This window comes from Uloborus diversus, unplaced genomic scaffold, assembly GCF_026930045.1.
Source record: "Uloborus diversus isolate 005 unplaced genomic scaffold, Udiv.v.3.1 scaffold_1159, whole genome shotgun sequence".
Taxonomy (NCBI): domain Eukaryota; kingdom Metazoa; phylum Arthropoda; class Arachnida; order Araneae; family Uloboridae; genus Uloborus; species Uloborus diversus.
Genome location: NW_026557831.1, coordinates 1 through 61,044, shown reverse-complemented (window position 1 = coordinate 61,044; position 61,044 = coordinate 1). Strand labels below are relative to the sequence as shown.

General features: G+C 33.2%; 1 protein-coding gene across 1 annotated transcript; it reads right to left on the bottom strand.

Moving 5' to 3' along the window:
• Positions 1-20,879: 20,879 nt before the first annotated feature.
• Positions 20,880-54,031, bottom strand: LOC129232334 (ras-related protein Rab-1A-like). Its single transcript, XM_054866486.1, has 5 exons — positions 53,986-54,031; positions 53,772-53,892; positions 41,132-41,256; positions 39,664-39,788; positions 20,880-21,330 (listed from the first exon to the last, which is right to left on the bottom strand). Exons 2-5 carry the CDS (start codon positions 53,849-53,851, stop codon positions 21,085-21,087), a joined length of 576 nt encoding a protein of 191 aa, XP_054722461.1. The 5' UTR covers positions 53,852-53,892; positions 53,986-54,031; the 3' UTR covers positions 20,880-21,084.
• Between the last annotated feature and the right edge of the window lie 7,013 nt (positions 54,032-61,044).

Genomic DNA, 61,044 nt, shown 5'->3' with positions numbered 1-61,044 from the left:
ACGTTGTCATATTTTATTCATAATGAAGAATTGTTATTGTAACTTCATAAGCATGCATCCATTTTGAGAAATAATTTCAACTGAACATGTCTCACTGAAACACACATGACTATGGTTTTTCTTTTTGAAATGATTTAGATACAGATGTGATATACGCCCCCATTTGGCGACATCCAATTTTTTGCACAAAATTGAAATACAGGGTGGCGACAGGAACTGTGAAAAAAAGTTCCCTGACTTTTCCCTGATTAAGTTCACCAAATTTCCCTGATTTACGTTACCAATGATAATGGTTTTCTTTCTTTGCTCTACTTGAAATCCATTGTATATCTGTATAAAATGCAGTATTTTTAACGTTTTAAGCTGTGTAAAGTTGTTGAACTAAAGATATATTTTCAAAAGATGTTACTTTTTTTTAAATAAAATGGTTAAAAAATATATCAAGTCAAGCTTTGGGGGGGGGGAGGTAACCTACAAAACAGTACATTAAATTTTTCTACAATGGAAAGATTATAGAAAATTAAAAAAAAAAAAAAAAACTTCACTTCCAGAAACCACTTAGCATGAGAATTTTAAGAAAGTATTAAAATTACTCTTAAAAACATATGTGTATTTAAGATAGAACTAAAAAGTAATTAAAGTCATTTTGAACTAAGTTTTCAAACAGTATAATAATTGTTGCAAGAATAACAAGTAATAGTGAAAGAATAGAATATAATTATGCAAAACAGATGAAACCATTTTTACATCCATTCATAGGGAGCTTTTCTCTAATCAAGAACATAGGTTTTAATGAATGAATACAGCATTTTAACAATAAAAAAAAATTTACTTAAGTACACAAGTTAACTCTATTTAAAATCATTTCAGTATGAAATGAAAAAAAAAAAATCTTAGATTGCTTTTGTAACAAAAAACTTTGAAATGCAAGAAGAAAAAAAGCAATTAGTTAATTTCAAAACATATAAGAGAATACAACTTGGTTATAAAATTAAAGAATCACTTAAGTCTGAAGAAAAGAAAACCTTTATAATCTGCGGTGGCAACAAATAGTATAACGGCAAAAAACAAAGTTTTTTTTATTGAAAGTTCAGTTTTAGCAATTAAATTGAAAATGCAAAGAAGTGATAACTTTTAAGCTTTTATAGTATTAATTCAAAAACCAAAGATTTCTTCTTGAGATCGTGATTACAGTACGCTAATCACTTCAAGACAACGGAATAAAGGCAAAGAAGCTAAGGCATTAATGAAGGCTTCCTCTTTGCCTGTATGGTTGTTTATTTTACGTAGCATTGAAAGCGTAAAAGGAAATTTCAAGCTAGGTAAAATAAACAACCTAATAGACACAGAAGCAATCTTAGGAAGTTCATCCTTTGGTTAATAAGTAAGATTCAATACTTTGACGTTGAGGAAAAAAGATGCACAAATATGCGGCAGTGTATAATCACATCTCATTAATTTTACTTTTTTTTTTAAAACAGATCATTGGCAGAAAATGCGTAGGGAATTAGAGTACTTAATTTTGTAAAGCAAAAAAAAAAAAAATTTTCTTCATAAAATAAATTTTCCCTGATTTTTTGTTATTTTTTCAAAATTCCCTGATATTTCCCTGACTTTTCCCTGATTAATAAAGTTCCCTGACTTTTCCCTGATCTCCCTGATCTGTCGCCACCCTGAAATATTTTTCTTGCCAATAAGGCTAATGTTTAAAGCATAGCATTCCTGGCGAAACTGACCTGTGTTCGGCAACCCAAAGACAATCTTAGATCTGTTCAAACTTGTTTACTTTTTAGCAGTTCCGCGTTAGATAGATTCGATAGATTTTTTTTTAAATGCAATATACCTTATAGGAAAGCTTATTTTGTGTTGGTTTAAACTTAGTAGTTGTGTTTTTATGAATAAATATTAGAAAATGACAGTTTCTGCAAACTTGTCCGTTAATCCTTATATGTTATTTCTGTAGCCTGTTTTTGGTTTCTACGCGAGATTTTCCTCAATTCTTGATCGATTTCTTTGATTTACACCTTATTTTAAAGCTTATCGTGCAGGCTACTGACGAAAAATAGACCCACGGTCTAAAAATTGTTTTTTTTTGGGGGCAAAAAACCACCTGTTTTTAAAGAACCAGAATGAAGTTTTCGGTTAAATTTATAACTTTAACTTGCACTGTTACCAACAGAGCTGAATAGCTTGATCGGCAGAGTGTTCGCCTAGTAGCCAGGAGATTGCGTGTTCGGGCCCACGTCCGGACAATCTGCATCAAAAAATTAGAAACATATTGCGCATTACATAAACAATGAATAACAAATATGAGGGATTACATGAGGTAGAAATGATCCTAGCTGTTATGAAAACTTGATGCAACACTGAGCTGAATTGATACTCAATTGTAAGGTTTTTTTTTTTTTAAAACTTTGGCTCTGGGAAGAAAATAAAAGCATAATGTAAGCGCAAACATAAGTATCAGGTTTAAGATTTTAGACTACATTGGAATTGTTTTTTGTTCCTTCTAATGAGTTTTTGACTCTTTGTACAAATAAAAAAATACTACCTCAATTTAAACGGTAATATAAATATTTTTCTTATTTTTGCAAAAAAAAAAAAAAATAAATAAATAAATAGCGTATCACATTTTTACTAGATTTTAAAAGCTACGCTTAAAAAAGAACTTAGTTCAAATTATTTTGTATTTTAACCGTGCTGTTAAATGATGAACTTCGGGCCAGTTCGGGCTGTCCGACATAATAGCAAATTTACAGTAATATTACGCATTACATGTAGTACTCATAACATACAGCAGATAACACACGTAATAAAATAAATGCAGTGGGAATGCTATTTGGTGTTTTGACTCCTTTATGTAGGCTACAGTTATCATTCAGATAAGTTGACTGCTAATTGAAGTGCGTTCTGCCCTTTTTTTTAAAGCTTCGACTCCGTCCAGACCACTGAGCATAATGTAAGCATAAAAAAAGTATTAGATATACCTCAAGGGAATCCTTTTTGTGCAGAAAAACATTTTCATTGTATGCTGAAATGTAGATTTTTCTAATAGCAGTGTTCGAACTTTTGTACAAATGAAAAAATACTACGCCAAATTAAAACTAGGAGTTTCAACCAGTAAATCTTTAATTATTTATTCGAATACGATATAAAACATTAAAATTATCAACTTCATTAGTAAGAAATCATTTTCTACTCCTGCTTTCGGCTGAAAAAAAAAAACATTTTGTCTACGTTCGAAAAATTACACTTAAAAAACGGACTCAGTTCAACTGGTTTTGGATTTGAATTTTAAGTGTTCGATTAAAAGAAAAACAAGTGCGGGTTTTTAAGCCATACAGATTAAAGAAGCCTGCTATGGGAAATTGTTGAATTTCAAAAATAAAAACACTTATTTTTTCAACCGAATTTATTACTTCTCAAGAATGTTAGTTTCAATCGCTACGTGAGATCTTCCTCATTCTTTAATCAAATTCCATGTTTTACAAATCATTTTAAATCGTATCATGCTGGCTAATGACAAAACATAGACTCATGATCTTATATTTTTTTTGGCGAAAAACTTTTTTACTGTGTTTTATTACGCATTCCTTCAATGAATTGCATTCGAAAAGGAAGGCACTGTTGCTAGGTTTGTTGCAGCGTCGTACTGTTAATCAGAATGTTGCCAGTTCGAATCCATGCCACTAAATATCTCTTTAATGTTTCTTTTTTTTCTGTCAGATGCTCACATGGGTAGGATTGTATTTGCCACAACCTGTTTTTTCACATGAAAAATTACTGATTTTTCACGTGTCACTCAGTCACACTTTTAATGATATTTATATTTGCATTGAAAATACGTACAACCAAAAGGGGAGCAATGATCAAATTATCACAACATTGTATTTAACTAGATTTTGTTACTGATGTCTTCAAATTACATGCCTTCTCTTGTGCGCTTACTTTTTTCGGTTTTTCTTCATAATATTCTTTCTTTGAAATTTTTAAAGAGCGAAATGCCTTATGAAACAAATACAAAAGTGACGACCAGCAACAGGCTCTGGGCCCAGCTAGACTGGTCCTAGTCAATTGATTCAACAAACGATTCAAAGTACAGTGCAGAGTTCCGCACGGGTCGACTAGTTAAGAGTAAAATCCAACTTGGGGTGTGTCTCGGTAAGGAGCCATTGTTTTATATGTTGTGTTTCAGCCTGAGTGTGAGGCTTTATACAATAAAAAAGTAAATTTTTCTTTTTTTAGAATTCAAAAAAAAAAAAAACTTTCACTTCCGAAATTTATGTTTTCACAAAATCTTGAGGGTTTCTTGTAGTTTTTAATTTTATATTTACTGCATGTAATTTTTTTTTTACAAAAATAGCACGGTTTTTTTATTCTAAAAGTTAATTCTTATCGATGCCAAGAACTATTCAGGCATATTCTGTAAACATTTCTTGGATAGCATATTAATGCATGGTATTTTTGTGTTGTTTATGTTTGCGATATTTTGTCAAGACATTTTTACTTTTCATACATCAAAATTTGAATACTTAAGCTTTTTTTGGCTGAAATAGTTATATTTTGGGGATGTTTTCCACTTTAAACATTGTATATTGAACTGTTTTGCTCTTTTTTAGTAGAGTATAAGAAAAGTTTGTGTTCGATGAAATGCACGTTGGAAAATAGCTTTTATTTTTATTGGAACATATTTTTTTGGTGAGCTGTGATAGTATTTTGTTAATTTAAGCATTTTAAATACCTTCTAGTAATTTTTCTTTGTGTACAAAAACTTTCTAGTTTCTGGTATTTTTGAAGCAAATATTTGCAATGTTTTTTGCTGTGGTTTTATGTTATTTTTATATATATTGTGTTGTGAAGTGCTTTGATCATGTTCTTTTATCTGAATTTTTCCTGTTGGCGCTAAAAAAGCATTGCTAAGAGCGATGTATGACATATGTCATCACATTGTGTTCGCTAGTTTGAATAGTGAAAATGAAATTGGATTTTTTTATGTCAAAAGTGCGCTTTCATCGCCAGAAATTGAAGTAGATGCTTATATAAGCTGAGATGGGGCACGTTAGTCCGCTTTTTTACTTTTAATTTTTTATCTCATCAAAAAATTTACTGAGCAGTTTTCTTTTCTACAATAAATTTCACTAAACTCTTCTCAAAACCACAGATTTTTTTTGGAAATGTTGAATTGATAAACTTTTTTTACATTAATTTTTTAATGGAACCTAACAGGGGTCTGGTCAGAGGATATTTGGGTCCGTTAACGGACCCTTCACAAAAATCGGATCAACCAAAACGGACCTTTCACAAAATCCTGATCAAACAATACGGACCTTTCACAAAATCCGGATCAACCAAAACGAACCCTTCACAAAATTCTGATAAACAAGAACTGATCTTTCACAAATTGTTTATTGAAAAAGCAAATCTGAAAGCAAAATAAGGCATATTAAACCGATAATTTTTGAAACCTTTTTGAAGTCAAATTAGAGGGATCAGCTATACAAAATCTGCTAATTTTGCAAAGAAAAAAAAATCGCAGTCTTGCAAGCGATGAATTGCTACTGCCAAATAAATATAATGCTTGTTGTTTGTTTCTTGGAAAGAAATTAACAACTGAAAATAAGTTTGGTTTTAAATAATTTTGTTTGTTTAATCACAGCAGCGGTGTTGTTGTAAACTTTTCTGAAAAGGGGTTGGTAAGCACTTTTCTCCCTGCTGATGATTTAATAAACTATAATAATATATATCAGCGAAATGAACTTAGAACTGCAAAGAGATAGTAAGGGTGGGGAAAAAATATGATCGCTTCAGATAGGGTTACCAGCTTCAAAATTAATCACCATTTAGCATCTGGCGTTAAACCTTTATAATGACTTGATTGGAAAATATTCTCATCATTTTGTCGGCTTGTCAATATTTGCGTTTTTACGGTGCGGTGCGATGTTTAATTGTTATTTTAGGAGAAAATTATATGGGTTTTGATTTTTCGATGCTAACAAGGATGATTAACTTTAAATAAACTTTTAATTACCGTTTTTTTTTTCTTTAGATGTCTACATTTTGAAAAATGCAATCTTTTAACATCCGATATGAGAATCATATTTTGTTCTTTTTTCAAGCTAACTTCGCTTTATTAGGATTCAAATAAATGAAAAGTCTCTTTATTTCTGTTAGAACTCTCATTTCATGTTTTTAAAGCAAAATTCCATTTTCTGTTATGAGTCAAAAATCAAAATGCTGAACAGATGGTTTATTTTATTATTATTATTTTTTTGTTTTTTTTGGGTCAACTGTGTCCACAGATATTAATGATATGTTATCATAGGACTCTAAAATACAATTTAAAAATAATTTTATCAAAAAAAATTATTTTACAAGCCGTTTTTATACTTTTAATGCCTTCACTTTGAGAATTGCGATCTCTTTGCATCCGCTATGGGAATCCGATTTTTCGAATTTTTGATGATTATTACGCTTTGTTAAGAGGTAAACAATTGAAATATCTTTTTATTTTTGCTAAAATCACGGAATTTATAAGTTTTAAACGAAATTCTGTGCTTTTTAAGAGTGTCTTGGGTCAAAAAGTTGAATGCTGAACCCTATTCTGAATTTTGTTTTATTTATTTATATTTTTGTTACAATTATTTTAAATATTGTACAGAAATATATCTAGTATAAAATTTTAACATAATGCAGAATGGTAGATAAATATTGATACTTGAAAGAGCGATGCACCCCCCCCCCCCCCCCCGCCGCCAAATATCAGAAAAAAATCCAGAATGATTTTTTTGTCATAGAAGAGGAAAACACTCAACTTTAAGTTTAATTGATGCAGTTTGTGCCATTTCTAAATTCTAAAATTTCGTTTTAACAAAAAAATTTTTTTTTTTTTTTTTTTTTTTGCGAAATTTTTTGATTTTTCACAAAATTAATTCTATTTTCACAAAATTATTTGATTTTTCACAAAAAACGGACCCTGTGAAAAATCCTGGACAGACCCCTGATACTATCTTAGCTTCAACAGGCAAAACTACATAGATCCCTCTTTCCGTGTGTGTAACAGATTTTCACTCTATTACTTTTACTCCAAAATAACAGTTTAGAACAAAATAAAAATTTGGATTTTTTCTTATATACCACCACTAATATAGTTCAGAAAAGTAATTGTTCAACATATTTTACACTAAAAATGTTCATGATAATGGAAACCTTATCCTTGAGCAAAGCAGAAAACAAAATGACATCTTATCCAGGGGTCTGGCCAGAGCAAATTTGGGTCCATTAACGGATCCTTCACAAAAATCCAATCAACCAAAACGGACCTTTCACAAAATCCCTATCAACCAAAACAGACCCTTCACAAAATTCTGATAAACAAAAAATGATCTTTCACAAATTGTTTATTGAAAGAGCAAATCTCAAATTAAAATATACAGCATATTTCCTGTATAAAAACGATAATGTTTGGAACCTTTTTTAAAGTTAAATTAGAGGAATCAACTTGTACAAAATCAGCTAATTTTTCAAAAAAAAAAAAAAAAAAATCGGCACTCTTGTGATGCTTCTGCAAGCCATAAATAATCACTACAGCCAATAAATATAATGTTGGTTTCTTTGAAAGAAATTAACAGCTGAAAGTCAGTTTGGTTTAGAATTTTGCTTGGTTGTTTTATGCAGCGATGTTGTTGTAAACTTCTTTGAAAAAGCGTCAACATTCTCTGAATAGGCGTAGTAAGCACTTTTCTCCCCACTCATGATTTAATCTTCAATAATGTACAGTGAAAGGAACTTAGAACTGAAAAGGATGATGTTTAACTGTTTATCGCCACTTAGTGTCTGATGGTGCAATGTTAAAAAGGATAATTAACTCACTAACTCATACTAACTCATTACTAACTCATAAAAGAAAATGGAATTCCACTTTAAAAACTTGAAATAAGCTTTATTACAAAAATAAATAGATTTTTCATTTATTTGCATCCTAATAAAGCAAAGTTACTGGCTTGAAAAAAAGAATAAAATATGATTCTCATATCGGATGTAAAAAGATTGTGCGTTTTTCAAAATGTAGGCATCTATAGAAAAAAAAAACGGTAAATAAAAGTTTATTTAAAAAACTTTTATTTACCGTTTTTTTTTCTATAGATGCCTACATTTTGAAAAACGCACAATCTTTTTACATCCGATATGAGAATCATATTTTATTCTTTTTTTCAAGCCAGTAACTTTGCTTTATTAGGATGCAAATAAATGAAAAATCTATTTATTTTTGTAATAAAGCTTATTTCAAGTTTTTAAAGTGGAATTCCATTTTCTTTTATGAGTCAATAATTAAAATGCTGAATCAATGGTTTATTTTTTATTTTATTTATTTATTTATTTTTCCTTCAACTGTGTCCAGATATTAATGATATGTTTATCATAGGACTCTAAAATGCAATTCAAAAATAATTTTATCAAAAAAAAAAATTATTTTACAAGCCGTTTTTATACTTTTAATGCCTTCACTTTAAAGATTGCAATCTCTTTGCATCCGCTGTGGAAATCTCATTTTTCGAATTTTCGATGTTTAGTACGCTTAGTTAAGAGGTAAACAAATAAAATATTTTTTTATTTTTGTAAAAATCACAGAGTTTATAAGGTTTAAACGAAACTCTGCTCTTAAACAGTGTCTTGGGTTAAAAAGTTAAATGCTGAACCCCTGCCTGAATTTTTTTTTATTACAGTTATTTTAAATACTATACAAATAACATTTCTAGTATAATTTAACATGATGTAGAATGGTAGATAAATACTGATACTTGAGGGGTGCCCATCTTCCAGGGAGCGATGCCTCCCCCCCCCTCTCCCCAAATACTAGAAAAACTCAAGAATGATATTCTTAACAGAAAAGAGAGAAAACACTCAACTTTAAGTGTCAATGATTCAGTTTCCACCATCTCAAAAGTCTAAACCTACGTTTTTACAAAAAAAAAATTTTTTTTTTTTTTGCAAAATTATTTGATTTTTCACAAAATTACTTGATTTTTCACAAAAAACGGACCCTGTGAAAAATCCTGGACAGACCCCTGTTATCTAAGCACTATAACATATTTATAAATCTTAAAATATTATTGAATAGTTAGAGAACTTATCTTAATTTTAAAAGTAAGTTCAATGGATTCATCTATTGTATGAAATATATTATGTTTATAAATGTAAAGTAATTAATATCTACAAATTTTTGAACATTTAAAAAAAATCAAAATAATTTGATTTAAATAAAAAAAATCAGATTTAAATTTAAAAAATCCCACTTTTTTGATTAAAAAAAAAAATTGAAAAAGTCACGAACCCTGGCTTTAAGTTAGCATATATCTCAGAGTAACTTTGAATATGTGTGTTAGAAATGGATTAAGAGATGCCTTGGAGAAAGCAGGTCGACACAAAAAATAGCTTGGAATTAAAACATTGTTTTGCCTTGCAGAACAAACAAACAGCTCTTTTAGAATATCAGATTCAGGGGTCGATCCAGGTTTTATTTTTTGGGTCCCCATTTTGTGAAAAGGCAAAATATTTTTGTGAAATTTCGTTATTTTTGTGAAAAAGCAAAATATTTTTGTGAATTTTCTTTATTTTTGTAAAAAAGACCTTCTCGTGATTTTTTTCTTGGAAAAGATTATATTCAGGGTTCATACTCTATTTGCATGAAAAAATTCCATGACTTTTCCAAGACTTTTTCATGACTTCAATGAAAATTTTCATGACCTCGTTACACGAAGAGAATAGTTATTAATTCACTATTAAATCTGAAACTTGGTAAGATTTGGAAATGAGCATTAGCAAAACGTCTATATGAATGCCACAGCCTCATTGAAACATTTACTCGTAATGGAAAAAATATAAGTGTACACTTAAAAAACTAAACTATTCTTATTTTGTCTTCATCATATGAATTTAAGTAAAAATGCAGTGAAACGAATATGATAATGCTTAAATGTCTGATTTTTTTTTAAACAGGCAAAATGATATTGAATGGGACAAAGGTTGAATGAGTCATCACTAATTAACTTGCTTCAAAAGTTACTTGCATTCAATAAACTTGCTTCAAAAGTTACTTTTTAGTGTCAACAGTGCCTTTAATCATCCACGCAACTTGACAGTATTTTGGTTCTTTAAAGTAAAGCCACATAATTATTTCTTTATGTTTCTAAACCAGATCTTTTTTGAAAAAAACCATTCAGTGATGAATCAATCTTCTGATTCAATAGTATATTTGTTTTGTTTACAAATTTGCATATTTCCAAATGCATATAAATTACTAGGTTCAGAAATTCCAGAGCACGTTTAATTCCCGACATTGAACGTAGTAGTGGGTCGCATGGATTAGTTTTGTGTGCCGTATGTTGGGCACTACTGTTTTAGAGCATTAGAATTCCTTCTTTTCTGTATTCTATCGCGCCTGACTTAAGATCTTTATTTTCTAAAACATTCAACAAATTAAGATAAACTCTGACAAATTTAATGATAAAGTCCTTACGAGTGATGGAATCGTACTTGCATGCGCAATTGCTTTTTTTTCTTGAGTGGGCGTGGCAAAACTAAGAACGTGAAATTTTGTTACTACAGAATATGAAACATAAGTGTTGAAAATAACAGAAGATTCAAAATACGTGATGTCCAGGCAGTAAAATCACATCGCAAAAAATGGCAAGCGGCTGCGACAGAAGTAGATGCAATGAGATTTCAAAATTCAGATTTGATTTTTGGATCGTTCAATTTTCCACTTTTAATAGCTTTTATGTGCTATACTGTTAAATCACTCAAGATTTCTAATGCTCCTTTAGCTACTGTTCCTTTTTTCTTTTTGTCCAGGACATTTTTCCATGACTTGAAATAAATTTCCATGACTTTCAATGAAAATTTCAATTTTCCATGACTTTTCCAGGTCTGAAATTCTGTTATTTTTTTTCCATGACTTTCCAGGATTTCCATGACCCGTACGAACCCTGTATATTAAAGCATTTTTAGCTGTCGTATCGTTATAGAAAAGCCTTAGACAGGTTTCAGGGGTGATTGCAAGTTCTTGAAGAATACCTGAAAGCTGTCAAGAGAAAATGCGCTGGGGGAGGAGGGAAGTAAGACCCTTAGTATTTTATTCGTAATTTGACACATACATTACATTTATTGCTTTTTACAAATATACATATGCAAGGCACACTTTCTTAAGGTGAAAGTCTCACAACAGATTTCCTGTTTGCCCCTCTCAAATACTTTAAGAGCAATGAAAATTGCACATGCTGCTGAACATAATGATAACTCCTAATAAATACAATATGAACAGACTCAAAGATATCACATATTTCTTAACACAGAAGTGAAATACTCATTAAAGATTCCATGTATGTGTTTGAAAAACTTAAAAGTAATTAAAACCCAAAATAATACTGCACCAGCATTCAGCGTTTAATTTTTTGACGTTCTTACAGAGTAGGTATTTCGTTTAAAACTTGGCAATTTAATGATGTTAATAAATATATAAGAAATTTTATTTGTTTGCCTCTTAACAAGGTACAGTAAAAATCAAAAATGCGAAAAATTCGTTTACCATGGCCGATGTAAGGAAATCAAGATCTTCAAAACAAATAAAAATATAAAAACAGCATGTAAAATAATTTTATTTTAAGTAAAGTTATTTTAGAATTGGATTTTGAAACTCAACACAAATTAATACTAAATATATATTGCGTAATCAAAGTAAAATTTAAGATTTTCCTGAAAACAAGCTACCAATCACAAGTGTCCCTCTCCCGTCCCCCCTCTGACGCTCTCGAGCAAAAACACCTCACGCAGCCAGCAAAAAGGTAAAATGGGGGAAGGTGGAAGAGGCTCCCGCTTAGATGCGTACACCTTTGCGTTTAAAAAATATTGTCTGCCTTTTTATAAATTTTTGTGAAGGGGCTGCTTTTACGACGCGGAATTTTGTGAATAGGGCCGCTTTTGCGATGAGGAATTTTGTGAATGGGGCCGCTTCTGCGACGCGGAATTTTGTGAATGGGGCCGCTTTTGCCATGCGGAATTTTGTGAAGGGGCCGCAAAGCGGCCCCAATTTGACGCTGGATCGACCCCTGAGATTCCAATTAAAAAGTGCAAAACTTGATGCTGTACGAAGTGTACATACGAAATCTAATCCTTAAGGTTTTTGTATTACAGGAAGTACATACGTACGCTCTACACAGACACAAATGTTACGACAAAACTCATCAAAACTAATTCGAGGACGATCAAAGAGCTTTTTAGTTGCCTGCAAGTTTAAACACAAGTATGTGCGAACATCAAGAAAAACATTAGGTTAATTAAAACATAAATTTATGTTGATATTTGAGTGATAAATTCTTTGAGGAGATAATATTTCATTTTCAGAATGTAAGGAAGTAAACAGAGCATTATCTTATGTAGTCCAAAGATTTTTTCGGATAATCTGAGTTTTCAGTAATCCGAGCCCCAATTACCTCGAATTTTTGAGACTCTACTGTACATGGAGGCGCAGAAGTTTAAACCGCTATTTCTCATTTTGAACTTGAATGCAGGTACGGCATGTGCTTAGCATAGCAGAATAGTTATAAAATTTTGATATAAAGGCTTTTGACATGACAGAATAATAAACCAGGGTTAGAGAACTGTCAAAAGCTGCTATGTGTCAGAAACTTTTCCAACACTGGTTACAAAGTAATCGAAATTTAAACAGGGCTTAAAAGCAGGCCCAGATCTACGTACTCACAGACACTGTAGTGTGTTTTACTAAGACCCAGAAGTCTATTGTACTAAAAGAGCCCGTGGCTCTCAGTGGCATGGAAATCTAGTAGGCAGTTAGGGGCCCTGCTGATTTTTTTGCAGGGGGGCCAAAATTTAAATCCATTTTTTATAACATATACCCGGAAAATTATTGGAAATTTGACAATTATGTGGTTTTGTAGGAAGTTTATTTAACTTGAATTTTTATTTTAAACACATTTTTTCCACCGTTTCCAACATTTTCTCGAAAAACCCAAAATTTTCTTCCCCCCTCCCTCCTACCTTTACCTTATTCCCTAGGGGCGGGGACTTTTAGTATGTTTACTTACTAACTACCCGTAACAATATTCTGAAGTCAAAAATTATTGCATATTCAATGCACGCTACATCCCTGTTATGAGCACTCATTGATCGGATTAATATTGATTAATAGGGTGTGGTGCATAACTAATAATCACTAAATCTTGCATTACTTTCAACGATGTTTTTTATTTAACCAACACACAGTGTTTCGTTCATTTATTTACTCACTTTTCCTGAACCAGTCCATGACCCGTGATAAACCCCGAGATTCTTCTTTGACAAACCTAAATCTTTCAGAAATGAATATTTGGAATCATCAATCAAGTAATTGCGGACGGGAGACACTTGCATATTTCTAAAAAATAAGACTTGCTTTACAGGAATTTTTCTTAAACTTCGAAGAGAAGCAAACATTTCTAAAAAGGAAAAATAATAATGCGTCTTTGTTAAGTTGTCGAATAGTAAATTGGAATATTCGAAAAATCTTAAATGCTTTAAATTAGAAAGTCATTTAAATTCCCTACATCTACAACAAATTCCACATGTTACTAATCAAACGTTAAACTCTGATGCCAACAGTATAAACTTCATTTTAAAAATAAACTGCATTTCAACTCATTCGGCACTGCGGCGCAAAACTCAGGTGAGAAATAGAGAAATAGAGTTACTACTCTCTTCACAAAGCAGGGGCCTCCGTGGCTTGGCTTCTATGGTTGCGTTCGACGAACCTCACTGGTCGACCGATCAGTAACCGGTTACTAACCGCAGCGTTTTATGATCAACCGGTTACCGAATCGGTTGCCATTCTAAGCAGTTGATTGGTTGATTGGAGCAAGTGATCATTGGCTGTCACGTGATTAACTAACCGGACGCTACCGGTCGTGCTCGTCAAACGTAAGCTATGGTTTAAAAAAAGCTTTGTCGGGAAGTCGTGGTGAGTGCCGAGCCAATTCATTTCTTTTGCATTGAAAAAGGCGTTCCATGTAAAGCCGAAACGCGTGTCTGCAATTATCTGCAATTTGTACTATTTGAGTATTTATTTAACTTGATTGCATTTAGTTTGAATTTCGAAAACAGATGCAAAATAAATTTTAAAATGTTAGACAAGTTTAACACTGAGAAATTCTTAGTGAGCAATTTTTAGTGTTTTGACAGAAAAGTTATGTACCAAAGGCTACAAGATTTCAAACCGTCTTTAGTGACGTTAACAATAGGAAACAGGTGGGAAGTCGGGCAACCTCCCCCGGAAAAGAAGTTCGAGCAAGGAAGGGGTTCAAAGGCCTCTCCCGGATTCAAAAATCGGTTTTAGTAATTTTTGGTAAAATTAAGGGAAAGGGATTAGAGAGAAATTCTCGACTGGGGGGGGGGGGGGAATTATTTCAAAACTGAAGTCAAATTTATGCTTACCTTCGTGGCGTTAGGGGATCCGTTGACCATCCGGGAGTTTCCGATATTGAAGGGTAAAAACGCAATTTTAGGCTGTTTTGATAATGGAAGAAATTTTTAAAAGATTGAATTTTGAGCTATTAGTGGTGATCTCAGGAAAGGGGTGAAAGGTTCGGGGTTGCTCCTCTGGAAATATATTCAAGTTATAATTTTTAAAATGCTAATTGAGGCTACCTTTGGAGATATTGGAGGAGAGAGGAACCTGTTCATTGCAGAATCTCCCACTGAAATGTTTTGGAATTGAAATCTTTAAAGCTCAATTTGAGGCAATCTTTGGAGAACGCCTAACGATCACGTTAGATGAAAAAGCAAAGTTTAGAGGCTGCCCCTAACAGGTTTTTGACATTGAATTTTTTTGAAATTTAACTTTAGGCTATATGTTGGGATTTAGCAAGAGGGATGGATGTTTTGAAACCCTTTTTCTCCGAAAATTTTGACATTGTAGGGTAAAAAACTGATTTTTTGTGATGTAACAACTTATGCTCTAAGTAGGGCTGTATATGGGGCCCCAGGACTAACGAGCTTTTGAGTCACTCAGTCACTTGTTAGATTCATGCTCAGTTAAAAAATTTTAACTCTTACATTGGTCTCCCAAAAATTTTACTCCTATTTGGTCTCATGGCAATAATACACTACTGAAAATATTGTAAGTCTTATTCTGAAAATAAAGCAATAAAAGAGCACTCACCACACAATTCTTATATGTTGCGTCGTTCAATGTATAGAATACTGCCGTCGGTAGGTAAAACGCAGTATCTGCAGAAATGAGTTGTTTGAGATTATTTGAAGAAACGCGTTTTGAATTTCCTATTGGGGGGGGGGGAAGCGAAAAAGGAAAAATTAGCTGAGATACTGCGCTTTATCTTCCCTTCCCATGGCAGTAGTCGACTCCCGCTACAACGCGATTCGACTTACGCGAAATGGTTATAACGAATTTTTCACAAGTAACGAATTTTAGAGCTAACGCGAATTTTTTTCCCACAACACGAATTTTTTTGGAAGGGAGTATCAGTTTCGTTATTAGAGACTAAATACTGATTTCGTGAGTGTTATTGCATCCCTTTCAGCATCACTGACAGCCACAGTTCCCACACCAAACTAGTCTAGTGCATTAAATAACCACTCAGCATCTTTCTTTTATTTATGTTTTCATTTTAATTATAAAAAATGTTGAAATATAAATGACACCTTAGTGTCACCTTCATTTAAAGTTTGTGAAGATGGAAAGAAAAAGAAGGTGTCTGATGTCTGATAAAAAAATAAATAAATAAAAAACTCTAAAATTCTCGATATGCTTGAACAACTACAAAACTTCGACGGCAGCGCGACAAAAAGTATGAGTGAATCTTCCATACGTACAATTAAAAGTCAAAACTAAAAGATATCCGTAAAAGTTCGGAACTAAGTTTCAATATTGAAGCTTGCAGAGCAGTCTTGCTAAGTAAATATTTGGTATGCTTTAAAAAATTTGTATGCATATATTTTTTCACAACTCGAAATTCTGACTTACGCGAGAAGTCTTGGAACGCATCCCTCGCGTAAGTCGGGACTCGACTGTATATATAATATAAAGGTGACGGTGTTTCCTTGTTTCTTTGTACCCGATGGCTAAAAGACCCCATAGCACCTACAGCCCTGAAGCTTGGCACAAAAATTCGAACGTATCCGGGCCCGTGCACCTCGAAGCCGAAATTCAAAATTTCAAATTAGTTTTTTCCAATTAACTAAATAAGCTATATTTTGACTAATTAATGGGTAAGAAATCAGCCCACCCCCAAAGATAATATATCGTTGGAAAGGGTTTTCCTTCCCAAACAAGATGATGTTTGTTCCATTTTTCTCCATTAATTAGAATAGCAGATATAAGCAATTCTAACTGAGCCAATTTTCAAGACTTCTCTTTCAAGAAAATGCTATAACACTAGGTGCATTTTCCAGACAATTTTTTCAATTACATTCTTTTTAAACATTTTGGAGGAAGTTGCCTTTGTTACTTATGAATATTTTACTGTTATTACTTTATTTTAAATTCAATGTGCGCATGTTAATTGATTTTCTTTTTAATTAGAAAGTCGCGTGGCGAATTTGGCAATGAATTATGGGGTTTTTTGCATTTGAAAGCTACTGCAAATGTAATTTTGATGTAATTTGTTTTCCTTTAATTCAACAGATTTTCTTTAAATTTTTAGCACAGGCATCGCTGTGCGGGTACTGCTAGTAAATAATAAAAATGAGTAATATTTGAATGTCAATTGAAGTAGATTTCTTTGGAAATTTTTTATGCAGTGAAATAAACTTCAAAACCAGAAAAATGATAACCATAGTAACTGCAGACAAGACCTAGATGAAAATAAACTTGTAATACCCCACACGCACTTTTTTTCTAAAAAGAGAAAAAGAAAGGTAAGGGTTTGGATCTTAACCGAAAGTTTTAACCCACAAGCCGCAACCGATAAAGGACAGCATGGATTACTCTGTTTTCACAAGTAGCTGTTGGCAATTTGTTTTGTATAGAATTATTTTGAGGATGTTTAAAACATTTACCATGCTGTAATTAAAGGAAGAGGTTTTTTTCACAATTGCACAATAGAGTACTGGTGAAACAAGAGTACTGTTTACCATTGATTTCAGATGTTCTACGGGACAAATAGTTTAACTTTTTTCTGGAAATTTATTTGACACAAGTAGTTTGCAAAATAAAATTTGCTTTTAGCGAATTTCAAATTAGCTAAATGCTTCACTTCGTTGACCCTATTCAATGAACTAAAAGCAGCTCCCAAATCACAGATTAAACATCTGTTAAATATTGCATTTGAACTTTTTTTCCCTTGTTAAACTAAAGAAAAAAACGATTTTTGCTTTCTTTTGGCATTTGTTTTCTGTTGAAATGCAAAGTTTCAGAAGAAGACCACCAAACCTCTCCCACCCCCAACGCATCCCAAAATCACCTACAACTGTATTTTTACGACTTTAATTCAAAAATTTTGAATTTTAATGTTACTAAAGTCATTTTAATGTTACGTTTTTAAGACTTCAGTTCCAAAAACCTTCCGCGAGAAGACTGCAAAAACTTCACCTTTTCCTAGCAATACAAAAAAAATCTTAAATTACGTTTTTAGAACTTTAATATCAACATATTTCTGGAAGAGAGTTTTGAACCTAATGCTTTCACCTAATGTCTTTGAATGGGGCCTTCAATTGCATTTTTAGGACTTTAATTCCGAAAAACCTCCCGGGGAGAGCCTCCGAGCCCGAGCCCTTCCCTTATCATCAATGAAGATCCTCTCACTGTCCATTTTTGAAGCTTTTTTCAATATCGCAAAGTTGAGGGACAGCGCCTGACTCCATCCCTTCCCTTAACGCTACCAAAGATGGCAAACAACTGCATTTTCAAGACTCCAATTACGAACAATTTCCGGGGGAAAGTTCTGATCTCTGTTTCGACCCCTTACGTCACAAAAAGTAACCTACAACTGCGCTTTCAAGATTTAAATTTCGAAAAATTTCTGGAGAGGAACACCCGAGTCATTCTTTTTTCATCCTTCAATATCATTGAAAGATCGTCGAAAACTATGTTTTCAGAACTTCTACGTTGAAACATTTCTGGGAAAAAATTCTGAACCCCTTGTTTTTTTCTACGTTATTAAAGGCGGCATATAATTGCTGCGTTTTTAGGACTTCAATTCCGATAATTTTCCGGGGAAAACCTACAAACGCCCTCACTTTTAGCATTATTCATAGTTATCTAAAATCGCGTTTTTGAACTCTAATCTCAAAACACGATAGGGGAGACTTTCTGAATCTGATCCTTTTACTTCAAGACGCCAAAGATGCAAACGATTGTATTTTCGAAAATTACCCTTAAACTTCAAAAAATTTTCGGAAAGAGACCTCTCTATACATATATAAACCTCCTTTCCGCCAATTAACCACCAAAGAGCGTCTAAAAATATATTCCTAATAAACAGTTTTGGGGGAGGACCCGCAAACTCTCCTACGAATACGCAAATACTAAACAACTCAATTAACAAAAAAATCCATAACTATCTTCAAGTTTTATTTACAAATGCAATTTTTGTATTTCATTATGTTCGGTAAGAAAATTGGTAAAAAGAGATGCCATCTTGACACTGTAACCTTTCCTTTATAAGGAAAAGGTACAATTGAGGACCTAAATGGCTACTGAAAAAACTTCACGAGACCTCAAACGAATAAAAAGTTAAAGGATTTAATTTGGATAATGGATCCGGTATACTAATAGAAATTCTTCTTTTTTTTTCAATTTTCAATTCTTTATTCTTGTGGTACTCGAAACACTTTTAATTTTCATTCAAACTATTTGAATAAGTAAATTAAAAAAAAAAAAAAAATACCGAGTCATCATGCTTTAGTTATTTTTGTTTCTTTTTTCCCCCCCCCATAATAAATTAATCATTCGCTCCTCCCAACAGAATCGCCGAGAAATTTTCATGTAGTACGCCATCAGCTAATGAATATTAATCTATATCATTTTTATAGTCATGGTTAAAATTATTGAAGAAAACTTTTGGATTCATCTCATACCACCTAATATAGTTTGTGTGAAAATATTTTTTTTATCGCATTTGATGCATTGAAGATTCGGAAGGGTAGCAAGTGGTCCTCAGTGGTGAAAAGGTTGAGAACCACTGCTCCAGGAGGAGAAGGGAAAAAAATTCAAGTGAGAGGTCAAAATCCTTCCTTTAACACGATCAAAGGTGAAAAAGAGCCTATAACTGCTTAGTTAGTCCTTCAGGTTAGGGTGGAGTCCCTACTCTAGGTTGGGGGGGGGGGGATCTCATTGCCTCTCTCTAAGGTTATTTAAAAAATTCGGGGCAGTTAGAAGAGGTGTATTGAGCGTTATTAATAGTTCCTCCGACCAAAGTCGTTCTATAAAATGACAGCACTCGGGACTTACATTTTCAGATCCCCCCCCCCACACACACATAAAGAATGGTAGGCGCATAATGGAAAAGTACTAAACATTTTTGTAGTAATTATAATATTCTTGAACATGTAATCTGAAATTTATGTGTATCATAAAAGACAGGAATTGAATCTAATACATTGGCATTTTTAAAACTGTTTTTAATGTATTTTTTAAAGAATAATATTGAAAAACAAATAAATTGTACTGAAGTGAGAGCTTAGTTCATGGTGTCCTCCCATATCTTCACGCTGATCGCTCCGCTCGAATCCTCTCCGGACGGTCCTGACACCGACCAGCGTGAATTCAGAAAGAGTATTTGCAATTGCTGGAAATTTGTGCACTGAAATGAGTCTATCCTTGAGTGTTTTCTTACAACATTCGTTTATTCACTTTTTATATGTGTTCGCAATAAATTTTCGAAATCAACGTTTTTTTGCATAAAATTATGAGATATGACTACGAAACAAGTATGCTTGGGATCCTTATTTTGAGGAAATTTTAATACCGGTATTACAGCACATAGGAAAAAAAAAAACTGAACATCGGTATTACAATTATTAACTTCAACAGCCTCTGAGCCTTGACCCTTCTCCTAGCGCCATCAAAGATAACTTAAAGTGCATTTTTAAGACTTCAACAAATTTACATAGGAAAAGTCTAATCCCCTACTATTCCCCATCGTTATTTTCAAGTCTACCTACAAACTCATTTCCAGGGCTTCAATTTTCAAAATTTTTCTCGAAATATAGCCTAAAATTAGAGTTTGAAAACCTCAGAACCAAAGTTTTTCTAACCGCAGCCCTTGAACTGAATTTCTCCGAACGCCAAAGATAGTTTAATAGGTGCTTGCAGGATTTCAATTTAGAAAATATTCCGTCGGAAGATATCCGAACCTCCACCCTTTCCCTCACGTTACTGTTTAATAAGGCTTAAATTGCGACTAAAAGATTTCCATTTTGAAAAGTTTTATTAAATACATCCTCTCCCTCACCAAAGTTCCATTGGTGAGGGAGGGAGGATAAGGACCAGATCCCGAAAAATCCTTTAAACTCAAAACATTTCCCTGAAGGACATTGTTATGACATAATGACATCCTGATGCATGGATGAGATAATTAACTTTTTATTTTTGCGTAAATTTTGGCACACTGGATGGAATTCAGCTCATTTGTGAATATAAGTTCTGATGGCAGTATCCCGCACTTCCTTTGTTGGGAAAGAATGCCCAAGTACCTCCCTTTTATGAATTATGTACATAATAAGATTTAGACAAATCAGTAGGAAAGATTTTTTTTAAAGAAAAAAGATCTGAATTGTTTTCAAGGATTTGTGTGTTATTATTTGTATTCAAACATTTTTCAAGTTCTGTTTTATAAAAAAATTATTTATTTACATTCTACTTCGGAGGCAAATTTCAAATTTTACAAAAATCACAGTGTATGTATGGCAAATTCGTTTTAAACTGACTGTGAGTCACAATGAAAATGATGAGAAAATCTGCTAAGAACTAGTTGAGAGATCAATTCAAAGAAATCCCTTCTAATGTGCTCCTGATTAAAACTTATGTTCTAAAAACGCATAAGAATATATACACATCGCAAACACAGACTTCGTATTTCAACAGCAATTTTTCTTTTTTGTTCCATCTTTCTTCACAGTGAGTTTTATTGTATTATTAGGCAGATTAACAATTGGCGGCAGCGAAGTTGCTGCGCCAGTTTTAGCAGTCTCAGTAGCTTCTTGATGATCACAGTCAATCGTCTTAGAAGATTCTGCGCTTATTTCTTGAGTATTGAAAAGGGGAGAAGAACTCGAGATGATTCCTTTTCTGAAGAGTATCTCGCGTATCAGACTCTCAAAAATCTACAAAAGAAAGTTAGTAAAAATTTAAATAGAAATAAACTATACAGCTTCCACTAAGAATCAAGAAACAGTTCATGCAAGTGATGGTGCTTTCTGTCAGGGGCTTGAACAGGCGGGGGGAGGGGGGGGACACCTGAAGGTCGGGGCCTGAAGGGGCCCCCATGTTTGTAAAACGAGGGGCAAAATAAATGTAGGGACGTAGGGGTGAACAATATGGAGGGGGCCGTAAAAATCATTTGTGACGGGCCCCAAATTTCTGTGCACGCCTCTGCTTTCTGCTTAGAAACGAAGTGTATCCATGACATAGCACCGACATTAGCCATCATAGCAATGACGAGACTTTCTGATATGTTTTCATCGACAGCTGCGACGCTTGTATCATAGCTGCAGGCTTCGAATTCCAACAATTGCTTTAAACCTTCTTTGAAAATTAAAATTTACTGTAAAATCTTTTATGTAAATAATTGGTCATAAACTGTGACCTGTTTCACATTCGTCACTTTCTGGCTTTGTGTGCATCAGCATTGCATTTGGCGACCATATGTAGGGGAGAGTGTTGTACCTTGAGACACTTTTCATATTTTAGTTTTTAACGTCAATAACTTAAATTAAATTTAAGATCTAGAAGACACATTAAAATATCGTAATATACTTCTCTATAATATATTTTCTTTTAAATTCGGACAGTTTAAAAATAAAATATTGACAGCCATTTAAAGTAAATGTTCCAAATTGTCCCAAGGTAAAACATCCTATTGTACTTTGGGAGACATCCTGTTGTATCATGGGAACCCTTCATGATTCAGGAAACAGCCATATACTTAAACCAATTTTGAACCAAAAAAGAAAAAGAAAAAAATAATTTTTTTTCATGGTAATGAATTAACTTATGAATCATAAATAATGAATTAATGAATTATTACCTAACATTAAAACTGCTTAAAAGGCTACATCAGAGTGGAACATTTTTCTATGTTCCTAAGCATATCTTAATTATTAAGAACCATGAATATGTCACACCTTGGGACGCGTCCTAAGGGATGATATGTTTGGCTGTCTCTTAGGTGCAATCACCACGTGGTTTGAGAAAAATCAAAATGGTGGTCAAGCTAGATGCACTATCATTATTTTCTCATAACCAAAATATTTAAAGTACTTCTCTTTTATAACAAAATAAAATTCAGTTGATTAGTTTTACAAACACCAAGACAGAAAAAGAAAAAAAAAAAAGAAACCCTAAGAAAATATTTACTTAGGAGTCATGAAATTTTCTTTCTCTCACAAAATCATCAATTTAACCTTTTTGATGCTGATTGTTAATGGCCCCATTCAGTGGTGAAGGTTACTATTAGAGATTCGAAAAAACATGATTGCTAAAAATGGTTTCTTAGAAATTAGCAGTGTCCCAAGGTACAAGCATCCCAAGGTACAATACTCTCCCCTACGTATATTAAAAAAAGAAAAAGCCGACAAATAAAATGTAGTGGTTTGACGCTGTTCTTTTACGCCCTATGGCGCAGGTTCGAACCTGACTCCAGTCGGTGGAATTTCAAGATGCAAAAATCGACTGCGACCATGTCGTATGATTATGCGGCATGTAAAAGATCCCTAACTACTCGTTTGTCTAGAAGTGTTTGAGGCAAAATTAAATTCCTAGTGCAGTTTTGCATCGAATAGAGCCCATGTGCCTCCACCAGGTGGGGAAACTGGCCTTCAAAATTCTCGTGTAAAAGCATCCGCCGATAGTGGTGCCACGTGAAAGAATGGATGCTAATAGGGGATTACAGTAGGTCTGCAGAAGGTTGGGCCTCTAACCACCACTCCCTACATAGAAAGCCCGATCACTGCTTTCGTCACGTGACCGAAAGAGGCTTACTCAGAGGAATTTTCCCGATGAAAATCCCTTTAATTTATGTCTCTTAACATACTAAAGCCATTATTTTAAGAACAGTAGTTCGCCAAACATATTAACATTGATCAAAGGAGAAATCAAAAGTTTATTTTCTAAGTTAACGCGCTTTTTTTCTTTAAATATATAAGAAAGAACGTAGGGAATAACAAGATTACAGTAACCAATATGTTCAATACATTGCATCACATCCAAATGATTTTTAAGGAATCTTATTAGATTCGAAAAACAATGTCTTAGTTATCAATATCATAACGAAGTAAACATAAATAAAAAATTTAAATTTTAACTATCATAGACTCATATTTAAACAGAACAACCTACTTTCAATTTTCCCATCCACTATCGTAAAAGCGTTCATAAGTACTTAGTAACGCAATGGCTATCACATTAAAGTATTCTAAAAAAACATTTATAGTTAAATATGAAATGCGTTCTGCATAAATATGAAAATATACATGGGAATTATCTAAATCATGCGTCACTATTTACAATACAACGTAATCAAATGAATATCATGCAAAACAGAAAGCAACATTTAAAAAATGTCAGTTCTGAGTCAAATATTTTCTTCTTGTTTACTCTTTGCTGGTGATATAAGTTTCATCTTTCCCAATCAATTAAAACAAGTTTTTAGCTTTATTCTTACAATTTTTCGTGAACTTACTAGCTGCATTCTATAAAGTTATTGAAATGACGACAAAAAATTTAGTGATCGGAATTTCTTTCGTGCAAAATGTTAAAAAGTACCTAAAATGTTAAAGTTCTTTAAATATTTCTTTCATTGCTAAAATGCAGTTTGCGAGAAAGAACGAGTCATTGATGGCTTGAAAAATAAAACAAAATTTCTTACCTGTTTTTATGTTGTAAATTATATATATTCTAGATTATTATTAAAGTTCAAAGATTTTCATTTCTTTTTTATTCTTTATTACAGTGTAATATTTCTAAAATGCTTTTATATTTGCATAATTAATTTAACTGTAAAAAGGAGTTTTACTAAATCCAGAGTGAACTCTGCTATCAGTAGCATTAGTGAAAAAAAAATGGCAAAGAATTCGAAACTTGAGATTATCGCTCGCGTTTGCGAGTGCTGAGCAGCCAAATAAGGATTTTTGAGTCGGTCGGTTTCTGAGGCCTTCTTGTTGGTAGTGATGCTCTAACGCAGTCCCATTAAAATGTAGAATAGTATTAAAAAAAAATTCTGTTTGAGAGTGATTCCGAGGTTCCCAGTCAAATAACTAGAATAGAGGATGCAAGCTTTTCTAATTTAGCGAAAACATTTGGCAAACTCACTTAAGGTATCCGACTACGTTCGGAGCAGTTTTTTTTTAAAACTTCATTATGAAACAATATTAATGGTTTTTTAGATACAGAAGGATCTTAAAACACGTATTTCACTTTAAAAGGAATAATAAAATCATTGTTTTTTTGAAAATGTATGATTTTTTAGTCAAAAATACTGAAAATTACAAGTTAGGAGAAACGCTCTGTATGAAAAAAATAAACAGTTACATACAATTTGTTTGGATTAGTTTACATGTAGAAATGTTCTAAATATAATAGACCGCAGGTTAAGGAATATTTCAAGAATTTTAAGATTTATGACAAATTACGTGAATTTATCGAGAAATTTTCCTAAAATTATTCATCTTTTCCTTGTAAAAAGGCTATAAATCAAAAAATAATTTATCATTTGCAAAACCTGAGGTCTATTACATTCAGAAGTACTAACAAGATATGCATACCAAATTTCATGCTTGAATATTGAATAGAATTTACAGAATCATGTTTTTCGTAGCCAATATCGAGCGAAAATTGCATTCTTCGAAAAACGCAAATAAAGATAAGACTTAAAATTTTATACATTTAATTATAGTTCAAAATCCTTAAAATTCTCCAGATTTATAGTTTATGCCTTCCTTTTCCTCATTTTTCACATGTTTTTTCTTTCGAGAAGCTCTCAGCTTTCTGCGAGTGCTTTTTACCGATGGCAGTGAGTGACGTTTTGAATCGTCAATTCGCTCATTGTCAAATTCCGAGGAACCACTTTGCGTATAATGACCAGGAGTAATACCTAACCTTTCTAGCACTGATATTACACCTTTGAATCCAGTATTGAACTTGATTACAGCAATATAACCACCAAAGCGAAGAGTTTGCAATTCCACAAAAACTTCCTTCGGAATAATTTGCCACAGAACGCCATTAAATGCTTCATTAGCGTTCTGTGTTTTCCCGTGTAAACACTTTTTTAATAATTGTTGGTCACATAGTTCCATATAAACCGGTTTAACAATATTTATAATGTTCTGGGGTAGGCCAGTAGAATTGTCTCTGTATGTTTGATTCAAGGCTTTTGCTCGTTGGAACTTGCACCAACTTTCAGCTCCTTTTGGACACTGCCCATGCTTGGGATCCTTTTCGGTCGAGCAACAGTGAAAAAAAGCAGCTATAACAGCTGACTGCATTCTTTCTAAGTTCCCCACGTTGCTGCGGATAGAAATTCCATAATAGTTTTGAAGTTTATCGATAAAGTTATCAGTTAGTTTTCCTTTACCACTGATGCCTTTCGTCGTTTTTTTCAATTTTCGAAGACGTGCTCCAACCCTCTTTTGTATATGGCCGATGCATTCAAATTTGGTGACAGTGTGCTTCTTTTTTCTATATACATTTTTAACTGTATCAAAAGCTTTGCAGTCGCCATCACCATAATACTCAATGTATCGTAACATACGGGCGCTTTGTGATCTTTCGAAGATGCGGTATACCCCCACTGGCTCCATACTTCCGGCAGATCCTTTGTGATTAGAGCAATCATGCTCATCGTCATTTTTTGCAGGCGTGGAATTCTTTGACAGTCTGTTACAAATTCTACAGTAATGAGACATAACCTCAAAATCGAGGATTTTACCGGTATCAATGGAAATTGCTGTAACGCAGCCGTTTAAAGATGAGAAGCCTCTACGCTGCCACGTCCCATCTACAGAAACACCACAATTTGTAATAATATTTGGGGAACCCTTCAGCTCTCTAACTTCTTTAGCAGCATCATTCATAGAAGTGTCAGCAACATGGGCAGCAGCTTCGGCTAATTTTTTCTCTTGCCTTCTGAATGCAAATTTAGAAAGAAAAGGTGGTAAGTTTAAAATGCTGCACAACTTTTTTCCTGCAGACCAACCTTTTCCAATAAGTCTTAGGCCATAAACAAAACGAGCATTGATTTCATTTAGCTTATTTACTTTCTTTGATGTAGAAAAACCTTTCACAAATTCACATTGTTTGCATTTCAAAGTGAAATTTGATGACAGTCCAAATCTGGAATCCTCGTACAGACACAAAGTTTCATTCATGCATATTGGGCAGCATAATACAGAAAAAACAGCAATTAATGCTTGCATATCAATAATCCGATTTCCAGATATTGATTCCACCTCATCAGGTTGAATAAATTCATCTAAAGTTTGCAGCTTGCTGCTGCTTGCAGTAGTTATATCAGCACCAGTTTTCAAAATTTTGCTAGTGTTTTGATTTCCATAAAACTTTCGCTTTCGCGAGCGTCGACTACCTCCTTTACCCATAATTATGCGAAATCAATCTCAACTTGTCGTTTAATTTGAAAAAATCAACTAAATATCAACTGGAAAGATAAAAATTTGAACAAAGCAAAAGCAAAAAGAGACAAGATCGAATGTAAACAAACCAAACAGAAGAGTCCTATTCCTATTCGATGAGCCATCTAGCTCATATTTTTAAAGAGGACTGCGTGCTTAAGCGCCTAGCCTCTGTTCTTTAAAGTTCTTATTTGCGTCAAAAGGTGGAGCTTTAAGGTGACGGAGGAGACAAAACAAAAAAAAAGTCAAACAAAAAAGGACAAAATCGCGGACGGAACGCCGTCCAGCGATAAAAGTTGCGAATCCAGAAAATCAGTTGTCAAATGAGAAAATTCAGGAGGGATAATGTTAAGCAAATTGTTTCTTGCCCTGCGAAAATTACTGCATTGTTGAATACGATGACTAACTGTATTTGTCACTTTGCAGTGAGAACACATTGGTGATGATTCAATTTTCATACGAAAAAGTTTTTCTTGAGTAATGTAGCAATCGGTGATTAGTCTGTTTAGCAGAATTTCTTCTCTTCTATTTCGGCATTTGATTTTATTCTTGAGGGGAAGCTGTCTGTCCTTGAATTTTAGAAAATACTTGCTTTCTTTCCACTTGCTTTCTCTTTCATTTTTTAAGTCAGTTTTGATTTTGTTTTGACAGTCTTTCCACGTGGAGCATTGAATTTTTGGGGTATAGTCCTGGCTTGTTGCTTCTTTTGCTAGTAGGTCGGCTTGTTCATTTAGTTGAATTCCAGTATGACTGGGGACCCATACGACTTTGATATTATTTTTGTCTGCTAAAATATTTAGGATGTTTCTAGTTGCCGTAATTGAATTGTCTTCTTTTCTCTTTTTGTTTTGAATTGCTTTAATTACGCTTAAGCTGTCTGTTAATATAATGGTTGATTTCATGTTGCTTATTAGGAATTTAGCTAGATAGTAGATAGCTGTTAATTCGGCTGTAAAGATAGAACATATGTCTGGAATTTTTATCTTCCTTATGATTTCATTGCTGTGTTTTACAATTCCGAAACCTACTTTGTTGTTCATTTTCGATCCATCCGTAGCGAAAATATCTGCATTAGTATTGTCTTGCATATAATCGTTGAAAACTTGTTTCATTACTTCTCCATTTTTGTTGTATTGTAAGAATTCATCTTTTACAACAAACTCCAGTTGAGATTCGTGCCAGGGCGGTATATTTTGACTGGAAAAAAAATTATATTGCTCATCAATCAGGTTTTTATTATATTCTTTTACATAGTTGATAGCTTCATTTACTAAGTCGTTTTTCGAGTTAATAAATTGTCGATTATAGATAAACTTATTATTGTAATTATTTTTAAAATATTGCTTTAACATATATTTTATTAAATTCCATTTTACTCTCACTTCATATTCGTCAATTTCTGTCATTCGTCTAATGGTGTCATTAGGAGCAAAGGAATTTAGCTTTAAAATAGTTCTAATAGTTTTGTTTTCCAGGACATTAAATTTTCTTCTATTGCTTTTTGTGTCTTTGGTTCTGACTATACTTCCATAATTGATCTGTGGGATTATGATTTGCTTCATAATCGATATTAAATTATTATTATTCATTCCAGTATTCTGATTACTTAAAATTCTGAGGACATTGATGCTTTTGGTAACTTTTTTTTCAATAAGCTCCGTGTGTTTCTTCCATTTCATATTGTTGTCTATGATTAGGCCCAGAATTTTATGATGCGTTTTCCATGGAATGTTGGTGTCATGAATTTGGATCGAGAAAGTTGGTTTAATTTTGCCAGGAGACATATTTAATACTGCACATTTATCAGGAGAAAATTCTAGCCCATTTCTCTTTGCCCATTTCGAGATCTTGTTAATCGTGTTTAAGACTAATTCTATCGCCGAATCATTATTTTCGTGATGAATTACACATGAGATATCATCTGCATAGGAAAACAGGTTGCAAAAGTTATTTTGAATATCCACAAGATCGATCAAAAAGCAATTGAATAAAAATGGTGAAATAATAGAGCCTTGAGGAAGACCTTGTTTATACATTTTTTCTTCGGAAAATTGGTTTCGCCATTTAACGCAAAAAGATCTTTGTGTAAAAAAATCTTTAATCCAATTGATGATTTTCTCATCCAAGTTTGTTTTGTATAGTTTGTTAATTAGGATGTTGTATTGAATATTGTCATAAGCTCCCTTGATATCAAGCGAGATGAGATAAGTGAAATGTTTTCCCTCCCGGGCATTGGAGATCGTATTAGCCATTTTAAATAGGCAATCTTCTGTCCCTCTTTCTTTTTTGAAGCCATAAATAAAATTGGGGAAAATTTTGAATTTTTCTTCCCACCAGATTAGTCGTTCTAAAATCATCTTTTCCATAAGTTTACAAGTACTTTGTGTCAATGCGATCGGCCTATAATTGCCTACAAAGTTGCTGTTCTTGTTTGGCTTTTTGATGGGAATTATTGTGGAAATTTTCCAGAGCGCCGGAACTACACATGTTTTTAAACTTTTATTGAAGATTCGTAAAAGGACAATTTTACCTTCATCAGGCAAATTTTTTAACATTTTATTAGACACATTGTCAGAGCCAGGAGATGTGTTTTTAAGGGTCTTAAATGCTGTATTAAATTCATTCTTTGTAAACGGTTGCGATAAATTACATCTGTTTTTATCTTTTTTATTGATGATGGTTGAATTGAAAGAGTTGTTAGTTTTAGAGAAAAAGTATTCTGCGAAAATATCAGCTTGCTTTTTTCCATCTAATATTTTGATGCCATTATCTTCCAGAACTAAATTGCTGTCAATTCTCTCTCTTTGTATGCCATTTTTTAGTTTGTTGACTGATTTGTAGATGTCCTTCGTATTTTTTAAGTTTTTATTGATTTTAGCCCAGAATTTCACTTTAGCCTTTTTAATAGCCCGTCTGAAAACCGCCAACTTAAATTTATATTGAATCCAGTCTTCTAAAGATTGACTGTGAGTTGCTTTGTTAAAAGCTTGGTTTTTTTCCCTTTTTTTCGTGGAACAATTGAAATCCCACCATTTTTGATTCTGTGTGTTATCTTCGTAGATAATGGTTTTGGAGTTATCTTCAGAACATTTATAAATAATACTATTAAAATTATTAAGGATATTGGAGTTTTCCATATTGTCATCATTGAAATTATTTTCATTAGAAATTTCTGTTGCTATTTGCGATTTCGTTTTTTCCCAGTTAGTATACCTCTTTTTAACAACTTTCTTAATTTTGTTCTCTATATGTTTTAGCAAGATAGGGAAATGATCACTGCTTCCTGATTCGCTGCCATACATGATGTTGTAATTCAACATTAAATTATTACTCATACAAATAATGTCCAGAATACCTTCTCTTTTTCCTCTATTATGACGGGTTGGAGTTTTGTCGTTAATTATGCAAAACTCGTTATCAGAAAACCAGTTGTAAATTTTGTGGGCTGTAAGGTGGCTAACAGAGTCGCCAATTGATATATGCCTTGCATTATAGTCGCCAGCATATATTTGGTTTTTATCTTTAATTTTATTTAACAAAACAATGGTATCATCTTTGATAGGCCCCGGTGGTCGGTAACAATTAATAATCTGTATAATTTTATTATTAATACTGACTTTAACACTATTAATTTCTATGTCATTCTCTCCTGTATTAATTTTAATTTCATATGAAGGAATTGATTTTTTAACATATATACATAAACCCCCTCCTTTCCTAGGAGGAACTCTCTCTTTAGAGTAGTAATTATAATTGCATAATAAAGGAATTTTATCATCTTCGCACCAGGTCTCCTGGATACAAATTACATCCGGCTTGGACCAAGAAATGAAAAGTTTTAACGTGTCAATGTTTTTACAGATACTCCTGCAATTCCAGCAAAACAAGAAAAAAGGCATCACAAACACACACACCAAAAAGGGGGAAAAAACCCCGAAAACAGCAAAATTAAGTGGAGATATCCGCAGGCGGAGTATCTCCTGGCACCACTGTCATGTCCATAGGGTACCCTAATAAGATATCTTCACACTCGCTACGAGGGGTACAATATCCCTCCTCGGATAAAAAGTCATTTATTTTTATTAGTTCTTCATGCAAACTTTTATTTTCCTTTTCTAGGACATCTGATTGGGTCAAGTTTGTCTCTTTATTGTTAATTAATTTCATTCTATTAATTTCCAATTTTAAATTAAGGATCTCTTGCTTCAGAATTTTTATGTCATTATCTTTTTCTTCTATTTTTTTTAGTAATAAATTTATTTGAGTATCTTTTCCTTCCTTTAGGGGACTGTTTGGTATTTTGCTCGGTGACTGTGAGCAAGTGGCATTCGCATAGGTTTTATTGATGATAGTGTTAGTTGTTTGTGTATTTCCTGATCTTTTATTCAGGGAGGGACATTTGATGTCTGTCGCTTGATGATCACCTTGACAGCGGAAACAAATAGGTTTTTTGCCGCATGCTGTATGGCTGTCTCCACAGTCTGGGCATTTAATTTCCCCTTTACAGAATTTTTCAGGGTGTCCCACTTTTAAGCATTTATGGCATATTCGAGGTCTGTCTATGAATTTACTAATTCTGTACCTTACTCTGCCGATATTCAAATGTTCCCTGTTACTTTTTCCTATCTCTTTGATGAGAATGACAGGAATTGGCTCTTTTGTTCCCTTTTTAGTAAATCTACAAATTTGGGACACATTTATATTTTCTTCTTTTAGTTTTATAGCAATGTAGTCGAGCTTTATGTCTACGTCAACATTTTTAATAATATATTTTGTACAAATATAATCTTCTATCACCCTTTTATTAACCTGAACATCTAAAAAGGTTTTAAGTTTTATTGTTTTTTCCAATGTTTCCTGATTATTTGTTGTCAGAATGATATTTCCATTACGGGAAAAGACAACCGAGTCTCCTTTATTTGTGAATTTGTCAAGTTCCTTGTGAAACTTTAAGCCTTTATTTGAGGGGATTTGACCTTCAATTCCAGAAATGGCTAATTTTATATTTTGGCATCCATTTTTTAATGCTAGCTTAAATATTTCTGAGTCAGATAGGCAATTTTGATATACTAAATGGTCATGCTTACGAATTTTATCACAAGCCAGACTTTCTTCGTTATCAGATTCTTTACTTTTCCGCTTTTTATTTGTCATTTGGATATAAGCATAATAACCAACAAATAAAAAAGAATAACCACCACGAGAGAAAACCAAAAAAAAGAAGGTACAATACTTGAGTCTTCAAAATAATGTCCCACCGGAACGGAAGCAAAACACGAGTCAAATGACTCAAGGAAAGGGCGTAGAAAAACTAGTCTCCTCCGTCAAAACCCAAACAGAAGAGATTCATCTGAGATGAAATGTTGCCATTTTTTTTCTAACAAATAAATTTTTGGGCATATTGATAAATAATTTATAAAAATAGAAGTTTAAAAAGGATTTTTTTATCTGTAATTCTTTTATTTGGGAATGAATATTATCAAAAATAGTGAAAAAACTGCCAACTTCCGGTTTCCGTATATCAACTTCCGGTTATTTTTTTCTACATACACTTAGTTTCAAACGCTTATAACTTGAGTTCTAATTCGCAACTCCAACGAACTATAGGGGGCACTGCAGTCACTGTTTAATGGCGGAATTGAAAACTAAAACAAACGCATGTGGTAGCGAAGAAAATGCTAAAAGTGTTGTGATTTTTGTTCGTATGTATGATTTTTTCGCTTTATTCGTTTGAAAAGATTTTTCAAAGTCTTGTGGATATTCTGACCCATATAGAAAGAGATTAGAAACCAAAAAGTATTACGAAAGTAAACAATTAATGTAGAACACACAGTAAGTTGTTCTGAAGCAGCCATTTTCACGATGTTGAATTCGGAATTCATAAATTTTTGGTTCGCTTCGAACGGCATTTTCATTTTGTACCGTTTTTTCTATACATTAGTACATATTAAGTTCAGTTTCGTGACATTTCCAGCATTTGTTGACATTTTTGTCACATAGTGCACATACGTGGCAGACTGTCAAGAGTAACGTTTAACACTAGATAATTTATTTCTATGACTATATGATTGGATATCCAAAGAAATCATGCATTTAATTCATTCGTCATGGAAATAATTTACCTGATATGCGAAATCTTGTCAAGATACATTATTCTTTCACATAATTTTAAAACCATAACACTATAAACAGATTTTTGGCGAACTTTTATTTTTTATTGTTCAAATTCTTAACGTTCTTTCTGGATTTTTCAATCTGTTCTGCGATAAATATTTTCAAGAAAATTTATTTGCATACTGTCTATTTCAGTAGGATACTGTAGTAACAAATTTTATTTAAATCATTTATGTGGAATTAGGTTAAAGAAAAGTGTCCAGTCAATGTTGTTAAGTTCGTTTTTTTTTCATCGAATTGAAAAACTGATATTTATTCAAATTCACTCAGAACAAAATAAATAAAATGTGTACTCACAGTTTATATATGGTGGTAGTTTTCTTTTCAGTTGATTGACCATTATTTCTTTTTACTTATCGAATTCTGTAATCTTACTATCATTTTATTCCACTCATGATAAAAATTAAAAATGGTTTAACTAAAAACGCGAAAACTCGCCAAGGCTACTTTGCTTGCACAATACTAAAACTACTATAACCCTAAACAAATTTGGCGAAACCTTTCAGCTGAGAATAAAAGGAATAAAGTAAATTCTTTCTCGGTTATTCATTTTGTTCTACGATAATATATTCAAGAAAATATTTTGCATACTGTCCATTCCAACTAAATGCTGCTGTAAAATATGATTAGTTAAATTAATTTAAGATTAAAAAAAACTCATATTCTTACAAATTCATACAAAACAATAAAAATTTTTACCTGGTATAACGTTATCCAATTTTGTTAATCCAGAGTTTTCTTGTTTACGCTTCCACCATTTAGTACTTTTTTGAAAGAAATAAGAAAAACTAACATTATTTTGAGAAGCTCGAGAATACTACTAAGGGACGAATTAATTTCTGTAGCTGAAAGCAAACTAAGACACATCGATTGCGTTAATAAATACTCAGAACAAACTGCCTGTGTTTACGTCAACAGACACACGTGATGCGCAACGTGGCAATGTTTTAGGTGCAGACGCAGTTTTATAAATCACCGCAAGGTAGCGTATTCGAGCGCTGGAGTTCCGAATTGACGTAGATTAAAAATTCAAAAAGTTTTAAAATCTCAAAAAATGGGGCTTTCCTGTGAGATAATTTTTAGAAAAAGTGAATTTTAGTCAAAAATCGCCTTTTCAACGTAGTCGGATACCTTAAAGTACCGAGATGCATAGTAAAATGTTACTGGAGGCTACTAAATTGAAAACCACTTTTCTAACGTTATGTACTGCCGTTTTGCTGTGTCGAGGGACTCTTAACACCTACATACCTTAAAATTGGGTACAAAATTATTTCGGAACCATGTATTTTTGAAGCCTCTTTTTTTTTTCAATTCGTAATGAGTTTTAATGAAATTCTTTTTATCTTCGAGTGGCATAGCAGTATTTTCATACTGTTTCAGTTATAATGAGTGTTTTAAGCAAAGTCTGTTTTCTACGGAGCGGGATTTTCATTTTAACGAGTATTTCATTCAAATTCTTTTTGCCAGACGATTTAACTTTTCAAAAATCAAATTAAATTGGTACATTAGATCGGTTGATGCGCATCAGAGAGCATAGTTTTTGTAACCTATAAACTAGTTTTAGAATATTGTTATAAATCATTATTTCAAATAAAGTAAAATAAAAAATAAATATAAATAAATAAAAATAAAAAATAAATCTATTCTATATACATATAATAAGATGTGTGTGTGTGTGTGTGTGTGGCGCGCATCCCGGGAAAACGGTAAGGCCTAGAAAGATGAAATTTGGTATACAGGTGTAGTTTTTGCTGAAGTTGTGCACCTCGGGCTTCGATTTTTGATATTTTAATTAGAAAAAAAGTTATTTAATGTTTAATGTGATTTTTAGCACTTTTTAGTACTTTTAACCTCACAGACCTTAAACCAATCGCGCCAGACAAATATTTTTGGTACTATAGTGTCGAAAATTTAACTTTAAATGTGATGAACAAAAAAATTTTGAAGATAGAGCAATTTTTGTATTTTTTACGAATTTTTGAAAAAACCTTTATTTTGCATTTTTTTCTGGGTTTAATTTTTTTCTAAACGCATCCCGTGAAAAATATAATAACCTCTTTTCTACAATTTTACTATGTAGTAGCCACAACATTTCGTCCTCTACAGAAAAAAAAAGTTTTCAAAAATATTCATAAGTTTTTTTTTTTACAATTTTTTAAAGGCAGAACGAAGATATGAGCTATCGCTTCACCGAAGATCCGCTGCGCTGACCGCTTCGAATATGACGTAACGCACCCACGTGATCTAACTGAAGTATACTTCCTTTTTTCTTTTCTGCTTTTCGAAGGATTCATTCGCTTTTTTTTTTCTTTCCAGGTATTTCATTTGTTTCTCTCCCCCCCTCGGATGTTTTGCTAAACATTCGATTTCGGTTAATCAGACGGACCACATCGGATCGTTTTGGTCCCAGTCACTTTTTTTTTGAATTTCAATAAAAAACAATGATTTTTATACTTTGGCAAACTCCGGGTACCACAGAGACACCAATTTTTTGTGCTATTTTAATAAATAAGTAAGCACGCTTTTTTTTGCATGATTTTCTTTTTGTTAGGGAATAAGATTGGAGGTTAGATCAAAATAAATAGAGATAGATGAGAAAATTTAGAGATAAGTCGAATAGGTAGATAATATACATTGAGCGTACAAAAAATGTTTTTTCTTTTTTTGAATTAATATTTTTTTTTCTTTGAAAAAAAGATTGTTAATTACTATCAGAGGTAAATTTACATGGATCTAGAGAAAGATAAATCTACAGGTCGATGTACAGTGAGAGATAGACAGACCTGTTATTTAAGGAACAACAACGGGGGTTAGGGGGGGCGCCGCTACGATTTAAAAACATAATGCTTTCACATAAAAATGGACGCGATTTTTGTTATTTAAGGACTTCTTGGCGTAAAATGGTGAATGACAAGTAAGCCAAACACGGCCGCCGTATGCGGCTGCTTGTATATAAATAAAAAAAGATTGTTAATTACTCTCAGAGGTAGATACGCATAGATCGTATAGATAGATAGATAGATAGACAAATGCAGAGGTCAATATAGTAGATGGACAGCAAGAAAGAGACATGCCCGTCATTTAAGGAACTTCAACGGGTTGTCAGTGCCCCTCCTCCCCCACACACACCATGACTTTGAAAAAACAATGCTTTCAAGTAAAAGTAGAAGTGTTTTTTGTTATTTTTCGACAAAATTTGCATGAAGAGCAAGCCGTTTGTGTCTCCCCTACCCCTCCTTTAAAAATATTCCAAACGACGGAACTGGAGATAGATCTAGAAAATATTTTATTTAAATTAATAATGATATAGATATAGATTGATTGATACCGCCACGAAACTTATTTAAGCAGCCGCCGAAGACGGCAACATTGTCGTAAAAAGGCAGATGATAATATTGATATATAAAGAAAAACATTGATTAATACCGTCGCTAAATTGTCTAAGCTGCCGCCGAAGGCGGCAACCCTGGCGTAAAAAGGCGGACCAGCTGGTCGCCGAAGGCGGCTAGTAAATAAATAAATACAAAAGAAATAAAATAAATAAATATTTACACAAATAGAAAAGCAATATAATATTATTACATCTTCATTATTCTGTTTAAACTAAACGTTAATGTATTTTTAACAGCTCCTCCCCGTTCCAAACGATAAATCAGCAAAGTGTTGTCATCCGATTTTTCTAACTGCAAAATAAATTGAAGCCAAATAGAGTGCAATACATCAATAATTAACAAGAACCTCACGTTATTTTTGGTTATGTTCGAAAGATAGCTGATTAAGTTACCGTCAATATTTAAAAGGTATTAATTAAGTTAGGATTAACTTAAGAAAAACTCTGATTAGCTTTTAGCGTCGATTGGTTCAAAAGTTTATGCATCGTCGTACTTTTAAACATCACTTCTGAAGTCGGCGTAAAAACGGTAAATAAAATCATAAGTAACCAACATAAATATAAATTAAAACTGATTATTCGGTCTCATAACAAACTAATATAAATTACATTTCTGAAAACATATCAGTACAAGTGTAATTGTATTTCATTCACATTACAAAATAGGAAAACAAGAGAAAACTTTTAAAAGTTGGAGCTAAGTACCGTTAGTCGAATACGTTGTCAGCTATGCAATGAATGCGAACTCTAGTTAACGGAATAAAGAATAATTGCTTTAGCCCTGGCTAATGGGCGGTAATTTACTGAATAATTCTCTGTTTATTTAAATTTATATTTAAGGATGATTCATAGTCAATTGGTCATAAATGATTTGAACTGTTGTTTTTGTGCCGACTTCAGAAAATATTGTATCAACTTGTTTTAAAGATTGAACTCGTTTTTTACTTTTCAATGATATTCACAATTGTACGAATGGAACTAGATTTCATTTTTGCTCATGATGTTGGGATGTCGCACATTTAATTTTAATTCTTTTCGTTTCACTGTATTAATATGTTTAGCGTTTATTAAGACAACAATTTTAAATTCCAACATAAAGATGTCAAAATATAATCAAACAAAATATTGAAACAAATTCTCATCTATCACTGTATATCTGTATAAATAAGTGACTTATGAAAAACAGCCGAGTAGAAACTTGAATGTCAATTTTGCCCTTGCTCTACAGTTGTATTCAACTATTTGAATTGCACAGTATCAGCTAAACGCGACAACAGGTGCGGATTCTGGTAGCAGTAGATGCATTTTTCCTCGTATAATTACGAGGAAAAATGTATAGTTAAAAAAGTTTTATGGAATACATAAAATAAATATTAAAAAAAGGAAATTTTCATTTTGCTTTCTTTTATTTTTCATTTACGAGTGGTTTTAAAAGTTTCAGATTTGCTGAAAAACGGCAAAATGTTAGTAAGGGATTTTGTTTAAACAAACTTTTAGCTCAGTGGATTTCGTCTTTTTTTCTTATTTTTCATTAGTTTGATTTGTAAGATTTGCTAAATTTTACAAAAAAAATTTTAAATGCTTCATCATGATTATCTTTGATATCCCCCTTCTCTTAGGATTAAAACTTGTTTTCTTTTGGTGAAAAGCATGAGTCATCACTGAAAGAATTTCTATGACTTCTTATATTTTTATTCGTCAATATCATACTCTTACACTACTATAAGCTTTTTCTTTCAAACAAGTCAAACGAAAATAAAGCGGAAGGACAGCAAATTTACAAAAGCGCTTTAATTGAAATAAAATTAGCATTGGAGTCATTACCGAATACAGGATTTTGTTTTGGGAGAGGCAGAGGCCATTAAAAATTTTATGCCTCCTTGACATAGCCGAAGTTTATTAATGTAAAGGAAGGTGATTAAAAAAAACCTACATTATTCTTTTCTTTGAGTCACGCTTAAAATAGTCTGAAATTTGGTATTCAGTTGTAAAATTTTAAGATTTAAATGCAAGTGAAAATAATTTCGAAATTTCATGCATTTTAGGCCCTATTGCTAATAAGTTTGTAGGCAAAAACTTATATTCTTGACAAGGATGCAAAATGTTTGCAATATGTTAGTGGTGTAAACGAAATAAAAGAAAGAGAAGTTACAAAAAAAAAATCATACACATGGTGGGTGCTCCAAATAAAGCCATATGCACCAATAAGGCACCCCACCCCATTTTTCTATGTAGGGTAACAAAAGCTCATTTGATTGTGATTTATTATCATCAGACCGCCTAACTGATGATAAAACGTCATCAACAAGCAGTTTGTTATTAACAGACAAATGTGTATAATCTGATATTACAAAAGAGTCTTCTCAAAATTGCCTGATCTTATTTTACAATAAATTTTGTTTATTCACGGTTCACTGTAGTTTACTAGAATAGAAAAAGTTGTTAACTGTTCTAGAAAGAATATGATGCCGTTAATGAATTCAAATGGAACAATATCATTTGGTACCGTCATTTTACCCAGTGCTTTGATAAATTCAAAATAGTAGACTATAGCCCATTAGGGCCATTATAGGACCTAGGTAAATGTATACAGGTGTCGCTCGTATAACACGGTTAATTCGTTCCGTGTAGTATCGAAACTGTGTTAAACGAGACTTTTTTTAAAAATAACTTTTTAACTTATTTTTTATACTAATCATGTACACAGTAAAAATCATGTCGATGTGTACCGTGTTATATCGAAACCGTGTTATATGAGACTTAGAAATAATGTAAATCAAGGGATGTGCACCGTGTTATATCGAAACTAAGTTTTATAAAAACAAAGTAAAAACTTATTAGAGTTATCAAACATTAACAGAATGTATTAAACAAAAATGAAATTCCATCTTTTTAAAATATAACATTTGAGTTCTATCAAAACCACGAAGTATGAAAATGAAGTATAAATACTAGCATGAAGTGAGTTTCGTACTGTGTAATATCGAAACCGTGTTATAATAATGATCGCAAATTTGGTACCGTGTAATATCGAAACCGTGTGATACAAGTACCGTGTTATACGAGGGACGCCTGTAAATTATGTTTCAGTATCGTTCCATACACTCGATGGTTGAAAAATTTTCTGTTAACTTTTTATTTCACTGAAAATATATGAACAGATATTTTCTTCATATCTATAACTGAGCATTTAGTCCAATAATAATGGCATCTGTGTTAGAAAGATGGTTACGTTTCTAACTTACCGTGTTAACATTATTCCCATTTTTTGCACTCGTTTCTATGAATGGTAATTTTTCTTCTTTAGCATAGCTTTCAACTGCTTGTAGTGTTACAGCCCTTCGGTTCAAATTATCTGTTTTGTTCCCAACTAACAAAGAAGGAGAAAACAATAAAAAATAAATATTTAGAGAAACACAAGTTGCTTTTACTGCAGTAAAAATTAATATTTGAAAATATTTTGAAACGCTTTTAAGTTGCTGTTCCGATCGCCGGAAAATAGTTCTCGCTTTTTGTTTGCATAAAATAAAAATACATTAGTACATACGATTTCTTTTTTTCTATTTATATTATAAAAGCTTAGTGAGGGTGTCGGATGAAATCGTTGAAACGTTATGAAATTTAAATATTTGGACTGAAATTCATATTAAGTGTTAAAATCCAAGCGTGAGTTGAAATCAATTTATTGCTATGGTTAGCAATAGATTAAAATAAGATTGCAACTGCACTGTTATGCAAATTTCTTACATCATATTTTTTTTTGTATTTTTTGACAAACGCATTTGAAATTAGAGTAGGCGTTGAATGGTGGGGAGTATTTTGTTATTTAAGATTCCGGAACAATTGCTAAATTTTGGGTAGTAGTCGATTTTGTGCGGTAAAGTTTGGGCAGGCTTAATTTTTATGAAAAGAAAAATGGCAAATTGAAACATATGAGCCATTGAGCCTCCACTAACAAAAGAAGTACCCCCTTTAAGGTGAAATTAATTTGGAGGAACCAATCTGTACTTCGGACATTCATAAATACTCATGTCACAGCCAAGCGACGGCACGCTGTGTCAGATTGGTAACAGTGGCTTCAGAAGCTATTTGTGGAGAAGAAAGGCATGATGGTTTCATCTTGAGCAAACAAGAGTCTAGATCAAAAATGCCTAAGGTCGACACTAAATCAAAATTTCAGGCGATAATTCTCTCTACGAAGGAGTAAGCTCAGATTGTTCAAATTTTGATGGAAAGATTCAGACCTATGGTAAAAATGTTAAAACGTAAACAATTTACATGCAAACAAACAATTTTCGTCAAAAATTGCACCGTCATATAGAGGAGAGCCAATTGATGGGACTATTATCGAACGCATAAGTAATGTGTTTACCATTTCACTTCTTTTGCGAATTATAGAACAATTTCAATTTTTAAGGATTCCATCACTATGTCGCATGTGTGAGGGATTAAATCACACTTTTTCTTTTGTGAAAGAATTTCTTCAAAGAGGAATTTTAATCTTTCTTTATTATCGAAAAGAATCTTCCATTTCGATAAGAAGGTGACTTGTTACCACTAAGAAGATAAAGCATTTTTCTATGGTTGTAAATTAAGTGGCAAAATTAACTTCTTGAAATGTAAAAGCTGACTTGGCGATCATGTGTATGAATTCAAATACCGTGATTGATGTATCAGCCTTTATTATATTGTACACTACACAAATAATTATACCTATTACAATTGCCGCATTTTCATTCATTCCTCTGAGTTCTTGAAGCCAGCTAGTAAGTTTGCTGAAAGAAACTATGTTTCCAACATCATAGACTAGAATAACACCGTCCGCCATCCTGTAGTAACTAAAAAAAAAAAAAATAACAGGACTGGAGCTGGATATAACTCTAAGAAACAATTTAATAAATAAGGCTAATTTCAGCTAAGTGACATGGAAATTCATGCAGTTTATATGAGTGATTAGAAATTCAAACAATCCAGCGTTTCATGCAGCAAAATACAAAATTCGACATAGAATAAAATAGTAATTTCCTGAGCAAATATTTCGATTACTGATCTCAATCAAGAGAGAAATTCTCCAAAAAATAGAGATCTATGTTAGGATGACTATTCCCTATTAACGTTCTGCTTTCCTAAACTCTACAGTCTTTTTCCCATGACAACAGCAGAAAATTCTAGGTATAGAACTGAGAGAATGTTTTTAGAAACTCAAAAAGATACCAAATACTTTTACTGGTTGACCGCGTTTGTCGTAGAATTGGCAAGAAATTAGTTAAGACGATTCTATCTGAATTAGTGGGGAATGGAAAAACTTGATATGCGTGTGTTTCGTTCATTTCAATGTGACTCTGCTTAGTTTAGATGCTGATACACGGCAATCAGTATTCCTGCAAGCTCATCGATGCGTGCGTTTCTGCCCGTAAACCCGGTATTCGGCTTTCCATCTTAACGGCAGTCAAACAGTATAACATTTACTGTTATTTTCAATTAACTATCATATTCTATTTAAATATTAATATTATTCAGTTTAACTTTTTAGATTATATTTTTTTCTAATTTATGGTATTTGAATACAGCAAAAGAGATTCTTAAAACAATTATGAAAATCGCAATGTCCTCGACAGCAAATGGGGTAATAAAAGGTGGACTGCAAAACCGTGTGGAAAGGATTGAATAGTTAACCACAACTTACGGCGAAGACTTCCTTTCGGCATGGTCTAACTTTACGGGCTGAAGAAAGGAGGAGGGAAAAAGTCTGTAAAACGTTTAGAAAACAGAAAGAGCAAGTTGAAAAACCGATAATCGAATCAATGGGGATCCAACATCTGGTTTTGGAGGGGGTGACTTCTGGAAAGGGGGGGGGGAGGGATCCATAAGTGTCATTTATAGGCATAAATAGAGGGTTTGGGGCGAAGTTTCCAAAATTTAGGTCATGAAGCTATAGGATATCTTCGGTTATTTAGGAGGAATTCATGACTCCCCCCCCTCTTACATATTGGGTACTAATTTTAACCGATTTTTTTTTTTCAGTTATATTAATACGCGTAAGACATTTATGATATAGTTGGTTTTTGTTGTCTAAATTCCTAGTGTATAGTTAACGTTAGAAAATTTTTCTTCCAATTACGAAATATTAATGAAGTGTCATTATTAAGGCTGCTCTTCAGTGGGGAAGAAAAACGATCTCGCTTGAAAATGGGCTTTTTCTTTAAACGAAAGCAATGTTCATCAGTGAAGTGATTGACACTTCAACAACCAATAGAACGAGCGGTGGCCGATGAAAGTGTGGATCATGTGACCTGTCACATTTTGCAGGGGGACAGACCGGACGCTCCCCTGCTGTGCAGAGTAGTCGAAGGAGGTAATAGCTGACGGCGAAATGAAACCGCAGCTTTTTACAGACCCTTCCAAGGAAATTCTAGTTCTTTCCCTCTTGAGTCTTGACTACATAGGTAAAAGAAAAATTACTCAGTGTAAAAGGCGCGGCATTTTGCAATCCCGCTTGTGATATTAATTTATTTGCATTCGCACTAAAATTAATTTTTGAAACGAAGATTTTTTTCCCCATTAATACGGTTCCTGATCTCATCTAGGAAAAATTAACGAATGAATGAATATTTGCAATAAATAAATTTATAAATTCGTTTTATTTTTAGAAAAATGTTCGTTATTGAAAATTGATAATATCAAAAAAGGAAGGAAAAAAAAAGATAGCCTACATGACCACACTGAATTTTAACGAAATGAACTCCAAATTCTAACAAAAAAATATTCTTTAAAAATGGATGATCCTACTTAATAAATCTGAAAAATCGAGTGCCGAATAAAATTGGGGACTAACTAGTTATCGGTTGGCGAAATTCTTTCACTTCCTCTGCCTGTTTGCCACTCTCCCCAACCCCATCCGAGTTAGCAGAAAACATTCTTAAAAATGAAACTAGATCCTCTTTGCATAGTTAATACTTGATTGTACAATAAACATTAATGCCACTAATTACTTACATTAACCTTTATTTGAACTGATAATATTTATATTTTAGTGCTAAATTAAATACTACTTTGTTGGTTAGTTACCTGTTTTACAAATGTAGTGGCGACTAGAAAAAAATGTGGCTACTATAAATGCCTTTTCTCACCACTGGTGACCAGAAAATTCCCCTAATCTTTATCTTTGAATCCTTTTCTTTTTGAAAAAATATTTATTTATTTATCTAAGTACTATATGCAGATGAGAAGGCTACGATAGCATTTCTCAAGGGGTTGTTATGGTGAAAGTTCTTTCAAATTGAGCATAACAACGGCAAAGTCGCGGACGGCTACGGATAAGGATTTCCTGAATTTGAAAAATTAAAGATTTTTCTCTGATCTTTGTATGCAAGGGTGCTCACCCTGCTCCAAGCTCAAAGGCAAAAATCACTCCTTCCCCCACTCTCAATGTTTGTAAACTATCTTGCGTTGAAATTTTGCAATAAAACTAAACCTAGCACTTTTAGAGTCTCAGATTCCCAGTTACTAAATTCGGCAAAATACATGAGGTATTACATGCATTATATGACCAAAAGTATTGGGACACTTTCAAAAATTCACAATTTTACGGATTTCTCAAAAAATAAAAGACCAATTGCTCTCTGCTCTGTAATTTTTTTCTCATGAAAAGTATACTCCAGACGTCAAATCCAATAACAATTAAGTCTGATATTCATTTAGGGGACCAGCAACAAATAATCTGTTCTTATCATGAATCACTGTATAACGATGGCAGGAAAGTGTTGCCAGTTTGCTAACAATTCCTTACCATTCGTCGCCTATCCTAGAATTATAGAAATTCGGCTCATTAGATTGCTGATAACTTTTTAAAATTTAAAGAAATTGCGGTGGAATTTTTTTCATGGATTGTAGGATGTATCTGAGCTTTGAATTATGAACGTTATAAATTGCTATCTTTCGTGTCTGCGCAGTGAAAAATTAATAGCTTTAACTGTTCATATTTCAACAAATTTTCAATATTTTAACTTCAAATTTTATTATTATGTTTCTCTAAAATGCTGTCAAATATTTTAAAAGTTTAGTAACGTTTGACGAAATACTCTGCGTAATATAAGGCGAAAACCTTCAAAAAAATTTTGCATTTTTGAAAGAAATGCTTATATTTCCATGGGTATAAGATATACTTTCACAAAAATATAAAAATAAGTTTTTGATAGATTTTTAACTCATTTCTGAAAATTATAGCTTATTCCCAGCAATTTGCAATGAAAAATTATAAAAAAAACTTTTTTACTCAATTTGTTGTCGGTCCCCTAAATGAATAGCAGACTTAATTTTTATTGGAAAATGACAACTAGAGTATACATTTTATGCGAAACAAATTATAGAGCAATTGGTCTATTATTTCTCGAGAAATCCCTAAACATGTGAATTTTTGAAAGTGTCCCGATGCTTTTGGTCATATAGTGTATATAGTGCTTCTACTTCAACACATTGAGTTTTTATTAAAATTTTCTAATGAGTCTTGTTGGTGTCTGATCCTCGTTAGTTGTCATAATAAATATTAAGGGTTGTCCTTTTTCTCAGAAGGCACGAAAATATTACCTACATGTATATCTGCCTGAAAAAAAAAAAAAAAATCTCGAAATACTTAGATGAAAAAAATCTCAACGCCTCGCTCTGCCAGATTTTAAAGTTTTTATCGCTCTGCCTCGTTTTCATGCATCTTGCATTTAATGAATCAATAATAAAAAATAAAAAAAAGGGCAAGAAACAGATTTGCAGGAAATACATAAAGTTGAAACAAAAATGAAAATGAACAGCTTACATTTAGGAAAGCAATTATAGGTACAAGTAAGGGTTCACAATTAAAAAAAAAACAAACAAGACAAACTTTTTCTTTTAAGTTCTGTGTTACGCACTTCTGTGCCGAAAAATTATCGTATCCTGTCTTCAGTCACAGAATAAAATGAATGTTCTAATCCAATGATTATCAAGTAATTTTCATTCGTATAGAACAAAAATCTTTTTTGAGATCCCACATTTTCTATTCTATTGACTCCTAGTAATATGTAAATACAGCGAGAGAAAGGATTTAGCTTCTTGTTTAGGAGAGGGAACCATTTCTATATTTAATTAACATGATCTTTATCGTAAGCATACTATTTACTCAGAAATACTCCCTATTTTCCCAAGCACTCTGTTTGGGGGCTATGCCTTTTAATTTTCTCGAAAATAAAAATTTTCAAAATGCACTTTTAGACGATCTCTGGTAGTATTTGGAAGTAAGTAAGAGGTCCTGTAATCTTCCACCAGCAAATTTTTGAACTGGAAACGCCAAAAACACAATTTCAGGTTCTTCAATTCTGTTAGGAAACGGGGAGTTCGGAAGCTTTCCCCGAAATTTTTCGAAATAGTCTAAAAACGCAGTCTTAGTGTGATGTTGGGGGGGAGGCAAAATTTTTAAAGTGTTATAAACATGATTGTAGGCCATCTTCATTAACGTTGGGGACATGCAGGTTTTTGAAATCCAAAAATGCAATTTTAGACGACTTTTTTTTTTTTTTTTTTTTTTTTTATGGTCAAAGAAAGACTTTTCACAAACTCCCTTCCCGAAATTTTTTGAAATTAAAGCCATAAAAACGAAATTTAAGACGATCTTTAATGATGTTTTTTTAAGGGGGGGGTGCTTATGTGACCTGAAAACCTTTATGCCTGTAATTAATTTTTCTACATTGTATTAAAATGTTGATCTAGCTTCTGAGAATGAAAATAGAAAACAGTGAAAATTTGTAACCCCCATTCTATATTGTTCACATTTTAGTTAGCTTTGTCGGCAACATAAGGCTGAAAACGTCATTAAAACTAATACATACAATGCTTAGTAATTCTACCACGGTGTGTTTTTTACATTAACTGAATCATATTAAATTGCTAATATATTTTTCATGATTTTCTATGTATTTAATGAGTATGTTGGTGTACGGAATGTTTTCCGCTATTGAATTTTCCACCTCCCAAACCTTCTAAAGAAATTTGACGAGTCTGGCTCTTAAAGACACAAATAATTTTCAAAAATGTTTGTTAAGCTGTGGAAAGCACTTTATGTGTGTACCATTTGTAGTAACATAAAACACATGTAAAACGATGCAAAATACCCAGTATCTGGAATACGATTTAATCTATATATAAAAATATTTTTCTACTGGAAGGGAAAAATGTCAACTTTTCGCATTCGACAGCATTGTAACAATGTTCATTATATTGTAAATAAACAATTTGACTAAGAAATATTCCTTTCAAATCTATTTCTTTTCAAACCACAAATTTGAAAAAAAGCAGATGTTGCGAATTTAACAGCTAATAGCACGCATCTACATGGATTCACTTTCAAAAGCACTTGATTCTTCACGAAAGCCTTAGGAAAAGAGGAAAGAAGAAAGGACGTCCAGCGGAGGTCATTGAGGGGAACTAATGAGAGGGTAATAAATCTTACACCCCATTAGCTTTTACCCCTCAAAAGGGGAGGTAACTATTCTAGGGCGGGGCAAATGCAAAAAGTGAACGTATTTTGAAATTTTTTTCAATAGTTAGAACATGATATTTGTTTAAAAAATGGTCGCATTATTTCAAACAAGATCTCAAAAGAGAGCTGGAAATATTTTGCGTGTCAGGGCGTTCTTAAAATTTCGATAGCACGAGTTGCAGATGTTTTACAGAGCGAAATGTCCAACAGTACCTCATTTTCGAAGAAATTCATTTTTTCTCGAATTTTAAAAAATCGGAGAATGGACACATCAAAAAAGTAAAAACTAAAAGAAACAGACATGGTCTTGAAAAATACTCAGAAAAAAAAACGGATCCGAAAACTTTACAGGAATTTGTAAAACAAGCTCCAACTTTCCCCCCCCGTAGGTTAACATTAGATCCGAATCTTTCAGACTCTCAGTGAAGAGCACCCTTAATACTGTTCATACCTGCCACCACCACTTACTAGTTATGAAAACTAATTTTGTGATTTTTTTGCGAAAAGAAAGAGCCTTAAATTTAGATTTTGAATCAGTAAAATTATGTTTTCTCAAATTTTTGAGATGTGCCGCGATTGTCGCAATAGTATTAACATAATGGGGTTAAAAATATGTGTTTATGTCACTCTGAGGTAGGGGGAGGTCCCAAATCTTCTTTGGTTGCGCCTCTGAAAAGGATATAAAGCACTTATAAATCGGAAGCCTCACTGAAAAAAACTCCATGACATGCCAAAGCGAATAAAAAACGAACTACGGAAGTAGCAAGTCTCTTGTACATATAAATAAACTGTAAGAACTTCCCAAGAGAAAAGATATTAAAATCAACGAAGAAAGCTTTCCTGACTCAACAAACTTTAAAATAAATCTAAAAACCTAAAAAGTTTTATGCTTCTATGTCATTGAAAAATACCTTACTCAATTTATAAACTGCGGTGAATTATGTAAATATTTACACTTTCTAAAAAATTTTACTTGCATTTGAATAATTATGGCTAAATTACCATTTTGTATTTTAAGTCGTAAAAACTTTTCATTCATGTCCTTTCTCAGGTAAAATATCTAAAAGAAAAAAGATATTACGACCTGAAATTCAAAAGAAATATTTTATCGTAATCACGAAATGTTCATCAAATTTTTGTTCATATTGTTAATACAAATCGTTTAAAGTTTAGGAATGTAGTTGGTATTATTTAGAGATACTTATGTATTAGGATGAGTTAAAGAAATTTTGCTCTCATTCAATGTGAATTAACCAAAAACATCATGCATTTACGTAGGAAGATCGACCAGTAAATTAACACTTAAAAGCAATTTCATTTTAAAAAATTCATAACATAAAAAAAAAAAAAAACGTAGCGGTAGCACATGTTAATAAAACTATTTAAATTGAAATGTGGAATTCCTTTAAAAAATCCCTTGAAAAGCACAAAGCTTATAAAATTATCTACCATTAGTTGCTGATCTCATTTAACTTCGATAGTATATTACTTCAAGAAAAAACCTTTTAACGATCAAAACAACTGTCTCGATTAAAAGTGAGTGATCAAATAATCTTTGACACTGATTCAATTCAGCATATTCCAATGAAAAATGTAGAAGAAAGTTTCCTGGTGGTGACAACCAATCACAGTAGAACCTCATTAACGCGAGTTTATTTTACGCGGATTTGATTTTACGTGATTTAAGATTTGACACCTTTATTTCTTTTTTGTGTGGAGAAGCTTTGCTTTTACGCGGATGCGGCATTGTAAACAGATCAAGAGTTCTTCTCTTTCAAAATCGAAACTCCTGAGATGGCAGATAACACGTAAAACTGCATTTTGGTGGGTTAATAAGCGAGCTTGGGCCACTGGAGACATTTCTTGTGATTGGAACTCTTTCCAGAAGTAAAAATTTTAAACCTATACAATTCAGAGCACACTGGAAGAAGAGTATTTAGAAGTGACAAAGATGAACGAAACCAACGAAGATATCGACATCGATGACACTCAACCGAAAGCCTTCCATGCTGAACATTTTGAGCCATTCCTTGGAAATGGAAAATGATCTTACTGATTTGTTTCTGAAGGAAGATCCCGTCTTGGAAATGACGCGAGTGATCACGGATGATTTAATACCCCACAAGGAACTACATAGAAAGCTAATCAATGGCTGCGAAAAGAATATCAGAACCACCTCATTTTTAAAAGCACTAAATGTATACGTTTTCTTTATGCATGTTGTGCGTATGTATCGGAATAAGTACAGATTAAACTAATTACATATATTTATCAAAAACTAGAATGAATTTTTTTCCATCTATGGAACCTTTAACCCCTATTACCCCTATTTTAACACTAATATTAATAGTCAAGTCAATAGATACATTTTACCTTGCAAAAAATGGGGTCAAAGATTTTATTTTTTTAATTTGTACATATTGGTGCCGACATGGAAAAACCTAGTTATCCAACACGAAAGACCCCGGGAGAACTTTTGGGGGCCGAAAAACCACAAAAATTTATGACTTTTTTTGTTTTTTCCAAAATATATCCGAAATGGTTCAACTTAGAAAAAAGTTTTAAATGTAAAGTTTAAAGAACATAAAATTTCCTACAACTTTTGTATTTACAACTTTTTTGTAGCACAAATAACAAGCTTGCTATAGCTCTTTGAAAATAGACAGTTTTCCTCCACTCCGAAAAAAAAAGCTTTCACACCGAAAGCAAGGCGTCATAATTATTAGAACTTGAATAGAAACTTTAGTTTCAGAGAGCTTATCGACAGTTAGAGTAGTTTGAGTTTCTTGCTCCACCCCCCCCCCCCCGCTGGACACAGAGTAGCATTTTTGGCTGACAGATTAGTTCCCAATAGACTCCAAAAACAAACGATGTATTATGAAACTGAAATACATATATACACATTCATTTAAAGCACATACGACGATGCAATAATAATAAAAAAAACCTTCCCCACTGCTCACGAACTAACTTTTCTGATCTGACAGAGGTAGTCTTCATCAGACTCCAATAATAGATGATAAATTGCTATTTATAACTGGATTACACAATATATACATTCATTTGAGGGAAGTAATTCGTACATTCTAGTCTAATTATTGCAAACAAAGATGCGATTTTTAAATATTAATGTGAAGGAATGAATATTAGGCAGCTAATAAGCAAACAATCAAAACAGTCATGCATCCTATGCTCTGATACAATAATAATAATACACCCTCCCCCACCGCTCACGAACTAATATTTCTAGTCTGACAGAGGTAGTCTTCAGTCAGACTCCAATAACATATGATTTATATTGCAGTTTGTAATTGAATTACATAATCTTCTCATTCACATAATTCGTACTATCTATTCTATTACAAGTGAAAACGTAATATTCGAAAATATAAATGTGAATGAACAAATATTAGGGTGATAATAAGCAAACAATAGACATAATAATGCATAAATAAAGGTACAATAGTAATACGTAATGAACACTTTGAAAAAATTCTGCAGAAACTGACTTTTTGAGGCATAAAAAACTCAAAAGAATTACCTTTCAAAATGAAAATCCAACTGTAGAAGCTTAATACAGATTAATTACAGACAGAATAATACAGATCTAAATTACAGAGAGATTCATTCGACCTAAAAGCAAATAGAGAAAGGACAACAAAATACGCTGTTTATCTTCTTCGAAGCCGTTTTGAAGGTCCAGGTTCTCCCGGTTCAGAATCTCTAAGGGGTAGAAAGAAGCTGTGGTCCTGTAATTGTTCATCTACTTGTTGCGGTAATTCCAAAAGCTTCAAAGCAAACAAATCATCTTCTTCAGCAGTCTCATCCAAAGATGAAATTTCTGCAACATTTTCACAATTTGTGCCACTGCAGTGGTTGCACGTGCTGGAGCATTTTAAACCTGCCTTGTAACAAGAACAGGCTCTAGTACAATTTTTCTTGCAGGTATTAAGGTACAATCTTCAAAAGATTCTGAGTAACTGAATCTCTTTTCGTGTCAACATGCATTAGACCTTGCATTCTGCGTTCCCAACCCCACTTCTCTGGATCAATAATGTTGCTCAACTAACTTTGAATTTGGTGGTAGAACCGATATGAGTGATAACGTTAAGCATCCCCCCCCCCTCTCCGCACGTTGGAGGTAGCCCTGAAAGATTTATCTTAGCCCTGTACTAGTTTTATAAAAAGATTAAATTTGCAAAGTATCCAAAGATAGGTTCAAATACTTTACCGTCACCTGTGTATAATATTTGCAAAATGTTTTCTCCAGCTACAGCTAAGGCATCATGATGACAGATTGGGTCCCTAAGTACTTGAATAGCTTCCTTAATTTCAGGAGTTTTTTTCTTTTTTGACTATTTTGTACAACTTAATTTTGTCTTGGCCAAAGATTGCCGAAGTCGTATCACACCCACTAAACGCATGGATGAAAAGAATATTGCTGGGGTCAAACTTAAAAGATTTAGTGGGGAAAAAAACAAATCACAAGTATTCCCTCTTCCAGGTTTTAAAAAGAACAAGTTGCTGAAAGGCTGTCCTAAAGCTGTCATCAGCACCAACAAATCTATATCCTCTCGCCCACTATAACAAAGTTTTCAGTTTCTTTTGCCTTTGAAAGATCAGTAAGTAAGTCGGCATCATCTTGAGTCGGCCTGACTTCAATGCCACACTCTTCGAAATATGTCTCAAGAAGTTGAATAAGACTATTCTTTTTGTTATAATTTGTCAGAAATCTTTCTTAAGGGATTTAGTTAACATGTTAGGTTCAACCATTACTTCAAGGGAAGAGATTGATTGCTCATTGATATAGCATTTGTGACAGGCAGTGTGAATTGTCACTTCTTTTAAGAACTTCAAAAAACGCCGATGTTCTTCATTTTGCCGTTTTGCGCTGCATCTTTGAAGATTTTCTATTCCCTTTTCCTTCACAATCTTTATTTCGCATTCACGCAAACTGATTTCGCAAATAAAAATAATAATAATAATAATAAAACACCTTGGTCAGGCGTAGTATTCATTTCTAGGGAAAAAAATTGTAATACAGAACACACAAATTGATAAAACATACTCTGGCTCAAACGCTGAAGTTACCAACATGAGTAGTTATTAAGTCGATTCATCTCATTTGGAGAAAAAAAGGGGGAATGGAATGGGGGTGTTTTGTTTAAGTTAAAGGGAACGGAGGCATTTACCCTCAGCTGTGAAAGACAAATGATTTCCAAGGTCAGACTGCCGGCGTTTCTCCTTTTTTCCTCCGTTATCCGATGCGCTTTCACGCACTTCGCTGCGGAGGTTCAGAAAAAGTGTGACTTTCAAGAAGCTGTAACTCGCTTGCTTTTCATGCTACAAAAATGTTGTAATGACAAAAGTTGAAGGAAATTTAATCCTCTTTAACATTTGCATTGGAAGTTTTTTTGTAATTTTAACCATTTTTGAGATATTTTGAAAATACGACGAAAAGTCACAATTTTTTGGGGGTTTTCGGCCCCCAAAACTTCTCCCGAGGTCTTTCGTGTTGGATAACTTGGTTTTTTTATATTGGCACTAGTATACACAAATTTAAAAAATAAAATCTTTGACCCCATTTTTTGTAAGGCAACCCGTTTTTTTCTACCTATTAACTGGACTATAAGTCAACTCACGCGATTTTAATGTACGCGGCATTTCCGTGGGACGTACTTAAAACCCAGATAAAACGAGAGTGTACTGTATTTTAAACTAAACATGATGTTAGTGTTATCTTATACAACGAAATAATATTTTGTGCGGTTTTTGGTATTTAAAATCACTCGTTACTCGTGTTTTATGATTCAGTTTTGTAATTTGCTATCGCTCAGCGGGAAAAATGCCACCTACTAAAAATATTACGTTTCTTAAAAAGCATATCGTACATTAGAGCATGGAGATCCTTTGCTATCAGACCGTTGGCATGTCTAAAAGCTGGTGTCGTCAGTAAGGGTGAATGGAAACAAGGGTTAATGAACTCAATTAGCACGCTGAAGTTGATTTTTAAAACAAGATACTAGTGAGTGGCAACACGAAGAAGATGTTACGAGAGTTCTGCGAGTTTCCAAGCAATTGTATGGCGTCATCATTGTTTGAAGATGACACTGAGAATTTTTTTTTTTTTTTAAAGCTTAGCGAACTTAGTTTCCTTTTCCAGCAGATTTACAGGTCCGAAGTAATTGGCTTCAACTCCTTTTCTTTGTCACTTCGAAGGTTGTTAAAATATTTAGTTAATCTCACCTTCCCTGTTATTTTGGTGTAATATTTAGGTGTTTCAAATCATAGCTATACTCGGGAGTAAATGCAATAAGATATGCCCGCTTTCCTGTTTTTTAGAAGATTAAATTTTGATGTAAAATTGACTTTTGTGTGAATTTTTCATCAATTTGGAACACAAATTAATTTTTTATGTGATTTTAAATGATTTCTGAGTGCATTTGGAGAGTTCAGCGGGTCGCATGCAGTCTATGGACAGCAGATTGAGTATTGTTGGTGTAAAACTTTTTTTTAATTTTTAAACTGATTATGCATACATTACGATAATCCATCACCTACATCAATCTCATGAGGAAGGAAACCATTGCTTTTATTGACCCCCTTGTCTTTGGGGCAAAAAGGAATTACGCTGGGGTAAATGTAAGTATGATTTCATTTTTTAAGAAAGTCATTAGGTACAATTTTTCATGCTCAGTTATTTCCAGAAAGTGTAACCAATTGTACTTCCTAATTCATCCAAAAGAAAGGTAGGATCTAAAGTTGAAGCATGAAAATTGTGTTTGCCTTTACCCCCTACTGATCCTACTTTACTATTCCCCTCCCCCAGAAGTCACAACTGCTCACCTTTTAGTAAGTGTCCTATACCGATCTTGCCCTGCAGTATCCCACAGATCAAGTTTTACTTCTTTTCCTTCAATATTCATTTGTTTATGAAGACAATCGATTATAGTGCTAGTCTGAAACTCTGGAGAGAAAAAAGAAAAGACAAAGAGCAATTTTGAATTATAAGATATACAATTTTGCAGATCATTTAAAAATTGTGATTTGAAGTTCTTACCTTTGAAAGTTTGTGTTGTAAAGCGCAAAAGCAAAGAAGTTTTCCCCACACCTGTACAGATAAAAACGCTTAGTTAAAACCAAGATTTTTTGTGAAAAGTATGACCTCTCAATTTTCAGTATTTTCGTTAAAAACATTAAAATGTTCACTAATGCTGGAGTAAAAAGTCCATAATTTTGACTTTAGGGGTCAACTGTGATGAAATTTGATGTTCAAGCCTCAAAATATCAGTTGAATGTTTTTGGAGAGGGCAGAAAGTTGAAATTTGGAATACATGCAGTAAAATACGCAGATGTTTTAGATTTTTGATTCAAAGAATCTTCATTCGCTTTTTGTTTGGATTATACTATGTGTAAGCGGATCACATTTATTTCATTGCAGCTTGACCACCCTATCCAACAATATCTTTGCTGAAGCTATGCACTGCAGCATCGCATCCCACAGATGGCAAAAAAGAGACGAGAGATGAGACAACCTACTCGCTCGAGTCCTTTGTTTTGCACTTCTTTCGGTGCGAAATGTAATTACAGTGAAGCACCGTTTATACGTTTTTGAAGGGACTGTATGAAAAAAGCGTACAAATGAAAAAACGTATAATTGGTATAGGTTAATGTATATTAGACTCTCCAGGGACCAATTTAAAAAACGTATAATTGATAAAAACGTATAAAAAAGAAACGTATAAACGGTGCTTTACTGTACTTGCAAAAAGTGACCAATACTGGACATTACAGATGTAATATTTTTTCTCAAATCAAATAATATCTTCTGTGACTTTGACCTCAAAATTTCAAAGTTTTTAGCAAGAACGCAAAATCTCAGATTTTAATTACACGAAAAAAACTCTTATATTTTTGCGTTAAGAGACGTGAACTGTCTAGCCCAGTCAATGAAGGTAAAAAAAAAAAAAAAAAAAAAAAAAAAAAGCTTTGTCGCAACGAATTTATTGAAAGCTGAATTTTTGCAGGATGTTAGCAAATGAAGTATACACTAAAAAAGTACCAAGTCCCTACCCCCATCCCCTCCGAAACATTGCAAGAGCAGTACTATGATTATACGCTTTTCATGTCGCAACTAATTGGGAAAAGCTGAATTTTGGCAGGATGTATACATAAAATATACACTAAAAACCACAAAGTCCCGACCACAACCCCTCTTGGTTTCCTCCCACCCCCTCCGAAACATTACAATAGCAGTACTATGATTATACGCTTTTTGTGTCACAACTAATTAGGGGAAAGCTGAATTTTGGCAGGATGTTAGTATATAAAATATACAATTAAAAAAAACGACAAAGTCCCAACCCCCCAATTCTTGCCCCCCCCCCCTGCTCCGAAACACTGCAAGAGCAGTACTATGATTATATTTTTTTCGTGTCGCAACAAATTAAGAGTAAGCTGAATTTTGGCAGGAAGTTAGTAAATAAAGAAAACACTAAAAAAAAAAAAACACAGTCTCCACCCCTACCCCTCTTGCTTTCCTCCCCACCCTCTCCAAAACACTTTGACCATCAAGAGCAGTACTATGATTATACGCTTTTCTTTTCGCAACTGATTAAGATAAAGCTGAATTTTTGCACGATGTTAATACATAAAGTGTGCACTAAAACCTTGACATTCCCGACCAGAACCCCTCTCGCTGCTCCCCTCCCCCCTTCCTTCCAAAAAATTGCACACTGATCATTTCAGTACTATTATTATACGCGGTATAGCTTGAAAATTTTATGATGTTACCGGAATATTCCTTTTTTTTTCTTTTATTTCACTCCTAACAATATTTAAACCAGTGGTGCCCAGTCTAAAGCTCAGGTGCCGTATCCGGCCCACGAAGCTGATCCGTGTTGCCTATTTTGTGAAATGTTACAACTCGAAGAGCACGATTAATGACAATGTTACAAATTGTTAGACAAATATTTAGAAATTGGTTTTTGAAAAAATTGTTGGGGAACACTGATATACACAAATTCTGCAAATTCTGAAACATACACTTTTTATGTAGATAGCTCATTTTACCAACTTAATCATATGCAGAAAACTCACAATAAAAACCAAAAAGTAACTTCAACAAATTAATAGCTTTTTATCATTACGTCTTGGAAAGAAATGTTTGAATAAAATTTATAGGTAATAATATGATAATAATCATTTTCTTGAAATGGATCAACGATATAATGACGTTCACTTAAATTTTTTACTACCATAATGCAATTATTTGTTACAAAAGTTTATAATTCGTTTGTGTCGGCGATAGTCTACAAAATAACGTTAATGCTTGGTTAACTATTTAAGCTGTAAATAAATCAGGAAGAATATATTTTAACAGATATTATTTTCTCGCAGCGGATATTATTAACGTTTAATATTACTTCTGGTTATATTTTTAAGTCTTATATAAGGGGCTATCTTCTAATATTTCGTTGGTTTGGTCCGAACTATTGTTACAGTGCATTCCACTACAGTGTCCACTCATAGACGTGCAATCGAATCTAGCTTTACGTCAGGTACAGTTTGAAACACATGTTTTCAAATGCAAGATATTAATTGGAGAAGTTCACTTGAAGCAGCTTCATGAAATTAGGATTCAGTCGTCAGTTGCAAGAAGTATAATGCCAACCCCACTCTTCTGGGGGACGTTTAAAACCTAACCAAGTTTGTATCTAGTGTTGACCCTAAAAACTCTGGTGGAAACCTTAAAAAGATGTTGACGAGTGACGTCTGAAGTTGGTGAAAGTTTTGATAAATCAAAAGTGGACTTAAGGGACATTTTTTGCGATTACTTGCTTTTCACAAACTTTTATTCAAACTTGGTTAGGTTTTAAATTTCCAGCAGAAGAATGGGTTTGGAAATATATTTCAAGCAATAGACTGATCCCTAAGATCACGACAATTACCTCTGCTCAAAGTGAAATTCTCCTACTCATATCTTGCAACTGTAAAACATTGTGTTACAAAATGTAGCTATCTTAAAACTGGTTCGATTGTTACAGTATTTCGGACAAAGCCAACAAGCTGTTAGATGACCCCTGATAAAAAAAATTGTAGTTATAATAACTTAATGCTTTTTTGTTGTTGTTGTTGTTGTTGAATGCAACCTGTTTTTCAGAAACCAGTTGCAACATAGTCCTCGAGTTGTTACATTTCGCAAAACAACGGTTCACACTGATCAGTTTAATTGCCCGGATGTGACCTGTGGGCCGTAGGTTCGGCACCACTGTTTTATAATATTGTAAGAAGTGAAATAAAAAAAGGAATACTCCGGTATCATCATTAGTTTTCGAGCTGTAAGCGTATAATCATAATACTGCTCTCGCATTGTTTCGGACGGGGCGGGGGGGGGGGGGAAGCAATAGGATTAGGGACTTTGTGTTTTTTAGTGTATACTTTATATATTAACATCTTGAAAAAAAAAATCAGCTTTCCCCTATTTAGTTGGGACACGAAAAGCACATAATCATAGTACTGCTCTTGCAATGTTTCGGAAGGGGTGGGGAAGGGGAGGGGGAGAAAGAGGGGGGGGGGTCGAGACTTTGTCTTACTTTAGTGTATACTTTTTGTATTAACATATTGAAAAACATCCGCTTTCCAAAAAATTAGTTGCGACACGAAAAGCGCATAATCATAGCACTGCTCTAGCAATGTTTCGGAGGGGGTGGGAAGGAAAGCAAGAGGGGTGGAGATCGGGATTTTGTACTTTTTTAAAAGAATACATTACGTACTAACATCCTGCCAAAATTCAGTTTTCCCTTAATTAGCTGCGACACGAAAAGCGTCCAATCATAGTACTGTTATTGCAGTGTTACGTAGGGGGATGAGGGTGGGGGGAGGGGGGAAAGAGTGGTGAGGGTCGGGACTTTGTACTTTTTTAAAGAATAAATTATGTATTAACATCCTGCCAAAACTCAGCTTTTTCTTAAGTAGTTGCGACACGAAAAGCGTACAATTATAGTAGGGGAGAGGAGGGAGGATTGGGACACTTTTCACATAAATGATTCTTATTCATAATCCTCTAATTATTCATAAATGCAAAAGCTCACATAATAAACTTGCATATTATACCTACATTTTTAAAAATATACACAATGTTTAAACATTTTATTATTTTCACTTTTGACTAATTACAAATTTCAAGAATTTTGTCCCATTCCTCCCTCCTGGGTGGGAGGAGTGGGACATGAGTATGGGAGGAGTGGGACACAGACTGTGCTCTACTGGTCCCACCAACCATTTGTGGTGGAGGTAATTTCATGATAATATCTGTTTTATCTATAATGCTACAGTCATCCTGTTGAGGAAAATTAAAATTTCCCTTCATGTCCTTTCTCATAAATTTTGCATTGTAGCTTTCAGTATCATAAATGCTCTCCACCCTTGCAACATAATAAACAATTGACCGTTTGGTAAGGAATTTGACAAGCACAAATTCATTTTCTCCTATGTTTGGTTTGTCCTCCATCCAATCAATCTCTTTTGCTATTTCCACGTTATCATGCATATGAGGATAAAATATTTCTTCATCTGAAGTGTCGTGTAAAGAAATTGACCCTTTACTATCACTGGATTCATTTTTAAACTCAAACGTTTTTTAACTTTTAATTTTTTTGCATACAGGTTTTAGTTGATGCTTTTTTTTCTAGTCTGGCAGCTTCTGCTTTTTCAATTTCTATCTTCTCTGGGGTATCTGTCAATATCTTTGTTCGCGAGTTCTTTTTTCTTTCCTTTACTTTTCTTCAGGGGATTCCTGGATTCTGCTTTGGGAAATGGCCGTATGTCTGCACTACTAAGCGACAAAATATGAGATGAGGATGGCATGCTAACAACGATATTAACAGGATTATCAGGTGGGTTAGATGGTGAAGGAAGACAACTACTGTTATTATCATTATTTACCGGCAAGGGATGGTCTGTAGCATACGATGTCAAAAACTCTTCATCTCCAAACGGCTCGCTGTTAAATGGATATATTCCAGGTTTTTTTAAACCAGGAAGTAATATTTTTTGGTGTGAATGATGCCTGGTAGGAAATCCCAACAAGCTTTGCTGTGTGGTAGATGTTAATAGTTTTTCTCAGATTATTTATCAACCAATCATTGCAAGCTGCATTATACCGGCTTTTAAATGAGGAATATAGCGATATATCTAGTGGTTGAAGCCTATGACTGCACTGAGGCGGAAACGTTAACATAAAAACACCATTGTCTCTCTACCTTGGTGGTTATTTCAACTGTAACATGGTTGTTCAGTGTTAACAAAATTGGATTATCTTTTGAACTATTGGTTCGGTGAATTATATGGCCCAGTAACCTTTGGAAAGATTTCTGCATTCATCCAGCCCCTGGGATTGGCAAAGCCAATGCTACCAACAGGTGCTCCTTCCATAAAAATATCTTTGAAATTTTTTCGTGGAAAAATAAATACAGGTGGTACTGCATTTCCTATTGCATTAATGATGCATAATACAGTTACAAGCTCTCCACGCTCTGCTGAAGTTGCTTGTCCTACTTGCTTATTACCTCTTGCAGCCACAACTTTTGGTTGCTATTAGCTAATGTTATTATTAAGGGGGGTTTGCGATTTGCTTATTTCTGATGACAAGGGGGAGGAGAGGCCAAAAATTGATAAAAACATGCTTACGTAATATTTGAACAGCTCCTTTACAGAAGGAACATATTTATGGGGCATGTCCCATTCCTCCCTCTACACATTGCTTCTAAAAATAACTTGTCACATAAACCATGCTTGGTTTTTAGGCTTAATTAAATTGCAGATAAGCATACATTATATATATATAAGATTACAATGATAATATATTATGTTAGTTTTACAAATTACATAAATAAAGAAATAAAACTAAGAATAGATTTAGAAACTTTCTTTGGAGGTGAGAAATTTAACTTTTTCCAACTATTAATTGAAACTTCCTGATGGATAAACTGCAAGTATGAAACAAAAAGAAGCTATAAACAGGCCCTCTAGGGGTCAAACTGACAACAAAATAAAGTGATTTATTTTGCCATAATTTTAGCTGTCCCATTCCTCCCCACTGTCCCATTCCTCCCTCTTCTCCCCTACTGTTCTTGCAGTGCTTCGGAGGGGGTGAGGGAAGGAAGAAAAAAAGTGGTGGGGGTCGGGATTTTGTACTTTTTTAAAGAATACATTATGTACTAACATCCTGCCAAAACTCAGCTGTCTCTTAAGTAGTTGCAACACGAAAAGCGAAATCATAGTGCTGCTCTGGCAATGTTTCGGACGGGGCGGGGGGGGGGGGGGGGGAAGCAATAGGGTTAGGGACTTTGTGTTTTTTTAGTGTATACTTTATGTACTAACAGACTGCAAAAATTTAGCTTTCCCTATATTAGTTGTGACAAGAAACCTTTATTGAATGGGCTTAGTCAGAGAATTTGATGGTCATACCTCTCAAGGTCAGTTAAGTATTTTTAAAAAGGGCGAAAATACCTTTTAATTTGGTGCTTAAAATGGGGCATAATTTGAGTATAATAAGCAGATTTTTTATATTTTCGATATGAGTTTTTCATTCGTTTCATTTTTGTGTGATAAGTATTCAAGATCAATTGTCAGTTTTTTCTTTTTTTTAAACATAAAATTTCGTCACAGTCGACATCTCTCTACTCAAAAATATGAACCTTTTACTCAAACTGAAATTGGTGAGCATTTTAGTGTTTTTGCTCAAAATTTTGAGGCCATCCTTTGCACAGAAGATTTTTTTCAATTTGAAAAAAAAAAAAAAAAATGTATTGTCCTTGGGGATTGGCCACTTTTGGCAAATATTGCGTTCCGCTCCAAAAAAGAGGGGGCGGGACGGAGGGGCAAAACGAGTCATACTATAGTACAGTAACACGAAAACACAGAAGCTATTGCTCTTATGTTTTGTAATTAAGTTTAAAACTTTTTTGTATTCTGCGCCTCATGGCTGTTCAATGATTTAAGATATTCATTTCAGATTTTTTAACTATCATTTCTTGTGCTTTTTTCACCCAAGTGTGGTTAGATATATTTATTTTTGATTTGTAAAATATGATTTCTTACATTTCTCTACCTGGCG

Coding starts and splice junctions, on each gene's coding strand:
- LOC129232334 (XM_054866486.1), bottom strand. CDS start 53,851: ATGAATATTGAAGGAAAAGAAGTAAAACTTGATCTGTGGGATACTGCA. Junction 39,789..41,131: donor AAATGCGGCAATTGTAATAG/GTATAATTATTT, acceptor CTTCTTTGTTAG/TTGGGAACAAAACAGATAAT. Junction 21,331..39,663: donor ATGGGAATAATGTTAACACG/GTAAGTTAGAAA, acceptor TTTCTTTTGTAG/ATTTTTGAGAGTCTGATACG.